Here is a 72,089-nt window from a genome sequence, read left to right on the forward strand (position 1 = left end):
AAGGCTCAATACCTTACATAGATTACAAGTGATTACAATAATGAAGGAACTGAGGAATAGCATCTACTAATTCGAAATAGAAGTTCTGATGAAGCTTAAGAGTTCTTTTGCAACTGTTATGTCTCTCTACTTTGTTCTTCCGCTTTGTCATATACCGGAGCACTAAGACCTGCAATCACATTCACAGAACTTCACACATTCGCTCATAGAGTGTTCTCACAATCATACCATGTCCTAAAATTCTCTAATGAATTGGTCTTGTATATCTACATCAACAAATTAAATTGATTCCCATGTGGGCTATCAAAAACCACATAGCACGCAACATGAAATGTGTACCAACAAGTCGACTCAATTCATCCACAAATCCATATGCAGACCTAACCAAATTAATAATAAGCTTCCCACATGTCGGCTTGATCTCCTCAAACTCAAAACCAATCATCGAAATCATCCCAAAGATTTTGAACCACACATTAGACCAAAATAACTCTGTTCTTCCTGAATTATCAGATACCAGACCTTCAATCTTGCTCATGAATCAACACTGGATACTAGGATTACAAAATAATCTGCCTCAAACCTCAAATCATCTGCCTCTATTACCGCAACCAAATTTATGCAACCAAAATCAAGATCTACACAATACACTCATACTCTGTTGGATATAGTATTCCACCTTCTAGACTTATGCCTAGTGATAATGCAACTTCTAGTAGATAAAATCTACACACATCGGATATGATTTATGAACTGAGTTTCCATCAATGACAACTCTTAAGAATTTCTCATGCATCAATCTTCATCGGAATAGTGTCTCTTGCCATCAAATTTTACATTTTAGCCTCAACTTGGGATCGTCCTTGCACTTCTCAAGCTCTTTCCTAAGATTCACAACTTCTTTTTCCAGCTTTTGACACTCCTTTTCTTTGGCTTCTAATTCTAATTTTGTCACTTCACTTATCATCTTGGCTTATTTTTAAGCTACTTATATTCATTTCAGATTCTTCAAGTTTCTTACTCAACTGATTTTGCTCCTTTATAGCTAACTTCTTGTATTTTGAATACCAATTGCTTATATTGTCAAGTTCTTCAAGAGCACATATTATCTCTCCTTCAAGATCAACCTCAATATCAGCATCCTCTTCCTCACCATCATTTAAATTTTTAGGTTGTGCTCTACTTTACTCCTCATCAAGGACCTCTTGAGCCATGACGAGATTAGTTTGTTTTTCATCTTCATCGCAATACTCTATCGACTCACTTTCATAATCAGAAACATCACTATCAATATTGTAAAGAATTTTCTTCTTTTGAAAGTTCCTTCTCCTAGGATTATAAAACTTTTTACCTGTATCCTTGACACTACCCTCATTATTATCTTCATTCTTCTTATAAAGACACTTAGCAGCAAAATATCCTATTTTACCACACTCAAAATATTTGAAGGGAATCTTGCCACTATAATTACCTGATCCTTTCATTTTCTTACAAAGTTGGCTTTAGCATCATCAGATTCTTCATCATCGACACAATTTGTTGTCTCATTGCCTTTCTTCTCAGAGGTGAAGGAAGCTTCTTTCTTTGACAGTTTAACACTTATAGTTCTCATTTCATATGCTGATAATGAACCAAAAAGTACATCCATGGACAGGGTTTTCATGTCTTTAGCTTCCTCAATGGCAGAGACCTTAGTATCATACTTTGTTCTTAGATACCTCAACACCTTCTTCACTATTACTTTTCAATATTTTCTCCAAGACCTCTTACTACATTTACTTTTTCATCCACCCTTAGCAAATAATCAACAATCTTTTCATCCTCTTTCTTCTTCAGACTTTCAAACTGAGCTCGAAGATGCTATAATTTAGCCTCCTTCGCTTTCATGTCTCCTTCATAAATTCTCTACATCTTGTCCCAAGTTTCTTTTGCAAATGTGCAGTGCATAACTTTGATAAACTTTGTGTCTGACAATCCACTGAGGATATCATGCTTGTCTTTAGCAATGTGTTCATATTCCCTTTTTGCATCAAGATAGGTAGGAGTAGTGGCAGGGATAGTATACCGATTTTTGACTGACATCTAGACATCATATCCTAGGGATGATAAATAAGTTTCCATTCTTCTACTCCAGAAAGCATAGTTGGTACCATCAAACATTGGTACTTTAGCAGTGAAGGATTCATTCCTAGCCATTGTGTTCATAAACCAGAATCTACCCAAACTGGAGAAAACTTATCAAAAAGGGAACCTAGTGCTCTGATACCAATTACGGAGCACAAATGGACCACTTAGAGGGGGGGTGAATCAATGGTAACTTAAAATTGAACTATCTAAAAGATCAAATCTCTAATAACAGAGGTCAAGCAATAATAAGAAAAGATATTAACCCAATCTGCACACAAACATAGAAGGCAAGCCCACAAAACAATAAATATGAGGAAAACCCAAGATGGGAAAAACCTCAGTGAGAAATACTGCTAGATTCTATTGCTCTAATCTAGCCTCGCAGTCAAAATAGTCTTATTACAAAGTTTATGGGCACCAAGCCAAAGGAGCACCAACCCCTGATCTGAGCACCCACTCAGATGATTACAATTAATTAATAACAACTACAAATTAAATACCTCATTTCAAATTATGTTTTGTAACACGCCATGTTTTCCACACTTGAAACTGAATTTTCCCTTTTCATCTTACAGGCTTTGTCTTCAACTCTCTAATCTCTGCAATTGATTTTTTCTCTCTTCTTGTATCTTACTCTACTCCACATGGTGTGAAATACACATTTTGTTTCTTACGCTCTATTTTCTTGCTTCTCTTTCATCTGCAACAATGCACTCTAGTTCGCCTTCAATAACACATGCACAACACTTTGCAATTTTTTCATCAACTTTATTCAATTTGATCACAATCCTTTTACTTCTTGGAATTTTCCCTCCAAAAGAGAAATTTAAAAACTCTTCTTGCAATTTTCCTTGTTTTTTTGTCTTTCTCACATTATCTTTCTATTTTTATCCAACTAACTCTACGTTCTAGCATGATCTTTGCATGCAACACTTATTCTAGGAAATTAAAAATCTAGCTGTCATTTGCTCGACACCCATATCTTAACAACAATCACTGATTTATCTCATACATTGCACATCTTCACATTTCCTTTTATGTCATCGACTCAACCTTGGTCAAACGTTCACGTGGATCGGTTTTGTGTTGGTGTCGAGTGAAATAACCGCCATATATTTTACCATCAGAAAAACCTACCTGCATGATGGCAGGACTGGGCACCATCTTCCATCTAACTTTCCCAGCGAGATCATTTTTTATTCATCTTCCTGCATGTGGGATGGTGGGGTACATCATTCTTCTCTTCACCTTGTTACCCCACGGGACCATTTTACTTTGGTCTTCCTCATTGTAGGATGGCGAGAAAACTTGTTACATCGTTGTGGTTATTATCATGCAGAGTCTTTTGTCTTCAGTATTTCTTCTTGCAATATGGTGAGGTGTGGTGCAAAACATGTCATTTGATATTACGTGGAAACACTTCTACCATCTGATTACCCTGTGTGATTACTTTTCTCCAATTTTGCCTACCGCGGGATAACGATGCACCAGTTTTAACACTGTGATAATTTCCCCACATGGTCATTTTTCTTCAATCCAACTTATCACAGTATAGTGGGGAACTTCATTTGTTTCACTTTTGTGTTACCTCACAGGGTTATTTTTCTCATGTCCATCTTGTTGCGGCATAGCGGGAAAGCCTATGGTGATAAACACAATATGATATCTACACATCTTTTATCCAGCCACCTTTTCTCAACATAAACATGTTGACCTATGAAACAACGACCACCCCCTGTTCTCTATCTGTGCATGTGGTGATAAACAAATTGGGTTTGCCACACCCTATTTATAGAAACTTTATCAACAAGACTCGATTGGTATTCTAGGCAATCAAGGTATCTTGCATAAATAAGATCTCTCACCATCAAAAACTCAAGCGTGCAATGAGTAGTGACAAACACATTGTGTAATTGACATGAAAAATCTTCCATGCATTAGTGTCAAATCTGAACCAACACTTGTCCCTTTGCATGTTGAACCTAAATCAACTCTACATATGTGTATGTTGACATTAATGACAACTCAATGCCAACATCAATGTCCCAAACATTCCTCCAAATCCACAGATTAAGATATTACAATGCGGAGCAATGTAGATCGAAATACTAACACTCTGTCATCACTGAACAACTGAAAAACCAACCACAATTCAGATACCCCTAACTCAATCAAATCTTCATGTAGACCTCAATACAGACCTCAGAAACCTGAACTGAATCAACTATAGACAATCCTCTACAAACCCTTTAATCCACAAGCTTTGATCTTCGTCATACTTACTACGTTGAACAAACTAATTCATTGAACATCACTACATCACTATCATAGACAGAGAAATATGATGACATGAATGCCAACACATCTCTCAAATATCTCTCAAACACATATTTGCAACATACTACCAACAATATCCAACACAAGTCTCATCTATCTATTATTAAAAAAATAGTTCCCACATGTTTCAAATTACTTCCACACATTAATACATTCCTATGCGGAGAAGGATTGAGCCCATAAAGAAGAAGATTAATTTATGGAGAATTGAATGATTATTCTTATTGTAAAGCGTGTATGAAACCAAGAGCACCTATTTCTAGTACTGAAGTGATTGATTTGAATACTGTATCATATTTATTTTTCACCATTATTCTGATAGGGAAGTTCCTTAATTTCTTCCTAAAATAGCACATATTCACTCTAGTATTACCAGCTATTGAAATTTATTAATTTAGGCAACTTTGTACTTTTATTATGCTAGTATTTATTTAAATATCTTAGATTAACTATAGGAAAGGTTATTTTATTTTATGTTTTGGTGAATGTATTCATGAATACATCCATTACTATTTAATCTTATGACTACACCTTCACTCTTATTAGGTAGTTCAAATATCATACAGTTACAATTTAATCATTCCTCTTAATCTCCTAACATATGGATTCATTTATTTTTTACTTATTATTATCACACTTTGACTAAGGGAGCTGGTACACCTAATAATAAACATATTTCATCTCACCTTTCCACCCCTAGATAATCAATTATGATGTGGCTCATCTTATATTTTTTCGTTGACTTATTGTTTGTGTGTCATGCTTGATCATGTTGTTAGGATTAAATTTGTTGAAATTGAAAACATCTCTTCCCTCTAGATCAATTAATGAGGGAATGCAAGGGGGGAAAGCCCTCTTATGGGGCTCAATGGTGAAGCCCGCATTGTGGTTTTGGGGGCAACAGTCCCAAAGAAAATATTTCTCATTATTTAACTAAGGAGTCAATTGTTATTTTGGTATGTAAACCAACCTTTATAAACTTAACAAAAAGGTCTCAAAAAATGAGTGGTTGTGGAATGTGAAAGGACAAGAAATTTGAGGTAGCATGAGTTCTTTGATACATCACACAACAATAGTTTACATTGTTGAAGATTGTAATTCATTTCCACTGGATAATAAAAGGAAATTGGATGGTTTTTTCTATGTGGATGTGGCCCATATATTGGGTGAAACATGCTAAGTTTGTGTGTTGTTATGAATTGTCATTTTGAACTTTATTCAACATTATAATTGATATTTTTTATTGCTCCATTATGCATGAAACCTTACAACCTATATACATGCAAATATTTTATATGTTTTTATTTTCCTACTCTTTCACAATATATGATCCATCCACCATTAGTATATTCAAGAATTTTTATCATGTAGATGTGATTTTTTCTATGGAATTGTTTATTTACTGTGTGTTATATTTTTCCTCCTTCATTGAATTGGTTAGTACTTATCCTCTTATATTTGATATGTTTATCCCATTTACCCATTTTCTTTGTGATGACCATATCGCTCATGATAATGATAAAGATGAACCTAGCAAGGATTTAACATGCATTTTGTATTCACCTTATGGTTATTGATGATGTCACACCTCCTTCACTTATACATGATTAAAATATGTTTTTTTGATACCTCTCTTACATAGCATGTTATCCTTATGTTTATAAATTTATTTAATTTTAATGTATTTCCTTTTTAATACATGATGAGTATGGTGAAAATCATATTTTCATCTCATGTTGAATCTATGGATACTTGTAATATTATTTTATGTAGTATTACCTTATATGACGATATATCACACCTTGTTGATAGTTCATATGTTTTTACTGTATCCTTCATTGATAGTGCATCACCTTATCCTATGTCATGATATATGAACCTTAGTGCGAAACTATTGCACGGTTATTATAATGATTCTATCGATGACTCTTTATATGTGAATTCAATTTTTCCTATTAACACTTCTAAATAATTGAATCTAAAATTGATCTATTATTTTTTATTATTCTGAATTGATATATATTTACATTTGTTTGAAGCATCTTATCTTCTCTATCCTTTATGAATTTTGTCCATATATTTATTTCCCTTTTTGTAGCCCTAGTTCACATGAATATAACATCAATTTTGTACTTGAAGAATGTGTTTTCCTACTATTCAACTAAAATCAACCGTAAACTTTTGTACTGTACTGGAACTCTTTGGAAATGAGACATCATCAATCTTTGCTTATCAATTCTAAAAGGAATATTTAATAAGGAAACAAGATTGTGCGGCCAAAATGTTCTCGAAACTTTGCCATAGATAAATATGGAGGAATTAAATCGTTGTCCGTATTAGGATGGCAAAATTAGATTACAGTCCTCGAAAAACTTTATTACCGAGTGAACTCCCAATGTTGTGTTGTCACCCAAATGGCAATTCTACTTAGCTGGCTGTTCCCCCATTTTCTATTTATGTCGTTTATTTTTTGTCCAGGTAGAATCCGCAAATGGGATTTGGCAATCGCCGCTCTGATTCCAATGTGAGTTAGCGGTCAGAAATCTGTTTATTGGAGCTCCAAAAACAAGTAATAATGATCGGACGGTGTTGCTCCACCACTCGCAATCGGTGCCCCACTTTTCTCTCTCCCTGTCCATCGGACCTTAAGTTGGAAACTGCATTAAAAAAGTCTGATTCTCAGCCATATTTGCATCCACATTTACTGCTCGGCTTGAACTTAGAGCGTGTATTTTTCTCCAGTTGTATATTCCTTCCTGCAATAGAGAGTCGTAATGGGAGTTGTGGTGGCGGAGGGGGTTGGTGGCTATATGCCATTCCACTGTTAGCTAAAGATGGACGTGGCTACATTCTACACAACATAGATGACATGTTTTCTACATGGCCTCTTTGCGTCGCAATTCTTCTCGTGGCAGGCTGTGCCATGGTTGAGCCCGGGAGGATGTGCATGGGCTGCAAGAAAGAATGGCGGCACCGCAATTCCTAGGCCCAAAGGCTTTCCCATCATCGGAATCCTCATCGATATGAGCCGCGGTCTTGCCCATTGAAGGCTCGCTCAGTTGGCTCGTATTCATGGTGCAAAGAAGCTGATGGCCTGTAGCTTAGGTTCAACTCCGGTTGTTATAAAAGGAATATCATCCAGGAGCACCGACTCAAAGAAAAGGCTAAGGACACCGCCGATTTTGATTTTGTCGATGTTCTGTTGTCTCTTAATGGAGAAGATAAGCTGGATGATGAAGACATGATCTTTGTTCTCTGGGCATGATAAAGATTGCATCTTTTTGTATCTTGTGGATTGCATCTTGTATCTTGTTGTTTTTTCATCTCTGGGTATGATAAAGACTGCATCTTGTATCTTGTTGTTTCATTGTTCTTGACTTTGTGGAGAATTTGTGGTTATTGATGATTGTTGGGTGCATGCAGCAAATGATATTTCGTGGGACACACACGACGGCACTACTGACAGAGTAGATCATGGCGGAGATGATTAGGAACCTGGAAGCTCAGAGGAAGGTTGAGGAAGAACTGGAGGTCCTGGTGGGAAAGAGCAGAAGCGTGAGAGACTCGAACATCTGTAAACTTCCTTATCTGCAGGCAGTGGTGAAGGAGACTCTGCGAATGCACCCACCTGGTCCACTCCTATCATGGGCCCGACTCTCCACTTGGGACACCATTATCGGTGATGGGAAGTTCTATGTGTCGGAGGGAACCACCGCCATGATAAACATGTGGTCGATAATGTAAGGGGCTGTTGTCTCAAGTGCAATTTCACACCTCAGATCATGTCCCAGACATAATCCTACATCTCACTTCATAAATTTTCCTAGGTGCACTTCCCTGAAGACACCCAACTCTTGCATTGCATCCTACACATTCAGTACACTCACCTTCATTTATTCTGCCTGACTAATGCACTATCCACAAAACACCCTGCGCCCTCGGTGCTGCAACCCAAAAAAGCCACCAACATTTGTAAGCTAGCCAACGCTTGATGCCTTTGCAAACCACATCCAATGCGAGCAAGGTACTGCCTCTTTCCCTTGACTTCCTTTGTAAGTTGGCCCCTCACTGGCTCTTGACCATCGGACCTACTTTGCCACCAAGTTTGCACCTCAGATCATGTCTCGAACACAATGCTACACCACACAGGGAATGACCTTATGCCATCCCACGGCCCAAATTGTTAAACCTCGGGTCCATCCAAGATAAGACCTTACACTACACTATACCTTACAGCTCCATCTTGATTTCATCTTGGACCCGTCCTTGACAAGATCCTACACCACACTACTCCTCGCAGCTCCTACTTGATTTCACCTCGGATCCGTCCTTGACAAGATCCCACACTACAGTGCTCCTCGCAACTCCTACTTGATTTCACCTCAGATCCATCCTTGACAAGATCCTACACCACACTGCTCCTCGCAGCTCCTACTTCCTTTGATTGGTCTTATATGCCATTGCCCTTGGACATCGCCATATGAAATCTTGCAGCCCTGCTGACTACTTTCAGCACTGAACCCACTTCAATACCGACTCACATCTTGCCTTCTTCGCTCCACCCAAACTACTAAGGTACTTCCCATGCAAGATTTTCCCCACCAAGAGATCCACTCCCGATCCGTTGTTGCTCCGCTAGCATAGTCCTTTCTAACTGAACTCGACCCTCGACACAATCTCCAATTAGCTAACTACCACACGTGGAACTCAGCCACAAACTCCACCATCCTTATCCCTTCCTGGGTTGGCCTCGCATTTTAGTGAGCACGCCTTGATAGCCACCCTAGTCTACCTGTCCTCGACACTACAAACCACAATTCGTCTTCACAGTCTTCCTCAAATCACTTGATATCCCTACTACCTCAACTCATCTAACTGACCCTACCAAGTTTTATACACTGATACCAACTATCATGGGGCTAGATTGGCCTGCTGCCCAAAAAAGCTTTTCCTTTTGAAGGAGGTCCAACTGCATGCGGCACTGGCAAACCTTACTCATGACTCCTATTGCAGACAAGACCTTTCTTGCTCATAGCTTATGCCTTCCTTTTTCAAGTGTCCAATGCCTAACCACATTAACACACACCCCTGTGGAATAGAAGTGCATGCCAACCCTCTTGTGGGTCTCCTTCATCCTGACACTCCTAGCACTCCCTTCAAGTCCTTGACTCTACTCTAGCACTATCTTGTTGCACCTCCCTTGCACCCTCGGTACAAGCTTACAGGTCTCCTCCATGCCTTCGTCTCCTGAGTCCCCCATAAAGCAGCCATCCTCTTCCAAGAAACAACCTTGGGTTTGTTGTCCTTCTCTCTTTCCTCTTGGACAAAGTTCCACCAAGTTAGGGCTGCTCCCTTCAACTTTGACTTAAAAATCTTCACCTTCTGGTGTCTTGGAATGTCTTCACATTCAAAGAAATTAGACAGGGAGTCTATCCAATCTACCACAACATCTGGTTTCATCTTCCCAGTGAAAGTTGGCAAATCAATCTTCTACTACCAAAGAATAGGTGATGTATATATTCTTAAAGAAATAATTGTACAATCTCCAAATAATATATGAGATAAATATATAACATTCCCTTTCTTATGGTGTCTATGAAATTGTTAAATTATTTAAATCCTCACATTGTACATATGTTTTTGATAAAGATAAACAGGTTTTACATGGACCCAAAACCAAGAGTTTTATAGAACTTGGGTATCAGCCAACCAAATAGAAACCAACAGCAAAATAGGAGAACACCCCAGACCGAACACAAAAGAAAAAAGAAATAACAGGCAACAAAACAAAACACGGACAAACACTCAATTAAGCGAGTGCATCAGCTCCTTTTTCTTCTAGATGGTAGCCTTGTTGATTTCCTCCAATTCCTCCATAATGAACTTAGAGGTACCCTTATTATTGCTCTTGATTCTGGTCCTGGAACTAAGGCCCGTAGTTTTATTGCCACCAACAACAAAGTCTTCACCACCCAAATCTTTCTTTCTGTTATTGTCATCAGGATCACTGTAAATAGGATTGGATCTGTACTATCCCACCATTGCATTGATCTTTTCCAGCCCCTCCATAATATTATTAATGGCCTACTTACTTATGTCAACTAGATTCTTAAGGTTAATCTTGATCTCCTCCATAGACTGCTCAACCTTCTCAATTATTTGCTCATGTTTACACTTCATAACCTTGACATCATGGGAAAGCTTTGGGGTCATGATCACGAGCTTCTCTATTTTGCTAGGCTCAGGCGAATTAGTGAAGATATCAATTATCTCTGTAATCCCCTCTTTGAGGGTATCAATCTCCTTCCCCACCCACTTCCAGTAGTTCTCTTGGCTTCTAGTCGCTTCCATCACCAGATTCATCAGGAAATTTTCCTTCTATAAACCACTATCCACATCTTTAGGCAGAGACCCCTACTTCTCCTTCAAAACATTAAGAGGAATATCCAAATTGATTTCCTAGTCCAAGGTTTTGGGAGCATAGACTTTAGCAACCAAATTCTTCTTTTTGGAATAAGGATCAGTTTTAGAAATCATCTTGTTGGTTGATTTATATTTACTTGTAGCCCATCTGGGGGGGTTCTTGCTGCTATCGGTTCTAGGAGTGACCAACATCTCACCCTCTTCAAACGGCTTATAATCAGGTTCAACAAGGGGTTTGGTGCTCCCACTATCCTACATCTCCATATCCAAATTAGAGACATCTTGAACATTAGTATTAGGGATTTGGCCTTTCTCAAAGAGAGAGGGAATAACTTCAAGGGTTTTGGCATACTCCATAATGAGCACAATAATCCCTTCATGGAGGACTAGATTATTCGGGTTCTCAACATATTTTTCAAGACTATTCTCCAGAGAAGAAACCAGATAGAAATCAATCGAAATAACTTTGCCATGCCTAAAGTGATTCAAGATGGTAAAATGATAAGAAAAGATATTGGCATATCTGCCATCAAGCATAATGTACCTCATGATGAACTCGGCCATGTCCGCCCAGGGAGCCATAAGATCCTTTCTATTGTAGCCACCATCAACCATTTTATTAACTCTTGAAAGCTCCTTATATTTATCAAAAAAATTCGCCATATCTTCCTCCCCTGTTATTATGTCTCTGTGAAACCTTCAGCCATTCATAGCTAAACCCATAACCGTAGCCACCAGGGTTTCATCTAGCTGATAATTAGCACCATAAGCCCTCAAAACCCGTTTCTTCCACCCATTGACAAATGTTTCCATGAGCAGAGGAGAAGGGCCATGGAGTCTTTCCAAGAAGGGAACCATTCCCCCATCAACAATTTCCTGCCACACCTCCTTATTTTTCTTCCATTTATCAAAAGTGGGCGGTTCATGCCTATTCTTGTCCCTACCCATAATGGTCTGGGTCACAAAACAGAAGAAGGAAATGGGCCACATCAAACAAGTCTCCAAACATAAGCAGGACACGGGCCATACAAGAAGACAAAAAATCTAGGCACAAGGGAAGTTTCTAGATCTTCTAAAAGAGAAATCGAAAGGAAACCATTTCCCCAACATTTTAATCAAAATTTTTAATAAAAACATGATTGTTCTTCATTGATTACCGCAAGTTGATGGTATCATCATATGCCAGGTCGCACAATTTTTTTGGGAAAGAGTCCCGATTGCTCTAGCATTTTTCTGCCATGTAGCCCACTGCCATATTGCCCAATAAATCTGTTGCTTTATTGCCTTCCCAAAATACATGAGAAATTTTGAATTCATCCATCTCTTTAATCATATCACAACAATCTTTGATCAAGTTGGAAATAGTCTAGCTAGGATTCGTACGCCCATTCAAACAATTGATAATGTTGAGTGAGTCAGATTCCAGCCAGACCTTTCTAAATCCTACCCTTTTAGCCATGTGTAACCCAAAATGGGTAGCACTGGCCTCCGCGAAATGGTTGGACTGGGTTGCCAGAGGGAGCACCACTGCAGAAACAAGTAGACCCATATGATTCCTAGCCACTCCCCCACACCCAGCCGACCTAGGATTACCTTTAGTTGCCCCATCCACGTTGATTTTGATCCATCCCATAGGGGGATGCCATAGAATATTTTGTCTACACTATTTAATTTTGTGCATAGGAATGGAGATATTCTAGCCAATTTGCCACCATTTGATAATATCCCACTCCTCCTGGAGAGTAGGGAGGGGATGGTCGTTCCTTCTATTGGGGTAGGAGTGAAGAAAATTCTCCTTGATAGCATTTCTAATTCTAATAGCCACAACAAGCACAGGAGATTCCAAATCTCTAAAAACTCTACTATTTCTTTCTTTCCAAGTACCCCAAGCAATATGAGGAAGAGACATATTCTAGAGGACTCCCAAAGCTTGATTGTCAAAGGGGCACTTTCATTCAAACCACAACCTTTGAACAAAATCAGGGAAGACCCAATTAGTGTTCCAGATATCAAGGAAGAAAATTGAGATATCCATGGCAAAAGAGCAATGCAACAACAGAAGACCAGCATTTTCCTCCGCTTCTTTGCATAGGAAGCATTTGTTAGTAATAGGAAGAACTCTTTTGCAAAGGTTGTCAATGGTAGAAATATTACCTTGCATGAAAAGCCAAAAAAAGATGTTAATTTTCGGACTTAAAAGCTTATTCTAGATACTAGCCTAGAAGGGGGAGGGAGAAAAATTTCTGGAGATGAACTTGTAGGCATTGACAACCTTGAATTTCCCTAAAGAGAACAAATTACAGAACACTTCATCCTCCACATGAGAGCAAGGGATATGAATACAGTTTAACCAGGGTTGTAAAGGTATCAAAGCATTGTCCACAGATTTGGGATCTAACCAGGCTCCATCTCTAATATAATCAACCACCCAGGAGCCAATTTTTCTGAGACATAATTCTTTGAAAGGAGGAGCTCAAATAGAATCTGAAAGGGGGCCATCACCAATCCACCAGTCCTCCCAAAATCTCATTTTAGTTCCATTCCCCAGCACCCATCTACAACCATGCAATATAATATTGGTTGAACCAAAGAAATTGCTCCATAAATCAAAGACAGAGTTGGGGAGGTCATAAGATTCTAGTGTGTTTTGGATACCCTAGATGTGGTATTTATGTTTGAAAATGTCAGTCCATTCATTATTATCTTTAAGACATCTCCACAATTGCTTGGCCATCAAGGCTTTATTGAAATCTCTCAGATTTCTAATGTCCAACCCCCCCATGGACTTGGGATGGCAAAATTATTTTCAAGCCACAAGATGCAACCTATTCTTAATTTCAGTCCCAATTCACAAATTTTTTTTTTGAATTCTTTCTAGTCTATCAACAATTTTGAATAAACTCATAGCATACACTTGGAGGCTCTATAGCATGGCTTCGAGTAGCTAGAGCTTACCAGCTTGGCTTAACAAAGCACCTTTCCACCCAACCAACTTATTCTGGAATCTATCAATAAGATTCGCCCAAAAGGAATCTGGGGCCAGACCATGGTAGAGGGGTAGACCTAAATAAGAGTCGGGAAAAACCCCAACTTTACACCCTTTAATTATGGAAATCTTCATTTTCTTGTGCTACGGGGTGTTAAAGAAAAAAATTGAGCTTTTAGCCAAGCTAATTTTTTGTCCAGTGCCTTGCTCATAAGTATCTAGAGTCTTTTTTAAATTCTTAGCTTCTTTAACTGAACTTTCCCCCATCAACAAAGTATCATCCACAAATTGTTGGTGAGAGAAGGTAGAGGCCTTAGAAAAGAGCTGTAATCCCAAAAGAAGAAACCAGAGGCAGCTCCATTGATCATCCCCCTATCCAATGCCCCTTGATGCAGAGAAGAAACCAGAGGCAACTCCATTGATCAAGACAAAAAATTTGGGAGTGGACACACATTGATCAATAATCTGGATGAAATTATCTCCAAATCCAAACGCCCTAAGGATCCTGAGAAGAAAACTCCAATTGACTCTATCAAAAGCTTTCAATAGATCCAATTTCAGAAAAGAAAAAAAAAACCCGGGTTTTTATTGATAGATAAGGAGTGAATGTTCTCATGCACCTTGTACATATGTTATTGATTACAAAACTTTCTAATTTCTTCCTATTGCACTACCTTGTGGTTAATTGTTAGAGAAAATAGGAAATCACCTAATTGATTAATCATAATTTAAATTATTAGATTACTTTATTACTTTATTATACTTAAGATAAACTTAGAAGTTCTATTCTATTTTTTGGTCATGTGCCTTTTCATTTTATAGCATAGGATAAGGACACTTGTCATGATCTAATATAATCGTCACCTAGAAATACTTCTAATGTTTCATTTTTCTTCTTCCTTTTACAAGGATTCATTATTCATCATTGTAATCATCCATTAATCCAACATTCATAACTCATGATATTTTTTTGGATAAATTCAATGTCAAGGTTGCAAAATACAATCAATAGATTATATCTCTTTATTTGATAGATATTTTTGTTGCAAATTATTTATGGGTGTTGTGGAGTTCAATAATCAAATCTAACTTGATATCTTAACACACTATTAACTCTTTCATGTGGGAAAGGAGCAATAAATATTTAACTTCCTATTTATTTTGTAAGAGATCTATCTTTGAAAAAAAATTTGTTGTGCAACATATACCAAAAATAGACTTTGTCATTACAGCCAAAATGCCCAAATTCCCTATAATCAAATATTGAATTATCAAAATCCAAAGTAGAAAAAATTGTAGGCATTAAATTATATTAGGCAAGAAAATCTAGGTTATAAAAATTATATACAACCATATTGATCATGTAGAATCATATATATATATATATATATATATATCATAAAATATTACATTAATTACAAGTGCATGATGCATTAATATAAAAAGACTAGCCAAAAATCTAGATTTTCCCATGGTTGTACTAGAATTTTGTTTTTTTGGTAGTCATACAAATTAGCCATAGCGTTTTGTAGGATGGCATCATATTTCAAACAACTAACATCAATTAGAAACTCTTGATTCTTTGTGTGCACTATAATTGTATTAATAATGTTCTTTCTCTTTCCCTTAAATTGTTTCTTTCATCCACTATCTAGATGATTTTATTGGTACTCTATGTCAATCAATTACTAAATGGGTATTTTCTAAATATTTCCAAAGCCCACATAAATTGAGTTTTGAAATGCTATACAAAATTGCTATTTAACTTGCAATGTATGGTACGTTTTATTTCCACTTTATGCTTTGTAAATCAATATTATTATCAATTTGATCTATTAGTACAATTTTACATATGATGGAAGGAAATTAATCTGGTAGATTTAATAGACCCTTTAAGTGGTTTGGTCTAGGATACATTTTGCTTTATATGTTCTTCAATTTGTAGCGATGGGGTTGTTGAATATTATTTTAAAGGTATTTGGAACAAACAAATTCTTTTCAGGTAGATGAATGACACTCAATCTACTAAGTTATGTTCTTTTATTTTTCTTTTTTTAATGATGAATAAATGTAAATTATGGAATGTCTTTGATGGTATTTGTGGGATTAACATAATATTTTAATTATATTGGGTTGTCAAATTGATGGTGTTAACCATGTAACTTGTTGTCCATATACAAGGATTTTGAGTTACTAAGGATAAATAGCTAAACTGTATCATAATAACATCAAGTTTATTTTTTGTTTTAATTTTATAGCTATCTTAAAATTGATATCTTTCAGCATATTTTATATATATTTTTTAAAATATAAGTATGTTCTAGTACTTTACAAGAATGCAAATAGTAAACAAACATCAATCTATAAATAAACGGATGACAAATAAATAAATAAAATGTCATTCAAGCATGTTATTCTTCTTCTTTACCTTAGTTCAGTCTATCCTAGAAGGAGAAGTTGAATAAAAATTGGTGCTTATTAAGTGCATCACTTCACTCATTGGAGATAATGTAGTTCCCAATATCTGTCCCTTCATATTGTCTACATTTGTTATCAACTAATGAACAATTTATTGTTGTTAATTTGAGTAACATTTGTTAAATAGGTTTTGATAAATATAAACATTTGTTAGATAGTTGTAGCTTTTTTTTAATTCATTTTTTTTACTGGACGAGGCTGGTTTTATAAATTGCAGTTTGTTTTTGTGTCACTTTCAAACTTTCTGGCGTAGCATTGTGGTAAACTCTATTCATATTCGGGGCCTTTGAAGAGGATAGAGCCTAAAAGCTACAAGGAACATAGAAAAAATGAAGAGGTGTGGGATCCTTTCCATAGAGCGGGTATGTCACCCTTCTTTCTAGCCATTAAGGGTAATAACAGAGCCTTGTCAGTGAGATTCTGCAATTCCTAGCAAAATTGTGAGGTGTCAATTGGCTGCATTTCCTTTGTTGTTTCGCTTGAGCTCATAGTGGAAGTTACTGGGTTATAGAATGAGGGCGAGAAAGTGGAAAGGAAAATCTCTGGAGATTACAAGCCCTACATGAAGAATTTCTTCGAAAAAGGAGAGAGGTCGGTGGTGGTGCAAAATGGGTATAATCATTCTATCATTCCTAAACCCTATGCTATCATTAGCTTTTTTGTTATGAAATATTTTACCTTAGAAGGTCGTTATAGCTCTATGCATGGCTACCATTTCCCCATCCTAAATCACATTAGGCATAGTGATAGGATAAATTTGGCTTATTTTCTTTTCACTTCACTTGTGACTAGTATTGGTAATGGCGCTAATCCTCCACTGCACTAAGGACTCATTTATATTATATATAAATATGCCTTTAACCACTCCCCCCATCGTATCTCTTAGCTTACCCTTCTTCAAAACTCTGAACCTAAGGAAGAGGCCCATGACTCCTCCATTAAAATTGAGCTCATTGAGACCAACCCCCTACCTTCGCCTAATAGTACTTCTACGGCCAAATCCAAAGGTAAGAAGCCTAGGATCGAGTAGGAACAGGAAACCCTAGAAGTGGCTCTTCTTAAAATAAATTCTAATAAAAGAAAATTGGAAACCCCTAAAAATAGCCTTGTTAAGGCCAGAAAGTTCGATAAAGACTCCTCTAAAAACGTATCACTGTAGACCTTGACTTACATGACTTTGAGAAGGAAGAGGAGAGATTGTAAGAGAATGAAAAGGAGGGAAGCTTTGGGGAGAGAAGGTCTTCTTGTCTCCTAGCCAAATATAAAAGGGTTAAAATTGAATCAAAAGAGACCACTCATGAATTTGTAGAGGAATTTAACCCAGAAGAAGATGAAGCTTCCTCTAATGAGGATACTGATGATGAGGAGTTTCATGTGGAAGAGGAAGAATAGGAGGAACACTACAAGGAGGAAATGGAAGAGGAGAGTAAATCTTCGAAGGATAGGGAGGATTTTGAACCGGTTTCCCTACCCCAAAACTCTTTGGAGGATGTTGAAATGGTTCCCTACTCTTAGGATTCACCCTTTGGCATGGGGAAGGACAACAATAAGAAGCTGCATAACTAGATAATTGAACTGCAAGTTAGGGTTATGAACCTTGAAGAAAAAAATGAAGAGTACAGGTAGGGATAACTCCTTAAGCTCTTTGTGTGCCATCATTGATGGAATTATGAGGAAAGTTGCCATGGGATTTGTATTTGGACAAAGCAGGATGAAAAAGAAAGTTTGGAAGTTGTCCAAGCAAGGCAAGTTGGATGAGGAAGACAACACTGAGGAGACAATTCCCTTGGAGATCTGGAATGAATAGGTGTAGAGACTGGAGCGGAACTGGAACCTCATTAGGGAATATTAAGCTCTTTATGTTTTTCTTTTTGCTCTTCAAGATTTATAGTAGTGTAGTTGTTATGATTTTCTTATGAATAGTCCTGCATGTTGTATGCTTCAGACTTTTAATAAAATTATTTGCTCTGGCAAGTTTATGGACTCTTTATGTTTAGTTATTCGTAGTCATATTTTGGGGAGATGGTGGCTTGATCATAATAGTATGTCTAGTTATGTGGACATGATGATTTTTTATTACTTTTGAGAGAGGATGGTGCGGTTGTCTTGATCTAGTTGTTGGAAGTCAAATTTTATGATGCTACCCTCTAATTTTGTTGTTTTGTAGGGTTCAAGGCCATCTCCTTGCTAACATAATCAAATACATTTGTTAGATAGTGTTTCTCTTAAGAAGCATAATCTATGGATGGATAAAGAAATTTCCATTCTTTGTATTACCCAAATACATTCTCAGTCTTATCCTTGGTTTTGGTAGGAGGATGTATCGCCACTGGAGATGTTGATACACCTAATTTTCACGCAGCCTTATCAATGTTTAAAGCTTTCTTATTACCTTTGGGAAACAATTGTATGGTCATATCAACGTCTCTTATCTCATCCTCTTCATATTGGTTAACATTGCTTCTTTAATGAAGAATGAATGAATTAAGAATAGAAAGATTATATATATTGTTACTTGAGTAAATTTTCTTAGATATTTTGTATAAATTTGATGCTTGTAAAATATATTTATTGTTATCAAGAAAAATCTTATATGGTTTTAAAACACTTTCTATAATAAATAATTTTGTAAAAATTATGAGTGAATCATAAATATTCAAGTTTGATAAATTTATCTAAACATAAGCATATAATCGAATATAAGACATTCATCTCTACTTTTTTAAAATTCAATTACTCTTAATAATTTCTTTTTAAAAAGATCACGATATAATAATAGATTAATCTATATTTATGATATTCAATATTATTTAAAAATTAATATTAAATATTTTTTATACTAAAATAAATATTAAAAATTACCTTTATTTAGTATACATTTAAAAAAACATATTAACCAATCATTTAAGAACACAATTAATTTTTCACTTTTCTATAATAATAAGATGGCAACCAAAGTGAAAGTAAATAAACATAAAGCTGGAGCCCGAATGCCAGGGTAATTCTTTTCACTTTGGTTGCCATCTTATTACCAATAGTTTGTCTCCCAAGGGCTTATCTAACGAAAATATTTTTACAATTACAGAAAAAAAGGGAATCAAACAATTATTTACAAAATCATAATAGAAAAATAAAATATGATAACAATTCTATATGAAAGTCCACGCTGCTTAATATATCTTCACATCACAACTGCAGCCAATACCACCGCTGTTACGACCTTAAGCACAGGGGATGCAAAAATGTTCGAAGCTGAATTGTTCTGGGTGGGATTCGAACTCGGGGTTGCTTCTGAAGTTGGGGTGCCAGAACCGTTTGTAGAAGGGGAACTAGGAGGTACCTCTGAAACCGTCGGAGAAGGGGAAGTTGTAGAGTCCCTGAACCTGCACACACCAAACACTTCAATATCAATAACCAATCATTATACACTTCCTGAATTTGCATCTCAGCAGAAAGTAAACAAACAAATTTTTACCTTGGCATTGGCTGACAGGTGGCGTGGTGACTTTGCATTCTCCAGGGAGAGCCAGAGCTCGAGTCTGGTTAATGGGAATCCCCAACTGATTATTACCAGTCAGCAGCTGGCACAGACAAGACGGATTATTTTTCACTACGGTAGCAAGGGCAGTGCAGCACCCCTGAGAAGGGGTAGTTTGATTTCCCGAGATATAACTCAGACATGGCGATAAACTCACAAGGCCAGTGGTACAGCTTGACTGCGCCATGACTCCCTGCTTTTTCACAGCAGTCATAAGGGTCACCACGCTCAATATTACCAGAATCAAGGGTGTCACTGTTGTGTGTGTTAGTCTTGATGCTGCCATTGAACTTAATAAACAAAACAAACCTTGCTATGCTCTGCAGTGCAAACAATTAGAGGCCTCACAAATTGCTGTATCCAAACGGACTGTTGTGTGTGTTCTGCAATCGACTAGAAACGAAGGGGAAGTTTTAATGCAAAATTAAGGGCCCAGGAGAAAGAGGAGTCGGTACTCAAAAGATGTTATTCACCAAACAAAATTTGTTGTGCAATGCCTCTCGAAAAATAGTGTATTCTTTATTCTTTACACACATTTTGACTATAGCATTTTTATGGGTTTAGAATAAATTAGCTAGGAGTTGGTACTCCGAATGATGTATTCAATGACGATAATTAGTTTTAGAGACAGCAAATCGTTGACCTCTAATTAAAAAACATAAACGTGTAATACATGAATCCCGACTCGAACTCGAACGCTATAAGAACATTTCAAAAACAGTTGAAGAACAATTCTCAATTTTTAAGATATTATCATATTTAAAATATGGTTCTGATTTACGCTTTATTTAATTGCAGAGTAGAGGGGTGTCGGCTACCAAAAAAAGGCTGCTTCTCGACATTAAAATGAGATATCCACCGTTAATATGGGCGGCTTTACAGAGAGGTCTACGAAACTGCTGTCCATTTTAGACTTCGTTTAAAAAAAACATAAAGCTGGAGCCCAAAATCGAAGATCATTTCGGAAGCGTTACACAGCACGACAAAACCTTTCTCTTTCAACACTTGTCCCTTCATTCCCATTTAAAATCCCCCGCCTGCACAGCTGCTACATCACAAGTATCACTAATCTGTTCTGATACAACTACTATTGAGGCGTCAGCTACTGTAAAGCACGAGAAGATTTGCTTTCAGTTTTAGAAGAGTGGAAGGATTGAAAATGTCAGAAGGAAAAGCAATCTCTTCGATTTCGGTAATTCTGAGCGTGGTGACACTAATGGCAGCTGTGGGAAGGCACTGGGCTGCTGCACAGTCAAACTGTAACAGTTATTTATGGAACATTTATAACCTATTTTTTTTCGATATTTTAATACAAAAAAATTTTGAGTTATTTATTTTAAGTCGATCATATAACTTAATAAATGTGGTGATAATTAATGATAAAATAATTTAAGCACAAGATAAATTTTATTATATTAATTAATAAAAGTTTTGTTCTATCAAATTACATTACAATAATTGAAAAAACTAATATCATAAGACAAGAAGTACAATAAATTAAAAACAAACATGTTGAGCATTTATTCATTTATATTATAAGTAGAGTACAATTAGAAACATTGTTCAAATATATTAGATTTGAATTCACCAAGTACTATCTAAATATATTAGAGATTAATAATACTTTTCAAGATGGATAGTAAATGACTACATGTACATTGCACTTTTTGATATTGAACATGGATGTCAAAGCTCTTATTGGGAGACCAACCCCCATAGTAAATGCCATAAAGATATATATGATTTGTACTACTATGAGGAGTGTTGTAAGAGGGTATCATGTGAGTTCTTTATTGATCTAAAAGTTATGTCATTTTTTATATATTGAAGGTCTTAAAGATAGTACCATTATTTGCATTTAGACTTTGCATAACGGGAACAAGGAGGGGTTGAAATAAGTGATCTACATGAGCTTCATATTCAAGAGGATCAATGTGTATTAAATATTCGGAGAGAAAGTTTGCTGATTTATTTGTGAAAGATGTTTTCAAAGAGAACTATTGAGTTCATGTAAACTCGTTTTTTTTAGAATTGTTGAATTCATGTAATCTTACTTTTTTTTTTTCGAAAGTTTATTGTCAAATCTTGAGTTGTATTGTCAAGGAGTTACTAAGATTAGGAAGTAGGTCAAGAAATATTTGGAGGAATGAGTCACTATACATAGTATCTATCCTTTCTAAGTCTCCAAATGTTGTACAATATAGTACAATTATGAGATATGTCACATGTGCATGCATACAAGGGTTTGAACAAGATAACTTCTCATATAAGTATTTGATTACTCAAATAGATGATTTATAGAACATGCTAAGTATTTTGTGATGTTAAACATAAAGTCTAAGTATCACAAAGTCAAAATAAAAGAAATGTTAAAATGGTTTTTTAAGACACAACAATGTGTCTTTGAGTGGTTCCTTCTTTTATATAAATTGTGCAATTCTCTAGATACATTCATGTTTATCATTAATGATGTACTTGGGCCTTTGATTGACTTTTGAAATATGATTTACTTGGATGATATTTTATCTTTTAGTAGGTGTTATGAGGAGCACCCATCCCATCTAGAAAATATGTTTGAGATATACAAGAGAATAGAGCTTTATTCAATAGGAAGAAGTATGGGTACACAAAAATTCCATTAGTATAATTTGGTCATATGGTAGAAAATAGAGAAATACGAATAGATTTTTCTAAATTTGAAGTATGAAAATGATTGTTAATAAAATTAACTATTTTAAGCACAATAGATGGATAATTTTAAAATACTAAAATTCATTAACACCAACTTAGAGGTAGGATATGTTGGGGATTTATAAGTTAATATTTATGAAAGATTTTTTTGCCCTATACCTTTTGTTTCACCATTTTATAGTCATTTTGGATGATTCAACCATGTTAGAGTAATGTTGTCAATAGATTACCCACATCAATATTTGAAATATAATTTTTTGGCCAAAGTGATGTTATGGCTATATGGCTATATGGAATTATGGTTAGTGATAGTAAAATCATGGAAAAATTCTTACCAATGATTGGAATCTAAGAAACAAGTTGTGCTTTACTATGAGTAAGAGAGTCAACTTCCATTTCCTTGTGACAGGAGTACACTTGAAATACAATTTGTAGCTACTAAACATACTTCAACAAATGAGATTTAAGGTTTTTCTATGCACCTCATCAATAACAAAATTAGTTTAAATTAGTTTGCTTCATTCCCTTGCATAGGTCACTGAGATCAACACCTTTATAAGTATTATTAATATCTCATCATTCATATTCATGTGATACCCATCTTCACGACCATTACTTGCTACTATTCATACAAAATTTATAACCTTTTCTTTTTTTAATCTTTTAATACAAAGATATTTTGAGTTATTTATTTTAAGTTAATCATAGAACTCAATGAATCATAATTAATGATATAATAATTTAAGCACAAGATCAATTTAATTATATTAATAAGTACAAAATGTGTTTTAGCAAATTATATTATAGTAATTGAAACAACTAATATCGTAAGACAAGAAGTACAATATATAAAAAACAAGAATGTTGAGTATGTATTCATTTATTATAAGTTAGTAGAGTACAATTAGAAACATTGTTCAAAATATTAGATTTGAATTCACCAAGTACTATGTTCAAACAAGTTATTGTAAATATATTAGAGATTAATAATACTTCTGAAGATGAATAGCACAATAGATAGATAATTTTAAAATACTAAAATTCATTAAGACAAACTTAGAGGTAAGGTATGTTGGGGGTTTATAAGTTAATATCATATTTTATAAAAACAATTTTTGGCCTATACCTTTTGTCTCACCATTCTATAGTCATTTTGAATGAGTCAACCATGTTAGAGGAATGTTGTGAATAGATGACCCACATCAATATTTGATTTATAGTTTTTTTTTTTGGCAAAGTGATGTTATGACTATACGTGTCATCAATTCACTATAGCCTTAGGATGACATGTTAGTTAGTAGTTATTAGTAGCTAAAGGGTATCTACCTAGTGTGCATGATTGATAACATGTGATAGAGATTGCACTTAAATACACTTGCTCGTTGTATTTTATTATGTGTTTACTATTGATGTTATTATTTTCCATCCTCATTAAAGGGATAGACTGCTTGTAGAAGGTAGATGAGTAGTGTACCATCTAGCTTATGGTTATAGATAATGCACTCAAATAATTGATAGGATAGTATTCCTAATATTGATTTAAAATTTAGTATATCATTTGCAATATGTATCTTGATGCACTATGTTATTGGAAAATGTATGATGCCTATCCTTTGCAATATATATCTTGATGCACTATGTTATTGATTTAAAATTTAGTATATTGTATGTAAAATGTATTAATTGTACACAAAACCATGTGAAAATATGATAGTAACACATAAAATAATAAATATGAAGATATATACAATCATAATTTATCATCATAAATAATGTAAAATTTCATATAAATAATATCCTGATAATGTCATATGGTGTAAAAATTTGGGAGGTAGTTTGAATTACCTAAGCCTACTTTTAGAAATTGTTTCTCTTTTGGTTCTGGTTTGATTACTTGGAGCTCAAAAAAGAAAAGCATTGTTTCCCATTCATCCACAAAAGCAAAGTATGTTGCAATCACCTCAGTAGGTACACAAGATTTTTGGCTTAGAAAAGTTTTAGAAGAAATTGGAGATAAGTATATTCAACTTATAGTGATTTTTTATGACAACGCGAGTGTCATTAAGTTAGCAAATAATCTAGCCCACCATAGTAGAACAAAGAATTTTGATCTAAAGTATCATTTCATTCATGAGTTAGTGTAAAAGAAGGAAGTAGAATATTGTAGCACATAAATAGTCAAGACCAACAAGTAAATATATTCACCAAGGTAATTATAAAAATTCAGTTTTTAAAATCTTGAGATAACATTGTGAGCCCTCTTAGCATCAAGGGTGAGTATGAAGACGATTGTTGTTTTATCTTTCAGTTTCAGCATGTCATCGACTGGTCCACCTTCCAGTTCCCCTGTGCAATCAAGCTTCCAGTTCTCCTATGCAATCCACAAGGCATGTAACTTAGTTTTTAGTTTTCTTGTTTATATAGTAGTTTTTTATGTTCTCCTTAATTTAGTTTTTGTTAGTTTAGATTCATATTTTCTTTTTTACAATCCCTACTGGAGTTGTATTTTTTCCACACAGATTGCAATAAAGCTCTTGTAAATCAGAATATTGTATAGTAATAAAACAAAGCAATTCATTTAGAAAAAGGCATTCTTAAAAAATAGAGTATTGTTGAATTCTCAATTAATTTTATTATTCTTGTGTGGTAAGAGGTACTGTTAGGACAGTAAATCATTTATTTTACCACTATTTTATTGTTGCTATGTTGTTTTCTCTATTGTCCTTTTAATTGAATTAGTTGGTTAGAGAAGAGGTTGCTTTTAGAATATACATATATTAATAAGCAAGATAGAGTGCATAAGAAGAGAGTGTGAAGCAACAGAGAGATATGAGGTGTAGGGTATGAGGAAGAGAACTACACAATAGAGTAAACAAATTTTATGATTTAAAGAATATGTATGATTGAATTTGTATTTTAGTTGTCATTCACCATGAGATTGGGATTATCATCAATCTCATCTATATCAAGGAGTATGTAATAACATAGGATAATAGTATATGGAAGAGAAGTATAAAGAAATTTTTGAATACATATGCATGAATTAATGATTTATTAGTGTTGTATATGATGATTTGATGGATGTATGATTATCTATGAGATATGATGTGTATATGAATGTGTGTATATTGCAATTTTTAATTATAATTTTATGCTACAACTTTCTGTAACTTATTACATAGGTTTTAGTCTTTCTCTTATTAAGCTCAAATTCATTATTTGCATCTAATCCTTTCTAACAAATTAAAAAATGATAAGTAAAATTAAAATAAGTGGATATTTGAAAAATTTAATGAGGTCAATAAACCCCGGGAAGGATGGTAGGTTGTGTAACAAGAGGTAGGTTCACCAAAATATAAAAGGATAATAAACATTCCCTAATCTTAGTCTTAGTTGACCAAAGAAGATGCTTACAACTTAACACAAATAAACATAAATTAATAAATGATAGTTATGAGTTTGTATCCTAAAATTAAATGTCAATCCATAGAAATAATTTTTTTTGTGTTTGAGAGTGAAGAATGAATTCTTTTGTTGATAATTTTAGTGAATTTGACTAACATCTTTTCTAGAAATGATACCTTTCTATCTTTCTGAATCTTCAAACTAACTATACCCTTGACTTGTTTTTCGTCTTGGATTGAGTCCACAAGTCTCAATGTATTATATGGTTGTGGATTCATGATTTATGTATAGATTTGAGCCTTTGTAATGTGTACTTTTTCTTTGTAGGTTATCTAAATAATCTATATTTTTTTTATCTTTTCTAATAATTAAAGACTAAAAATAATTAAACATTGGAATAATTTTTTTCTTGTATTGCTATGGAACATGCTTTGTTAGTTCAACTTAGAGGAATGTGTGTAAACATTTGAAGACCATAAATCTTAGTCATGCAAATGTTCTCAAGATGAATGTGCAAAACTAGATTTATTTTAGAGAATCACTTCCTTCATTAAATGTGAATGACATGCAAACGAAGCCCAAAAACGAGAAGTGAATGAAATGTAATTGAATGCCTTTGAATACTAGCACATAGTGCTAAATCACCTGAACTCATATTTCGTCAACCTAGTGTACGCAAATAACAAACGATGATAAATGAGAGCTTGGAATTAGATTTTTAAGAGGCGGGTTCAAATACTCGAGCATTAAGATAAGCTTAGGTAGATACACAATTAGAACAAGATGGATAATAGTCATGTTAGATCATAGATAAGTGCAATTAACATATGATCTATATAAATAAATAAAAATATGACACATTCGAGAAAATAAAAACTAAATATATGAAAATCAATATTTATATATAGAAATAATAGCAACTGTGACTTAACCAAAAAAATATTTATATATAAAAATAAATAAAAACTAAATGAAAAATAGCATAAGAATTGCTAATGTTACCATCACACAATTAGATAGTCGAATATAATAAAAATGTGGGCGCCTCTCTAAGATCGAGAAGATTGCGTAAAATAATTGAGCATATAATGGCTTGCCGTTGAAGCCAACACACCGGAGAATTTAAAATATAGTGTCGTTAGAAGTTTGGTTGCAAAGTAGAGCGGTTGGCTACCAATATATCTTCCTTCTCCCATTAAAGATTGATTTCTTCTAAATCTAGTTATGCCACTGAATACTTAGATCGTGAAAATCGGAAAACTAACTCCTCTCTTCATTCCCAGTCGTTCGAAGAGAACAATGTTCTAGTCAAAACATGCGCAAGGAGAATGGAATAAAAATAATTTATATGACGCACTGGACAGCAAACTTGGTTTGGTGAATAACCATCTTTTAAGCACCTACTCTTCTGCTTATTGTGAGACCCAAATTTTCCCTTTAAACGTCCCTGCCCTTTCAATTGGAATGCAGAACAAGCCCAACACTCTGTTTGGATACAGCAATTTGTGAGCCCTCTGATTCTTTCTACTGCGCAGCATAGGAAAATTTGCTCTGTTTGTAAGTTCAATGGCAGGATCAAGAGTAACTGTTGTAATATTGAGCGTGGTGGCCCTCATGGCTGCAATGGGAGAGCAGGGTGTGATGGCGCAGTCAAGCTGTACCACCGCCCTTGTGAGCTTATCGCCGTGTCTCAATTATATCTCGGGAAATCAGACGACTCCTTCTCAGGGGTGCTGCACTGCCCTCGCTACCGTAGTGAAAAATAATCCGTCTTGTCTGTGCCAGCTGCTGAGTGGTAATAATCAGTTGGGAATTGCCATTAATCAGACTCGAGCTCTGGCTCTGCCCGCTGAATGCAAAGTCACCACGCCACCTGTCAGCCAATGCCAGGGTAAAAATTTGTTTGTTTACTATCTGTTGACATGCAAATTCAGGAAGTGCATAACGATTGGTTATTGATATTGAATTGTTTGTTGTGTGCAGGTTCAGGGGCTCCAACAACTTCGCCTTCTCCCACAGTTTCAGGGGTTCCTCCTACTTCCCCTTCTACAAACAGTTCTGGCACTCCAACTACAGAGGCAACTCCGAGTTCGAATCCCACCCAGAACAATTCAGCTTCTAACATATTTGCATTCCCTGTTTTTAAGGTTTTAGCAGCCGTGGTATTAGCTGTAGTTGTGTTGTGAAGAAATATGCATGTTTCAGGCGTGGGATCATAACCAGATATTAAGATAGCGTGATCTATACTTCTTCAAAAATCTTTGTATTTGATTCCCCTACTTTTGTAACTGAAAAAAAAAAGCATTTTTAATTAATAAGCTCTTTGGAGATAAACTAGACTGTTTTTATTCAAGCAAAGTGCACGACTTCCATCGCTATCACGCCACATAATATGAATAATTTAGTTCGGGCAACGGAAATACAGTCGGAAGTTCCTACTACTAACATGTTATTCTAAGTATCTTGGTTCAAGCTTCTCAATCTATTTAGAAGATATTGCTCAAATGTTAATGTTTTTTATTAAGATAAACGGGGTTCAAATGTTAATGTTATGTAATTAGTATAATATTATAAAAGAATAAATATAATTTATGTTAATTAAAAAATCATAATTAGTTAAGTATAAAATTAGTATAAAATTAATTTAGAGATATTTTGGAATAGATCATTATATTAAATATCCAAAAAAAAAGTATGAAGGACAAAGGAATTTAATTTATAAATTCACAATGGATATTTATTGTGAGTGTTTTGTTGCATCATTTTGTCGTCATTATAAATTTACTTGTCTTAATGTGATGACTAGTTCAAAGTTGAAGTTTTTGTTGATTGACTTTGAGCTATGTGAGTTTTTTTCTACTTGTTTTATTTTTTATCTATTGTGTAGACCTAATGTGTGATGCATGTGATTGAATTAACAAAAAAATTTCTTGGAGAACTATTTGTCTTCACCTTATTGATATCTAAATTTGTTAAGGTGGTGTGCAAAGACATCATTGAGGAAATTATTAATGCAACAAATTATTATATTCTTCTAGGTCACTCCTTGAGGTCAATTAGACTAATGTCAATGATTCATAGTGAACATAAAATTCATCAATATGTAGATGTCATATATGTACATGTATATCCTTTGTCCCTTTACAAACTAAAGTTTTCTCTAATAATTTCACCTTATAATTACATATGAATTAATTGTACATAGAGTTCCTATAACCACTATGATAACAACTTGACACAAACATGTGTCAACTCATAATGGCCAATACAAAAGGGTATAATTTTTAAATTACAAGTGGATAGTTTGAATTTGAAGTTCAATCCTATGCACCTTGGGATTCAAGTGCAAAGTGTAGGGATGCAAGTGTTAATAAGGCATTAATAACCATGATTAAATTGTGAAAATATGTTAAATCGTGTGAGTGAGTAAAAAAGGTGGCTATGGATCATTCTTTGACTTAAACCCAACACAAGAGTTTGCCACCAATCAATATGCTATTGTATTAAGACAGTCTCATCAGGGTAGGTCTTTAAAACTAAATGGAAAGCAATGGAGTATTCTAATTTCAATGTTACGTTTTTTCTCCATTGTGATATACATGTGAGTCTAACATGTTAATACATCTCAAATTATATGGGTATTCTCAACCAACAAAAAAATTAATCATTCAAAAACTCATAAAAGGATAATAATACTTATAAATTAATCAAATGATTATTTGATTATTGACTTATTATTGTCTTCTGCTTGAAATGAATGCTTCATCAAAATCTCAAAAAAAAACCCAATGATTATCATTTGTCTCATGATAAAAATCGACATAAACTTATACAAATTATTTCAACTATCTTTAGAAATGTAAATAAAATAATACACTTTTGTACATATAGAAAGTAAACAAAAATATCTTTGGAGGAGACAAACAATGAACATTCATCAAATAACATATTTTGTGTACTTTTTATTGCTAAAGAGTTGGATCATATGTTGCATAGTTGTAGTGAGATGATAATGTTTGAGTTGCTCGAAAGAGTTGTAGAGGGAAAATCACAAGTTTTTGAAAGGTCTATTGAGCAAAGGTCACAAAGCTTTGTCTTTGTATATGCTACAACTCTCTCTCTTTAAGAAAGCTACATATATTTGGTGCAAGCCATTGCATGCCCTTTGCATGTATATTTTGTGATAATTGCATGATATCTTATTTATCGAATGTAAAGCTACTTTCTTTAACCTCCTTTAATATGCGACTTAAAACTTTTAAGTTTAAAATTAGGTAATACTTGTCTATGCACTAAATCAAATAAAGTGCAAAAATCAAAGGGTTTTTTAATGCATGTGTTCATACACTAAATTATAAAGTGCCAAATTAAGGGAGGTTATCTATTTTGTGTTATTTTCACTTTGGCATTCCTTCTCCACCTATGGCAACTTTATCTTCTGAGATAAATCGACGGGTTCTTGGTTTTGGTACTACAAATAGCATGTCTCCTCACTCAAAAAACATGTCATTCTATCCCATAGATATCCAACATTTTGATAGATAGCTCTTATTTTCCTATTTGTCGGCAAGGAATTGTTGATATAAAAAATGGATGTATCCATCATCCATGTTTCACTCCTAACTTTAAAAAATTCTTCTCTTCATATATAAACTCACTAATTTAGGGAAGATAGTTGAGTGTATGTTTTCTTCAACAATCATTCATGATTCATAAAGAATAGATATTCTAGCCATTGAAAAGATTACTCACTACTCTTATGTTTTCATGTTCTATCATTTTAACAATTGATGCTTCATTATTTGAAGTTTATTATCCTTTACCTAGTATGGATAGTTAATCTACTCCACCTATTGGTCTATCATAATTTTGAGTCAAATCTTTGAGAGCTTCTTATAATTTTGTGTAGCAAGGTCATTAATATTCACTTCGTTGGGACTAAATTATGCTAGACTTCTCTTATCCATATATAAAGTCCCATTTTTAGATCTATATATCAAATTCCTAAGGATATTCCTTCTATTTGACACTTTTATTATTCTTGCACCTCTTGAGACGTGAGATTATAAAGATGTTTCACCAAGAATTTAGATTTTCTTTTTAGTAGACGTCACCTAGAGCATGTGAGTAGTGTTTACAGGGCTTATCATATCACCAAGCTCCTCTACTTTTTTCCATTCCCTCTCTTTTTTTTTTGGGGGGGGGGGGGTGGGGGTCGGGCAATGGGTTTCTCACTTTCTCTACTTGTATCTAATCTCTTTGTATCCACCTAATCAATCCTTAAGTGTGGACATTAGTGTAAAATATTCCTTCTTCTAGATAATCTTCTATAAATATAAGCTTTGTTAGAAGTGTTTCCTTTTTTTCTTTTTTTCCTTTTTTGTTGGGTTTTACATGCCTCCTATCCTAGATCAATGGAGTTACATGTCTCTTCTTAGGCCACTTCACCTTGATTCTAGGAGGTAGTTGTTTTAGTTTCACTATGAATATGTTCATCTACTATAAGTTAAATAACCATGGGGATATTTAACCATTTCCTTCATATCCATAATTTTATTGTTGCATTCTATATTTTTAGTTTTCTTGCAAATATGAGCATATGTTAGCCCGACTCATGTAGTTCAACTAGTATCTTGACATTCTACCTAAACGATTCCAGTACTTTTGACATGGTATCAAATCAAATTGTCAACTCTAACATTATAGTCATCAACTATAATGTATCATGCCTAGTGATTATTGTGAAGTTCTTCGATAAGTAGCTTATATATTTAAGGAAGTTTTTTAATAGATTGGTTTTCATTAAGCCCATTTGGGTGTTACATGTTAGTTCTGAGAATCAACATAGAGTAGAATTTTTGAGGAAAAAAATATTATAAAAGTCCATGATATATAGGTTCATTCATATAGCCATAGATCTAGGTGTTAATTACCTACATTCATAATCACTTGACAAAATTGTATGAAAAAATTATTTCAAATTTCATCAGTCTACTTCCAATACATAAGAAATTGTTATTATAAATTTTGATTCAAAAGTTACAATCAAAATAACTTATTATGATCATCATAATAAACTAAGTCCATTTATTTTGTTATTATCTCTCGAAGATGGAACGGTCTTCAAGGAAGCAACGGTCTGCTTTGCCGCCATACCCCCTGAAGATCCCAAATCACAGGCCTCCTTCGAAGTTTTCAAACCCCTGTGCTACGCAGAACAGGCGGCGATGGACGAACGTGGTGTGCGATGTTTCAAATGGAATGGCAAACGCAGGTACCGAAAGACATGGACAAAGGGACGAGCTGTTCTATCCCACTATGGGAGGAAGGGGAGGCCATTCACTGTAAGACCATAACCCAGTGGTGGCGATAGGGGATACGTGTAAGCTTTTCTCCACTCGCTATCCCTTCCGCTTTAATGTCTTCGACTATGGATCTGTGATTCTCAACACGACAAAGAAAACCCAAAACATGGAATGGCGACAGATCTAGGATTTTTACTAGTAATTGAAGTTCAAAAATACCCAAGGCTGATAATTTCGCTGATGGATTGAACCCGAATACACTGGTGTGCTAGTGTGAAGGGACTGGGGCCTGGTGATTCATCTTCTTTGAACTGTGCGCAATGCTTGGAACAGGGGAGGTCTTTTAAGGGTGGAACTAGATGTCCCTTGGAGTAGGGTGAGTATGCTATCCACCGAACTAAAATGGGGGGAGCTGGTATGCCTTCTAGGAGGAGAGATACAAAGGAAAGGGACAAGATGATGATTCGAATGGAATTTGATAAAAAATGTGTCAATGAGATAAGTACTCATGGATCTGAAGAGGCAATGAGATCTGGGCTCTTTGAAGTAGAAATAGGGAAGAAGAGAAATCAACCATTAAAAAATAGGCCAACAGTTTGTCTGGATGAAGATATTAGGCATGAAGTAACGGAAAGTGAAATGGTCTTATCAGCAAGAGGGTTGTGAGAATATCGGCCAACTGATCCTCTGATCGAATCTGAGGCAACTCCACAATCTTCTCATCCAACTTCTCCTTAATAAAGAATCTGTCTACCTCCACATGCTTTGTACGATCATGTTGAACCGGATTATGAGCAATATCACAGGCTGCTTTATTGTCACAATATAGCTGAATTGGCTGCCTAGGCAGACAGCCCAAAACTCGTAGAAGAAGTCTTAGCCACAACGCCTCACATACTCCAAGTGCCATACCTCTGAACTCAGCCTCCGCACTTGATCGTGCAACAACATTCTGTTTTTTGCTTCTCCATGTAACGAGATTACCTCCTACAAAGGTAAAATAACTTGAAATAGAACGCCTGTCACCTACTGCTCCAGCCCAGTTAGCATCAGTATATGCATCCACACTTTGATAATCCTCATTTTTAGTGAATAAAATTCCTTTTCCAGGAGCAGACTTCAGATACCTCAAAATGTGCAGAACTGCATTCATATGTTGCTCTCCAAGATTATGCATAAACTGGCTAACAATACTTAATGCATAGGCAAGGTCTGGCCTTGTGTGTGCTAAGTACATCAGTCTTCCTACGAGTCTCTGGTATCTTCCTTTATCAACTAGCACCTGATTAGACTCAATACATAACTTCAATCCTTCTTCCACTGGTGTATCAACTGGTTGACATGCTGACATACCAGTTTCTTGTAACAAGTCTAAGGCATACTTTCTTTGAGATAGAAAGATCCCTTTATCAGATCAAGACACTTCGATCCCAAGGAAATATTTCAAGGGGCCGAGGTCTTTCATTTCAAATTTGCTGGACAAGTAACTTTGTAGAGCCTTCCTTTCTTCAGGATCATTTCCTATAACCACCATATCATCCACATACACAATAAGTGCAATGATCTTACCCTGCTGTTTCTTCAAGAATAAAGTGGTCTGAATTGCTCTGAGGGTAACCAAAGGCTCTCATAGACTTTGTGAATCTTCCGAACCACACCCTTGGAGATTGTTTCAACCCATACAGTGATTTCTGTAATCTGCACACCTTCCGACTATGTATTTTTGGTATCATGCATTTGGGTGGGAGTTCCATGTAGACTTCTTCGGACAACTCTCCATGTAAAAAAGTGTTTTTTACATCAAACTGTTGTAATGGCCAACTCAAGTTTGCAGCTAGAGACAATAAGACTCGTACTGTGTTGATTTTAGCTACAGGTGCAAATGTCTCTGTATAATTGATCCCATAGGTTTGGGTGTACCCTTTTGCCACCAGTCTCACCTTAAAGCATTCAATTGTACCATCTGCTTTGTACTTCATAGTATACATCCACTGACATCCAATTGGTTTCTTTCCTAGTGGACGGTCAACAAGTTCCCAGGTTTTATTTTCCTACAATGATTTCATCTCCTCATTCATAGCGGCTTTCCACCTTGGGTCAGCTAAGGCTTCCTGCACATTGTTAGGAATAGATACAGTAGATAATTGATTTACAAATGATTGATTTGATTCTGACAAACAATGGTTAGACACATAATGACTCATGGGATATTTAACTTTACTACAAAGTTCGGGTTCATATGTGGGTTTAGGGATACCTCTGGTGAGACGCTGTGGTAGCTGTTTTCTAGATGGTTCAGGAACATTCTCAACAAGCGATTGGTTTGGTGTATCAGTTGCCTATGGTGTGATGGACTCAGATTGAGGTGGAGCCACAACTTCAGTTTCTGGGTGTTCATCACTACTTTCATCCAATTCCCCCACTTCTTGATTGACAAGTTCAAGGAGTTCCCCATCTTCAGAGATGTCCAAGTTACTAACATCTTCAGAGATGTGAACATCCACATCTTCAGAGAGTTCATCATCATAGTCTAGAGTCTAAATTTCCTTCTGGTACTCCCCCTGAAGTTCAGGCTCAGCAAAAAAATACATCGAGTCTTCATGAAAAACTACATCCAATGTAATAAACATTCGTTGGGTTGGAGGATGATAGCATCGGTACACCTTTTGATAAGCGACATATCCTAGAGAGACACATTGCAGGGCTCAAGGAAATAACTTGTTGCGCTGATGCTTATGGAGGTGTATGAATGCTACACAACCAAAGATGTGAGGAGGTAAATTTGGGATGGCTGGAGCAACAATCGCCTTAGCAAGTGCCTGGGAGGGTGTCTGGAAATCAATAGTGTTGGAGGGTACCCGGTTGATCAAATATGCTGCCGAGGTAAGTGCTTCACCCCAATAGGACAATGACATATGGGCTTCTATCAATGAAGCACGAACAACCTCCAACAAGTGACGATTTTTCCTCTCGGCCACCCCATTCTGTTGAGGTGTATTGAAACAAGTAGTTTGATGAATTGTTCTGTGTTCTTCCAGATACTGCTGAAGTTCAGAACTCAAATATTCACCTCCATTGTCACTACGGAGAACCTGAACCTATGTATTGTACTGAGTGTGAACCATGTTATAAAATTTTTTAAATAACAAGTTCACTTCACCTTTAGACTTCATCAAGCTTACCCAAGTCATCCTGGTACAATCGTCAATAAAAGTAACAAACCGACGTGATCCACCCAAGGTAGTGACTTTGGACAGACCCCAAACATCAGAATGTATGATCATAAATGGAACTGGACATTTATTCAAAGTTAATGGAAACGATACACGATGGCTTTTTGCAAGTTCACAAACTTCACACCGGAAACTAGAAACATCAAATTTTGCAAATAAACTAGGAAATAATTTCTTCAGGTAACCAAAGGAAGCATGCCCCAGATGTCAATGCCATAACCAGATTTGAGATTTTTGCTTCTCTCCCTCAGAGCCATCCACCGTTAGAGCTTGACACAGCTTATCCAAACTCTTTGACACCAAGTCCAAGTAATACAGCTTTCCTCGCCTAACACCACAACCAATCGTTTGCCTCATTTGGATGTCCTTAAACACACAAAAATCAGGCCAAAAAATTACAACACAAAGTAAGGCAGTGGTGATTTGGGAAACTGACAACAAATTGTAACCCAAAGATGGAACGACTAAAACAGAATCTAGATTCAAAGTATGAGTGAGAGGTAAGGGTCCTTCTCCAATAATTGGGGCCGAAGAGCCATTAGCAGTGGAAACAAATTTTTGTGAGGACGATTTAAGGGGTGAGACTTGTCTAGAATCAAATGTCATATGATCCATAGCACCGGAATCAATTATTCATGCACTATTAGAAACAAGTGTAGACATATTTAAAACCTTACCACCATTACCTATCACTGCTGCTAATGCCGAGAGTTGTCCAGCAACATCATTCGTTGTCTTTGTTTCAACAACCGCAGTGCTGGAGGTCTTCTTGGAATTCCTCTTCTGTGAATTGTGGCTATGATCCCACCATTCTGGATACCCCACAAGTTCAAAGTAGTGACTTTTGGTATGACCAGTTTGATTGCAATGGGTGCATTTGTAAGTGGATTTATCGGCACCATCAGTGGTTTTAGGCTAGCCTTGAGAAGGCCGGTTCTGATTAGACCAGTATCGAGTCACCATGGATGAAGCTTCAGTTTTTTCTGGTTCTTCAATCATCATTGCACGTCGAACAGATTCACGGCAGACCAATGCATAACATGCTTCTAATTCAGGAATAGGATCCTTTCTCAAAATTTCACCACGGACTTGTTCGAATTCACCATCTAACCCAGCAAGAAAAATATGCACCCTTTGTCGCTGAACTGATTTTCAGTAAGATTCAACATCGTTCTCACTCTCCATGATCACCTTATCACGATGATCCAACTCACCAAAAATCTCAATTAATTCTCCATAATACATAGAGAGTGTTCTGCCATTCTATTTGGCAGAGAAAGGCCTCTGATTCAAGACAAACCCCTGCAATTCGTCTGCTCCATCATAAAACACTTTAGAAAGAGCTTTCCAAATATCTCGAGCGATGGGTAAGCGAATGTATCACTTCATAATTTCTAGGGACATAGACATCAACAACCATCTCTTCACCTTTTGATTGTCTGCATACCACTTCCAATACTTATTATCCTTCTTAGTCGGTGGCTGTGAATTACCATGAATGAAAGAGAGTTTCTCCTTCTCAGCAATATGCATCTCCATGATTTGAGACCACAAATCATAGTTTGTTTCATCAAGTACAATCCCTGCCTTGAATGATGAACCTTCGGATTGAATAATAATGGGAGTAGATTTGGTCCCATATGTTTCCAAATCTGCATCGGCCATGATTCAATGAAGGGTACAAATGATTCAAGCTTCAAAGCTTTGATACCAACTTGAAATCAGAAATTTAGAAGAATAGTTTTTTTTCATTCATATGTATTACAATGTGTCTACAGGTACATATACAGTCCTATAATCAAGCATGCAACAACATTATCTACAGGATAGGAAAGAATCAAGCATACAGCAACATTATCTACAGGATAGGAAAGAATCATCTACAAGATAGGAAAGAATCATAAGACAAATTGGGAAAGAATCAATCCAAATCACAACAGGTTGATAGGGAGGTTTAAGGGCATTTGGCCAAGCCTTAGTGAGATTCACAAATGGATCTTAGAGCAATGGAAACTAGCAATGGAAACCCATACTGGAAGGAGATGTTTAGATTTTCCTTGGGGCTCATGGATTCTTTGTGTGATCTTTGATAGTGTACAAGACAAAAGGAAAGTCTTGTGTGAACATCAATGGAGTTGGGAAAACTAATACTTGTTGCTGTTGAAACTATGGCACCCTGCTTTCAACCTAGCTCTTGAATCCTTTGATAAGACACCAATATGGGTAAGACTTCCCAACTTACCTTTGCAATTTTGGTTTGAATCGTGTTTTGAAGCTATAGGAAATACTTTAGGTAAATTCTTGGGAGTAGATGAGGATTCCCTCTAGCTCTTCCATACAACCTATGCTCATATCCTTGTGGAAATGGATACAAAGATAGAGCCCCCTGCAGAATTCTGCTTGAAATCAGACAAGGGGAGTTGGGTGCAACTTGTAGATTATGAAGGAATTTCGTTTAGATGTAGATGGTGCTTCCAAACGGGGCATCTAGTTGCCTAGTGCACCAAAAGAAAGTTTCAAAAATAGGCTTCATGGTGCAAGGAGGATGATTCAGACTGCTATGTAGTTGAAAAAGAAAGTTCCAAGGATTCAGAGATCAATTTGGGTGAGGTATCTTTTGAAGGGCAAATGGAAAAGGTCTCAAGAAATGCCTTAAAAAGAAGGAATAAGGAGAAAAACAACGCTTCTATAGTAGAAAATTTAGTGGGAGTGGATGATTCCAAGAATTAATCCTCACTATCCTTGGACTTTGGGGATCATCATATTGCAAACACGAGGTCCCTAGAGAAAGCCGAGCCAGCAAACATACAAAATGCAGACACAAGAACCTCTTGTAGCCTGGAGATGGAGCGGGACTTACAAGAGGCAACATTGAAGGAGCGGAAAGTAGCTGCAACGCTGGAAGAAGGATGGGAAATGGTGAAAAGGAAGAAAAATAAGAGGTCAAAAAGAGAAGGATCTTTGAATATGCTCCTTAGCACCTCTTTCCAAAGATAGAACAAACAACAATAGAAATGACATTAGAATATATAAGGGGCTATAATAGCATTGTTATGATGCCTGTATTTCAATCTAGGCCATATTGGGCACAGGCGATTGAATAAGATATCTAGAATTATGGTCTATTTGACATTATGTAATGAATTTATCCTTATTGAATGAAGGGGACTGACCTTATCTAGTAGTTTAATTATTGAAAAAAAAAAAAAATCGATTTAATTCTATTGTTTTAAGTTTAAAAAAATATGTTACATAATTTGTCATGGCTCTTATTTAATTGACTATTCATGAAATCTTTTTTTGGTAAAGAAAGTCATTTGTTTCCATATTCTATAGACCATTATATTTGTAAATAAAAATATATGTTAAAATATTTTTCTAACATTTCAAGATATACTTGTCAATTAATTTTTAACTAGATTTATTAAAAATAAGATGAAAATGTTACAAAAGTAAAAAAGAGAATATTTTATTAAAAATTAGTGTAATAAAAAATAATCACACTATATTGATTATCAAAATTAATTAAATAAATACAGTTAATTAAGTACAAATTAAATTGGATGGATAGAGCTAGGAAAGGTATTTGTAACAAACACATCTAAATTAAACAAGAGTATTGGATCTACTTAGCTCTAAAATTGATGATGGTAGGATGATGTTGATCATCTAAACTTATTTGACACCTATAGATAAATTAATTTACTTTATTTGATGAAGGTCTGAGATCCAAATTGGCATAGAAAATGATGAAAGATGATTTGGAGTGGCATATTCGATCCTAACTTTTGTATATTTAATATGACATGCATAATTATTCTATGTTTGTGGGATTAAACTAATAATATGTGCACCTAACAATGAGTTTTCTTTTGTCTCTAGGTATTTGAATTTGTCAAGCTGGTTTCTAGAGACAAATTTTAGGATGTTTTCATCTTAATAGATAAACAAATTCTATCACTTCAAATTTCTTTCACAATCCCAAGTAACAAGAATGAGTGATACCCAATAAAGCATTCACCATAAATATTAGGACATATCTAGATGTGACATAAACATTGGTTGAGTTAACTATATGACTACTCGAACAAATGAAAAGGTTTCGAATTTGAATTTTCACATTTGAATTCCAAGTTTATTCCTATGCTTAGAGCAACTCAAAAATAAACTTTTAGACTAAATGATAATTTTGAGGTAAAGAATGAATATATAAAAGTGTGAGTAGACATGGAATAGTAGTGAACAAATTTCAAATGCCAAAGAATTGGTATTAATAGGAGTAAATCAAAATGAATAAAAATCAAGAGATATAATAGTCAACATAAGTTTTACATCTTATTAACTTGAAAAAAGTAAATTCTACAACTTATTCACCTTGAAAAAGTGATAAACAGTCTTTTAATATTTATAGGTCAAAATGATCTGAATTATGGATTCGGACGACAACACCTAAGTGATAACCTATGGTATTGTGGATGAACAAGATAGCACAAAATTAAAGCAAGCCAAATAGTGATCTATTCTATTCAAAAATCCAACATATAATAGATCATGAGATTCCAAGGGTCACACAAACCCCTTGAGAATCGAAGCCCAATAGTCACATTTTTTTATTACATAATAAAATCTAAAAACTAAAAAAATTTCAAAAAATTATATGAAATTTTATCCTAACTTTAAGTAGGCATAACTTTCTGCTCGGGACTCGAAATTACGAGCCGTTTAACTCATTGGAAAGATCTCCAAGAGTTAGGAGTGAAGTCTTGCAAGAACCTACCTATGATAATATTCTGAAGGATAGGCCAAACTCTCAAGGGTTGAAAATACCCCGAAGGCCTTCAAAATTGACAATTACTAACATATAGAAAAACTAAAATAATATACAAAAATATTTCAAATTTTCTTCTGATCATTACTCCCCCCTTGGAGAGCAATGGAATCCATTGCATCAACACTCTAAATGAAATGAGGGAAATAGAGCTAAAGTTGCTCCTTGGTAAACCACTTTCTTTGTTGAGTGATCTTCCCTGCTCGAACCACTTTGTATAGATAGATCTGTTGTTGTTTGAGTGTTTTCACCATAGTGTCCACAATCTAATCACATTGGAATGGAGAAGTTGCACCTGGATTCAATTCTGTAGTGGAAATTGTTTCTGCCACATCTACAACATCTAATAGTGGAGGAAAATATGGCTTCAAGGGTTCTACACTGAAGACTGGATGAAGACCTAGAAATGGGGGTAAATTAAGCTCAAAAGCATTATCACCAACTTGCTTGATGATTGTGTATGGTCCATAACACAGAGGGCGAAGCTTCCTATTGGCACCCTGCAATCATTCCTTCTAAATATGCAACCACACCTTGTCCCCGACTTGAAAATTATGAGGAGTACGATGCTCATCATGTCTCTCCTTATATCTCGTATTGGTATGCTCCAAGATTTCATGGACTTGTTGTTTGCAGATGATGAATTCTATCAATGAACAGGGCTGCCTTATCTTCCTCCTTACCAACATGTGGAAGCAAAACAGGTTGAACAAGTGGTATCGCAACATCCATGGGTGCAAGTGGTTGATAACCAAGACAAACCTCAAATGGACCGTGACCAGTGGAATTGTGGATTGCCCTATTGTAGCTATGTTGAACGTATGGAAGACTTTCATCCCATGTGCGGGGATGTTTTGAGTGATACATGCGTAGGATGTGAATGATCATCTGGTTCACTACCTCTGTTTGGCCATCTGTTTGAGGATGGAAAGAAATAGACTGTTAATTTTGTGTCCATCTGTTCCCATAATTTGGACCAGAACTTACTAAGAAACCTTTTTCCCTATCTAAAATGATGGTATTCCGCAAACCAAAATGAACCCAAATGTGTTCAAAGAAAAGCTTTGCAATATCCTCTATAGAAATTGTTTTTGTACAAGCCACTATTACTGCTATTTTTGAGAACCTATCTACCACAACATACACACAATCATGGCCTCTTTTGGTGGTAGGAAGACCAGACATGAAGTCCATAGAAACGGAATGCCAAGGTTTTTCGGGAATAGGAAGTGATGAATACAATCCAAGTTTACGATTGGCAGGCTTAGCAATAGCACATGCGGTACAAGCTTGAATATATGAAATGACATCATTTCTCAACTTTGGCCAATAAAAATACCTCTGAAGTATAGCAATAGTCTTACCTATACCAAAGTGACCAGCAACCTTACTATAGTGAGCCTCCCATATCAGCTTTTTGTGTTCTGCATTCAGCACATAGATTTGGCCAAGGTGACAAACCATTCCATCCTATAAATAGAAATCATTCACTTGATGTCCCTTCACCAATTGATTATAAACATCTGCAAATTCATAATAATTCTCATACAAGCAATCCCAGGCTTCAATTTGATGACCACATGAGTCCAATACCATACTGATAGCTGCAATCGAAGGCCTGCTCAAATAGTTTGCTACTTTGTTAGTGCTTCCATTCTTGTGGTGAATATTGAGATGAAATTGTTGTAGATAGGCTGACCATCGTTGGTGTCGATTATTCTACAACTTCCCTTGTGTTTGCAAGAATTGAAGAGGTTTGTGATCTATGTGGATGACAGTCTCCTTACCCAAAATATAATGTTTCCACTACTTACAGGCTTGAACAATAGCATATAGTTCCTTGTCGTAAGTGGCATACCAACACACTATATCAGAAAAAGTCTAACTATGATATGCAACTCGGTGACCATACTACATAAGGACAACTCCCAAGGCATATTTTGATGCATCAATTTGTATTTCAAATGACTGTTGCAAGTTAGGATGAGATAAAACTGGTGCAAAACATAATCTTTGTTTTAACTCCTTGAATGCTTTCTGTTGAGAACCTGTCCATTTAAAATTTGCCTGTGTTCCTCCCTGCAATGACTAATTTAGAGGCCAAGACAAATGGGAAAATCCCAACACAAATCTGCAATAAAAGTTTGTTAATCCAAGGAAACTTTGTAACTTTGTGAGATTTCTAGGAGATGGCCAGTCCTTAATTACTTGTATCTTCTCTGGGTCAACATGGACACCCTCATTGTCAATAACATATCCCAAGTATCTAATACTCTGTATACCAAAGGAGCACTTTTCTTTGTTTGCATAAAGCCCATGATCTTGTAAAGTTGAGAGAATTTTTTCCACATGTTGCAAATGTTCATCCCAAGTTTTGCTAAAGATGAGTATGTCATCCAGATATACCACCATGAAAGAATTAGTGAATGGCCCAAGTACATCATTCATCATTCTCATGAATGTTGCTGGGGCGTTTGTTAGACCGAAAGGCATCACTAGCCACTCAAACAATCCCTCTTTAGATTTGAAAGTTGTCTTCCACACATCAGTTGAGTCAATTGGTACTTGATGGTATCCTGATTTCAAATCAATTTTTGTGAAGAATCAGACCCCTCTAAGCTGGTCCAAGAGGTCATCTATCCGGGGAAGTGGATACCTATTTTTAACTAAAGTTTTGTTCAGGGCCCTATAGTCAATACAAAGTCTCCAAGTTCCATCCTTTTTCTTTGCCAGAACAATGGGACTACCACATAGTGATGCACTTGTACGAATATGTCCTTTCTCAATCAATTCTTGTATTTGCCTCTTAATTCATCATTTTCAAATACTGATCTACAATAGACTGGTTCATTAGGCAATGGAGTTCCTGGTATCAAATCAATAGTGTGTGTTACTTGGCAGTGTGTAGGTACCCCAGTTGGCAACTTAAACAAATTCTCATACTTTATCAAAATTTGGTCCATTGATTTTTTCTATTGTGTTGTGGTGTTTGTGATGGTATTGGAATTATATATAGACTTCCTTTCTTCTTCAGAATGAATCATTAATAATATGAATGTTCCTATTTTGGCAACCAACCTCCTACATTGCTTAGCACTAATCAAAGAGGTAGTGTATGTAGGGCTTACCTTTGGTATTCGGTATTTCTGCTCATCTAATTTGATTGTCATGCTATGAGGTTTGGATTCATAGACACCATGGCACTGGTACATATATGGTTGTCCCAACAAAACATCACAAACATCTAAAGGAGCCACATCACAGATTACTTCATCTTTGAAAGGCTTTATAGAGTAGGAAATGCGACATTGCTGGTGCACTTTGATATCTCTCACTTGACTTACCCATCCCATAGAATAGGGTTGCGGATGTGCTATTGTTTTCAAATTCAATCTTTTTACGGTCTCTGCTCATATCAGGTTCTTTTGACTTCCACTATCAACAATAAAGTGCAGGGCTTTTCCTCCGACCCACATCTGTGAGTGAAACAATCTCTCCTCATCCTCCTGGGGAAATACCTTTGTAGTAGCTACTGTTGCATATGGATTAGCCTCAATGATTTGTTCATGACTTTCTTTTGGGCAAGATTCTGTCACTGAGGTTCTTCCTTGTCCTCATGTGTCTCCATCATTAAACTTTTTATGGTTATGCAATCTTTTGTGTTGTGAGAGGGACTCTTATGGAATTCACACCACATATTGTTCTCTTGCGTCTTCTTCATACCCCAATGCCTTTTTCGTTGGTGAATTGGGAGAAGATTCCTTGGAGGTTTGTTTCTACGTAGTTTTTCTACCTTCACTCTTCCATCTATTATTTGCAAAGTTATCCCTCCTTCCTTTCTGTTTGAATTTCTCCTCAATTTTTGTAGCAAATTTATATGCACTAGGTAAAGTCTCTATGTTCAGGAATTCCATTTCGGTTTGAATATACCTATGGAGTCCACTATGATATTTTAAAACCTGGTGCTTCTCACAATCTTTGATGCCAAGTTTTGTTGTTAAAGCATGAAACAGATTAGTATATTCTTGAATAGTTTAGTCTTTTTTCTATCGAAGCAATTGCCACTGCATATATTTCTATTCATATGTATCTATAGGAAAATATTCTTCCTTTATGTGCTCCATGAACTCTCCCCATGTGGGTTTTTGATCAAAGATGAACGCAGTTCTCGTTTCTGCTGCCTTGGTTGCTAACTTTACTTCCCAATAATCTTTCACATTATTTTCAGCTTTGAGAACAGCGAAAGTTATTTTCTCTTCATCTGAGAACTAGTTGATAGAGAAATACCTTTCTAGTTTTGAAACCCAGTCATCAATGACATCTGCATCAATCTTTCCTTGAAAGGTGGGTATATCGAAATTCACTTCCACCTTGAATGGTGTATACCTTGTGAATGGTGTGTTTGCAGGTGACCCACAACTTTCCAGCATCTGCTTGAACTACTCCATCATTTCTTCTCGTTGTTTTGTTAGTGCATCTGCAACCAACGCTTTAATGTCATCATTAATCTGCAACTTAGCCATCTGCGATCTTGTGTGTCTCAAAGGAAGGTAGTCTGAAGGATTCCTTGTTTCCAACCCCAATCTTTGATATGTTGGTCGCATGCGATATGACATACAGGAGCAAACTTTCTCTAATACCACTGATCCGAATTATGGATTTGGATGACAACACCTCAGTGAGAACCTGCGGTATTGTGGATGAACAAGATAGCACATAATTGAAGCAAGCCAAAAAGTGATCTATTCTATTCGAAAATCCAACATATAGTAGTTCATGAGATTCCAAGGGTCACACAAACCCCTTGAGAATCGAAGCCTAATAGTCACATTTGTTTATTACATAATAAAATCTAAAAACTACAAAAAATTTCAAAAAACTATATGAAATTTTATCCTAACTTTAACTAGGCATAAATTTCTACTCGGGACTCGAAATTACGACCCGTTTAACTCGTTGGAAAGGTCTCCAAGAGTTAGGAGCAAAGTCCTGCAAGAACTTACTTACGGAAAAGTTCTAAAGGATAGGTCAAACTTTCAAGGGCTGAAAATGCCCCGAAGGCCTTCAAAATTGACAATTACTAACATATAAGAAAACTAAAAAAATATATAAAAATATTTCAAATTTTCTTCTGATCACAAAAATTTACAAATAATTATTGAATCTTATAATTGAATTATAAACAAAACCTAACACAAAAAATCAACCACCTATTAATATATTATTATTACACTCAATCATTCCCATCAAAATTGACATAGAAAAAAATAAGTAAAGGGTGTATGCGAATTTCAACTTTGCAATTAAATATATGAATATAATACAAATGCCCATGCCTCAAAGATTGAGGAGGATAATTGAGCACGTCAAAACCAACATGTAATAGAATTTATAATATAGTTTTGGTTGTTGTTTGGTTGCAAAGTAGAGACTGTTGGCTACCAATATATCTACTCCTCACTAGTGAAAATGAATTATCGAAAACTAACGACTAACATTTTCTTTATCCACCGCAAATATCAGTGTACCGACTCCTGTGCTTATTCAAAACTGTTGAAGAAAATAATTCTATAGTAAGAGCATGCGCAAAGAAAAGAAATATTTATTGAGAGGCACTGCACACCAAACTTGGTTGGGTGAACAACAATCCACTCTCTCCAAACATTCAGAGTTTGTGGGTCCTAAATTTTCCCTTTAAAGTTCTCACCCTTTTTCATTCGATTGCAGAATACCCACAATACTTTGTCTGGGTACAACAACTTCTGAGGCCATTTGTACTACACAACACAGGAAGATTGGAAGATTTGTATTCAATATAAGCTTTGTTTTGTTTTAAAGTTCAGTGGCAGGATCTCTTGTTCTATTACCGTGGATCCTATGATTGAACTTAAAAGCAAAACAAATCTTATAGTGAAGAGAAATCTCCTATACTAGCAGTAGCGGAGGCCTCACAGGTTGCTGTATCCAAACAGAGTGTTGTGATTGTTCTTGAATCGAATGGAAAGGGGCAACTTAGGACCCAAAAATCCCTCTGCTTTCACTGCTGTTTAAGCAATCTAGTTTGCTGTGTATTGCCTTTTCCTTTGCACATGTTTTGATTTTGGTATCAGTTTCTTCTAAAGGTTTTGAACAAAAGGTTGCCAAAGGTGGTTTAAGTAACTATTGTACTGGATGGTGTATATGAACTCCAAGCTCTCATGCATGATGCAACTAAAATTTTGTAATTTCACTTTTTTTATTATTTAGATGTTTTCGCTAAATGTTTTATTATTTAGATGTTTTGACTAAAAGTTCGGAGTGGAATTTGCAGCAAGCGGGGAAGTGCAGTCCGCCTCTGATTAAAAAGATATTTGGATAAGGGTAGAAAGAGCAATAAATAATAATAAACTGATGTATGGGCCAAGCCACCATGATCTTCATTTGGGATTGCTCTAGCGGTTTAGGTGGCTGGTTGAGCGTGATCTTGTGTTCTTCTATCTTTTTTTTTTTTGAATGTATGTATTATAATTTTTAATTATTAGGTGAGACGCATATATTTTTAAAAAAGAACAAACTATTGAATTTATCTAGAATGTGTTAGATTCAATTAGCAAATTGAATTTTGTAAACCTAAAAATAACTATTAAAAATTTGAAAGCATTATTCTTAAAGTTTAATCTTATCATAAACAAAGGCTAAGAACTTAATGGTCTTAATAATCTTAATTTTTTTTTATCAAGCAATGAATTTATAAAATTAAACTACCAAGAAAATTGCAACTATAATATATGACAAAAAAATTTCTCTATTATGGGCGGTGAATGTCTATAATTTGTTTGAAGACTACCAAATCGACACAAGTTGCAAATATACAACTAGGAAAGCTAAATAATGCATAGCAATTTTACATTGTGATTGTAAGCATGTTGCAAGAATTTGAAATTAGATGACAAGCATTTTACATAACGAATCTTGTAATATAAAATCAATGACAATTTAAATAAATTATATGTTTGATCTAGCTCTAAATAGACATGATTAAACAAAAGAACTAGGCCCTAGATTAGAGGGTTAGAAAAGATAAATTCATATTAAATTAAAAACTAAAATATACCAAGGAAGTTATGCCTAAAGAAGGAGCTTTCATTTGGTTGGCGTATAGAGGGAGTATTCTTACAAGTGACAAAAGAAAGCGTTTGGGATTTTGTGAGTCGTCTAAGTGTGTTATGTGTGGTGAGGTAGAGGAAACTACACACCACTTATTGTTAAACTGTAAACTTGTTGTCTCGTGTTAGGAGATGTTAAGAGGCCTTCTGGGGTGGTAGAGTCCAATGCCATAAACATAGAAACAAGTCTTGAAACCTTGCCTTTGGGGTGGAGAAAATCAACCCTATCTTGTGTTTGGAAGGTAAGTCCTTCCCTAGTCAATTGGGAGTTATGGAAGGAGAGGAATAGGTGGATTTTTTTAGAGAAGATGGAGTCTATGAACAGGTCGAAATGGAGAACCAATCATGCCATAGAGGAGACAGGAGGAGCTGCAGTATTCGAATTTTTCAATCTGAGGGTCCCTTATACTTTGGATGATTGGCATGTGCAAACTCTTTGGCCTGGCATTTGCCTTAGGCTCATTAAGGGGCATAACTAGGTTGAATCTGGCAATGCTTGTTAGCCTAAAGAGAAGTGGGTGAGACCTTTGGAGGGATGGTGGAAGATTAATTTTGATGGTGCTTCTAAAGACAATCCTAGACTATCTCGGGCAAGGTTTATTGTTTAGGATTAGAAGGTTGATGTGGTGGCACTAGGCACTAAAAAAATTGATACGAACAAATAATATAGTTGAAGCATCAATTGAATTGATAGAAGTCATAATTGGTAAGAAATTAGGTGTCATGAAGTTGCATCTGGAGGGAGATTCTTTGATCATCATTCAGGGTATAATGAAGGGTATTATAGAGGCATGGCACTTACAAAATTTAATTTTTCAGTATAATCAAGGAGCTTAAATTCTTTGAAGATTTTCATGTTAGTCACATTAGAAGAACAAGTAATGTGGAAGCGGACATCCTTTCTAAATGGGCTTTATCTTTTGATGAGATTGGCGAATTTAGGTTTGAAGACCTTCGACATAACATATTTGAGGGGATCTAAAGCACTAGAGAGCAAATGATTATTATTTTTTTGAAATGCACAAACCATAGAGATTATGTGGTAAGAGGCAGCGGGCAATAAAAACTTAGAGGAGAATTAATGAAGGACACCAAGTTGATGGAACACACCATTAAGTGTATGTCCTATCATTTCATCAATGTGTTATCTCGAGTTTTTTGGTGAAGGAAGCTTATTTTCTCTACATAAGATCTTTCATAGGGGTGAAGTGAAGTAGGTCGGAGTAAGGTGATGGAGTGGAGTGAGTAGAAAAGATAGAGGCAAAATTCACTTTGCGAACCAAGAAGCAATTGTGTATGTTTTATGGGGATTTAATGTTGAGAAGGCTGAGAGGTATCTTCAAATTTCTGAATGAGCACCTGTCACAATGTGTGTGTCTCTCTCATTGTGGGTAAATCTCTTGATTTGGTTAAACACATGTATAAAACAAGGATGGATATTTACTCTTTGATTATGGTGTGGGGTTCGGAAATTGGTGAGAATGTACGCACGATGAGGCGGATGATGAAAACCATAATTTACAAGGATTTATTGGACGAGATAGATTCCTTTTTAAAGTGGGTTGTTCTTGGGGAAGGGTTTGATTTTGGGGAAGGTTTGGAGGAAGGTGAACATGGTGACAAGGTAGTATTGATTCCTTTATTAAGGTGTTCATGAGGTCTATGTAAAGTGCATCGTAGAGAAGAGGCAAAGCATGGTTGGGAGCAGTTGAAACTCCTGGTGGAAATTAAAGAGATCGAGGTAGTTATTGAAATTGCGAAGGACAAAGCTGAACGTGCAAGGAGGAAAGTGTTGTGCCTAAGGAATTAGAGGGAGATAGAGATGAAGATGTCTAGTGGTGACTCTAGCTCTCCTAATAATAAAAGATTATGATTTGGTACATTTTCAGTTAGTTGGAATTTTGTTTTGTTTGTAGTGGGTTTATCAAGTTTTTGGTTTTTTGTTTAGCCTTTATTGTTGCTAATTTTAAGGGGCAGGTTTTGGTATTGAATCTTTAGTGTTAGTTTGGGAGAATTTTGAAAATATCTCATTTTAGGTGTGGTGGGATGTATTTTCTTGACTTACTCTGAACTTCTATGGAAAGTTATTATTTTGTTCATGTATTACTTTTTTTAAATATAAATAAAATACTAATTATTACCGAGCAATAAATAAATAAATAAATAAATATATATATATATATATATATATATATATATATATATACCTTAAAAATCAATTAAATTATACCTTAAGTAGTCAACATTTTCTTTTCCAGCTCTACATTAGGTGTCACGTCAACAAATAAATAAGGAAGAAGTTTAATTGTAAACAAGATTGATAGAAATTTTAAGTGAGAAAAAATAAGTTTGAGATGTTTTAATGTCAATGAAAATAAGTGATCAAGTACCAAGTCATTATACATATTTATTTCTACTAGAGACAATGAAAGCATTTGAAAAAGAAACCCTTTTCTCCTTTTTCTTTTTGTATTTTCCCTAGTACATTTGATGCATATAATACACATATGAAGGTTGACAAGTGTAGAGGTCTATATACTTCTAAATAGATATTTCTTACAATTTAAATTTTATATTATTATTTTTAGAGTTAGTTGTGCAACAAATTTATCAAATAAGGTCTTCTCAAAATTTCTATTTTTCTTAATAAAAAATAAATGTTAACTAGTGCAAACTTCGCATAGCATTGTTTTAGAATTGGCTTGCAACTAACAAGCAATGTTTATTTGTACAATTTGTAAACTATTTTTCCCTAGTTGATGTGTTCAAAACTTCTTTTTAATAATTGTAACTGAAAGTAAAATAATAATGTGCATGGTCTGCTAGTGTTGAGTTTTCATTGGATTAGTTTACTATTGTACCCTCTCAAAGAATATGATGATCATTTATAGCTTTATAAGAAGCTAGAACAATTGTTTCACTAGTTAGTCAACTTTTAATATTATGAGTTACAATATTTATTTATAACTTTATTGAAGTTGCTTTATTGATATGAGCATACACATTTCAAAAACTATGCATATTAGGAATGGATCCTGCTCAAAATATTGATGGTTCATTGAATATATGATATATAAAACTAAATTTTTTTTGCATCTTGTAGTTTATTTTTCTAATCCATTTTAATTTTTTTTTTTTTTACTAAGGTAAACAGGTTTTACAAGGACCTGAAACCCAAAAGTTCTACAATATACAGAGAATAAGCATCAAAGACCATAACCAGCAACAAAAGAAAAACCAACATGGGCCAAGCCTACAAAACAACCTAAAACACAAAAAAGACTAAGACCAAAAACCTGCTAATAAGAATGCAATAGATCTGCATTCTTCTTAATCACTTTCTTATTGATATCCTCCAACTCATCCATGATAAATCTAGAGTTGCCTTGCTCCTGGTTCTTTCTCCCGGTATGGGTACATGGACCTTTCATAGTATAGGGATGATAAATCTGACCACCTACACCCTTCACTTTCTTTTTGTTCTTGGAATACGAAGGAGTCACACTGGCAATGGGATCAACCCTGTAGTCCATAATCATATTATTGCACCTCATCAAGCATTCCAAACTATTATTCATAGTGACCTTGCTGATCTCAATCAGATTTTTCAAACTTCCTTTGATTTCTTCCGCACTCACCTCCAAATTCCATATTCTTCTTTTATGATTTGATTTCATCTTGTCCACGTCCTCACTAACTTTTTGGGTCAACTGGATGATTTTCTCTATTTTATTGTGCCCAAGGTTGTCTGTAAAAGTATCCACAATACCCTTTATACCATCTTTTAACACTTCAGTCTCTATGCCCGTCTTCCAGAGACAATCCAATAGACTGTTGGCCACAAGGGAAATGCAATCATCCAAATCTGGGTCAAAGACTACCCTCCCCTGTTTCCCAAGATCAATGTCTATGGGGATCTAAATTTTAATCTCCTATTCACTATCTATATTGGCCCTCTCCTTTCCAAATTTGGGCTTAGTTGATTTAGGAAAGATAAAGTTAGCAAGCTTGCTCCCCATATTTTTATATTTTCTAGCGACCCACCTACGGTGCTTGTTGTGCCTACTACTACCAGTTCCATGGGTAATATTTTGAATGGCACCCTCACCAATAGGCAGAAAATACTCAGGATCGTCAAAGAAATCTTGATCTTGCCAATCCTTGGTAAACCTACTATCTTACCCTTCCAAATCTGTGTCAGAAACCACCCGAGCCTCCGATTTGGAAGAAGAAACATGGGTGTTTTCAAAACAGTGGATGACTTAACTTCATGAGCCTTGGCATAATTGATAATAAGTTGAATAAGGCCCTCATGGAGGACCGAATTATACCCATTCTCAACATGTTTCTCTAGACTATGCCTTAAAGAAGATAGAAGATAGAATGAAATTGAAATTTTCCTATCATGCCTGAAGTGGTTCAAAATGACAAAGTGGTAGGAAAAAATGTTTGCATACTGACCATCAAGAGTGATGTATCTCATTATAACCTCCACCACATCGACCCAAGGCGTTTGAAGATCCTTCCGGTTGTAGCCACCATCAACCATCTTCTGAACCCTATTCTGCTCCTTCTGCTTGTTGAAGAAAGTGGAGATAGCTTCTTCAGCAGATTTTCATTCTCTATAAAACTTCCTTCCCTTTGTCTACATACCAGTAATTTTAGCGATAAACTCTTCATAAATGCTAAATTCAGCGCCATAGACCTTAAGGATACCATTATCCCAGTAGTTCACAAATTTGTCAATGGCACTCGATGAAACCCCTTTCAACCTTTCCATATACGACACCAGGTCTCCGTCTGAAATCTTTCTAAACCTTAGTATTCCTTTTCTAGTTTTCGAAAGAGGTGGATTCCATCCTATTCTTATCACCCCCATGAAATGCACAATTCTGATAGAGCACAAAAACATGTCCATAACACATATCAGCAAGCCTAACCAGAACTAAGCGAAGCCTCTAGAATAGAAAGGAATTGAGAGGCGTCAAAAACTTCCACCAAGAAAAATAATCCCAACAACATTCTGTCATTATGGATTGGTAATGAGTGGCCAATTAATGCATCATCCTTTCTAGTCAGCTTGCATTTTCTCTAGAAATTTTCTACTTTCGTCCACCATTTAACCTTCACATAATCCACCCCAAGATTTGCCATATAATCGGCGGGGGAATTTCCTTCTTGATACATGTGAGAAGCTTCAAAGCCATCCAGATTGGAAATCATGATATGATAATCTTTGATCAAATGCTTAATTATCTATCTTGGCTCTTGGTGTCTATTAATGCATTTTATTATGTTGATCGAATCACTCTCTAACCAAACATGGTTTATCCCTTCTCTAATCGCCATCCATAAACCAATGTAAGTCACGTAAGCCTCAAAGTAGTGGTTTCTCTGGGAGCCCAAGAGGTGCACCATCGTTGAGACAAGCTTACCATTGTGATCCCTAGCAACTCCCCCACAACCAGGCAGCCCAGGGTTGCCCTTAGCTTCCTTGTCAACATTAATTTTAATCCATCTGCTAGGCAGAGGTTTCCAAATAGCATTAATTTTGGGTTGTCTTATCTTGGCAGTCGGAATAGAGATGTACCAGTTTAAGTTCCATCTATTGATGATATCTAAATCCTACTGAAAAATGTCAATCCAAGGGTCTCCTTTGCGACAAGGGCATGAGGATATTTTTTTTTCCTTAATACTATTCTGAATTCTATGAGCCACAACAATAGATGAGGATTCCCTGTCCCTGAAGATCTTATTATTTATTTCCTTCCATAGACCCCAAGCAATCTGCAACATCATGCAGCTCTAAAGAACCCTAAGAGAGGGATTCACTAAAGGGCAGACCCACTGGAACCAGCAATCCCTTATGTTATTTGGCCAAATCCACCATAAATCCCACAACTGAAAGAAAAAAGACCAGACTTCAGCAACAAAGGAACAATGTAGGAGGAGGTGATTAGCATTCTTTGCATTTTCTTTACATAGGAAACATCTGCTAGGGATAGCCATACCTCTTTTACAAAGCTTATCAATGGCCAAAACTTTCTCCTGCATAAAGAACTAGAAAAAAGAATTAATTTTAGGGATCAGGACATTGTTCTAGATACCAGACCAAAAAGGACCCAAAGAGAGGGTCTTAGTGATGAGCTGAAAAGTGTGAGTGATAGTGAAATCCCAAGAAGACGATCCACTGCAAAGAACCTCATCAATAACAGGGAAAGAGGGAATATGAATCCATGAAATCCACTCCTGAACAGGATGAAGGGATGGATCAATGCTGACAAGATAAATCCAGGCCCCATCCCAAATATAATGAACAATCCAGACACTGACCAGTTTAACACATCTGTCCTTGAGGTTGTTCATCCACATAAAGGTGGATAAAAATCCTTCCCCTACCCACCAATCATCCAAGAAATGGATATTTCTACCATCTCTAAGAAACCATCTCAGTCCTTGAGAAAAAATGTCCTTAGAGTTGAAATAATTCATCCACATATCAGAGCCCGCAAAGGGAAAAAAAGAATTCTCGGGGGCATCTTGAATTCCCTGAATATCATATTTATGGTGAAATATAGAATTCCATTCATTATCTTCTTTTAGGGACCTCCATAACTGCTTGGATAGCAGAGTCTTATTAAAATCCTGAATGTGTCTAAGGGCCAAGTCACCAAGCTTTTTAGGGGAGAACACCTATTCCTAGGATAGAAGATGCAATTTGTTTTTAGTTTCCAAACTAGTCTACAAGAAGGTCTTTTGAATCTTCTCCATACAATCCACAAATTTAGTTGGGACTTTAAATAAACTCATGGCATAAACAAAAAGATTCTACAATGAGGCTTTGATGAGAAGGAGTGTACCAGCTTGGCTAAGGGAACCTTTCCACCCCGCCAGCTTCTTGTGAAATCTATCAATAAGATTTGACCAAAAGGTCTCTAGAGGAGTGTAAAAGCAAAGAGGAGGACCCAAGTAAGTAACCAGAAAAGTACCAATTTTACACCCCAAAATGTCAGCAATTTTGTTCTGTCTATGAGCAGGGGTATTGAGAAAGAAAATAGAGTTTTAGGTAAGCTTGTCCTCTACCCAGATCCACATTCATAGAGGGATAAGATGGACTTCATGACTTTAGCTTCCTTGATAGAACTTTCTTCCATAAGCATGGTATCATTAACAAATTATCGATGAGAGCACACATGAGTTTGAGAAGATGGCTTGAAGAATTTTAAATTACCCAATATGACTTCCCATTGAATCACCTTACTCGGAGCTTCACTCATTAGGATGAAGAGAAAAGCAGACAAAGGGTCACCCTACCGAATACCTCTTGAAGCGGAGAAGAAACTAGAGGGAGCACCATTAATGAGGACAAATAACTTTAGTGTAGAGATGTATTGCTCTACCCACTAAAGGAACTAACTACCAAAGCCAAAAGATTGTAGAACTCTGATAAAAAACTACCAATTAACCTGATCATATGCATTCAAAAGATCAAGCTTAAGAAAGAAACCCGACTTCTTATTACGATAAAGGGAATGGACATTTTCATGAACCACAATAATAAAATCCAAAAATTGTTGGCCAAGGACAAAACCATTTTGGTGGGTGTAGATTATTTTAATTTGTTTGTTTATGCATATGTGACACTTTAAAAAAGATTATTTTCTATATTCCTTTGTGTCATTTAAAAAAAATGTTACTAAATTTTAAAAATGTTAACCTTCTCATGTGGAGATTGATTTTCAAAGTAAGAAACATGATTAATCAATAAAATGAAGCTTCACCTGAAAAATAGACATGAAAATTTAATATTACTCCATAAACATCAAATAAAGGATTTTTTATATTTATATTTTCATAAAGAATTTAAATAGAATATAACTTTGTGTCTAAGAGGTTGAGATTAATTGGTCAAAATATTAGGTTTTCATTGTGGAGGCCCAATTTAAATTCCCCATAGGGACATCTAAAGTGGAATTCTAAGTTATGACTCTTGGTCTTCCATAAGATGCGCTTTCTAAATGAAAGTGGATTTCCATGTAGTGACTCTTGGTCCTCCATACAAGATTTCTAATGTGCTGGCTTATAAAAAGTTTGTATTGGAATGTTGATCCTCATATAAATAAGATATTTGTAATGAATATTCAATTCAAAAAAATATAATATTGAGCTTAACTTTATCTTTGATCAATGCATAGCTCTATAAGTTACTTTCTAGTAAAATATACATAGTGGAACCACTACCTCTCAATTTGAATTCCTTGTTAAGAAATTTATATAAGAACTTAATTAAAGAATGCATTTGTTGCAAGAGATAATAATATTTTATTTGAGCCAAGTTCATAACATAACATATGTAAATTATAAGTTTTCTTAGTAATGTAACAAATAGGTCTAAATGATTATAATTTATAATTAGTTTAACAAGCATGCGATAGTAGTGATAATGGCAAGCTAATGGCTACATATGAATAAATTAACACTCCATCAAGAGTAAGCTACCTTGACCAAACAATTTCAAATAGAATTTTTCTTGCATTTGATGAAGATTTGGAAACCTCAACAAGGATTAGAAACCATAGGAAGCAAGATACATGTGTGAGAATAAATAGGTTCACCAAAATGTAAAATGAAAAACCATAATCTTATTCTAGGCTAACCCAACAAGCTGCTTAAATTTTAGCACAAATAAATCACAATCAATAAATGATAGTTGTGAGCTCTATATCCTAAAATTAAATTCCAGTGTATAGAGATAAATTTTCTTCGATTTGTGATTGAAGCATGAATGCCTTTGATGACAATTTTAGAATTTGGCTAATTTCTTCTTTGAAAATGACACCTTTCAATAGGTTTGCGACTCCTCAAACTCGTAATTGGCTAGTGTTTTATATTAGATTGAGTCCACAAGTCTCAATCTATTTTGTGGTTGTGGAATCATGACTTGTGTATAGATTTGACCCTTCTTAGAGTGTACTTTTGTTTTCTAGGTTACCTAATTGATCTTCATCTTCTTTTCTCTTTTCTAATATTTGAAGAGTAGAGATAAATAAAATAATATTTGAGGACTTATTGTTTTATTGCTGAGAAACATGGTCTACTTGTTCAACCTAGGAGAATGTGTGTAAGTATTGGAAGACAATAGATCTTATCCATGCAAATATTCTTAAGATGAATGTGCAAATCTAGATATATATTAGTGAATTGAAGTGTTTCCTTCATTAATTGTTAATGATATGCAAAGAAAGCCTGAAAATGAGAAGTGAATGACTTTAAATATTAGCATATAGTGCCAAACCAAACAAATGCATACTTCGTCAATATAGGGTAGGAAAATAATAGGCAATAGGGGAAAGGAGGCAGTAGTCGTTATAGGACCAATAACCGTCGTCTTTTTGTCAACCTCACCCCCCATTAGTAGACATAGTAGGAGGCAAAAAAAATGGTAATGGAAGGTTCGTTGATAAATATCATGCATGCACCAATAGTGGTACATTTTTTAGCTTTTTTAAACCATAATTAGCTCATTACTAGGACATTTGTGCACCACTACTGGGGTATTTGTCCACTACTACTGGCTATTTTGAGTTATCTACTATTGGCGCAAAGGTGATCATGTATTGGACCACACTTTGAAATGTGTACGTTTTGACCTTTGTGCACATAACGAATCCTACAGCATGTGTCGTTACTACCCACAAGCCAAAACAATAGCAATAAGCAGTTAAGTTGCATACAAAGAGAACAAAAAAAAAATCATCGAAATCAGATGAATCGTTTAGGAGCTTAAGATGCACAAAGTTAGCTATGGCAGCTATTTGCTCCTTTCCCCTAGTCAATGAGAAATTGAAATTAAACTTTGAAAAGGTATTGTCAAATCCACGACCATATAAATGATATTAGATAGCTACATGATTTGATCAAAATAGATAGTGATCACATTGAAATATTTATATGAATAAATGTAATAAACTTATTATCAATCCAAATAAATAAGAATGTGTATATATATAAAAATATAATTAGAATCAAATACATGAAAATGAACATATATAAGGTGAGAGCTAAATACGTGAGAATATATTTTAGAGTGAAATTGAACCATTCAAAGATATATATATAGAAAGAGAGAGTGCACTAAGTACGCAAGAATATATTTTAAAGTGAAATTGAAAAACTAAATTAAAGATAACAGGGAACCCTCCTATGTCCAAGTTGAGATGCTGGCACAAATTCAGAGCCAGAAGACCATTGTTTGGATGGAAGGACCTCAGCGATGGGCGGCATGGGTTGAACCCCATGACGACATCCTCTTTTGATACTTTTGTTGACTTCTCATGATGCAGTTAGTTGTTAGTACTCTTTTGTGCGGACTACGCACTCTGTTGATTACTTGGGTTTTTGCTGTCCTGTGGCGGTGACAGCTATGTTTTGCTAAGACGTGGCCTCCTTGTTCTGGATCCTCTCGATTTTTAATATAAAAAAAAAAGTGAAATTGAACCTTTCAAAAATAAAGATACATATATATATATATATATATATCCTCACAGAAATAGATAAAAATTAAATGCAAAAGAGTATATATATATATCTCGCTAATGTCACCATCACACAATTAGATACGCGAATATAATAAAAAATGTGTCTAACTCTCTAAGATCGAGAAGATTACGCAAAATAATTGAGCATATAGTGGCTTGCCGTTGAAGCCAGCACACCGGAGAAGTTAAAATATAATGTCGTTAGCAGATTGGTTGCAAAGTTGGCTACCAATATATCTTGCTTCTCCCATTAAAAAGATTTTCCGTTAAAGCAAACACACCGGAGAATTTAAAATATAATGTCGTTAGCAGTTTGGTTGCAAAGTAGAGCGGTTGGCTACCAATATATCTTCCTTCTCCCATTAAAGATTGATTTCTTGTAAATCTTGTTATGCCACTGAATACTTCGAACGTGAAAATCGGAAAACCAACTCCTCTCTTCATTCCCAATCGTTGGAAGAGAACAATGCTCTAATCAAAACATGCGTAAAGAGAATGAAATAAAAATATTTTCTGAGAGGGCACTGGACAGCAAACTTAGTTTGGTGAATAACCATGTTTTAAGGACCCACTCTTCTGCTTATTGCGGGACCCAAAGTTTCCCTTTAAGCTTCCCTGCCCTTTCCATTGCAATGCAGAACAAGCACAACACTCTGTTTGGATACAGCAATTTGTGAGGCCTCTGATTCTTTCTACTGCGCAGCATAGGAAAATTTTCTGTTTGTAAGTTCAATGGCAGGATCAAGAGTAACACACACAACAGTGACACCCTTAACTGTAGTAATATTGAGCGTGGTGGCCCTCATGGCTGCTATGGGAAATCAGGGTGTGATGGCGCAGTCAGGCTGTACCAGTGCCCTTGTGAGTTTATCGCCATGTCTGAATTATATCTCGGGAAATCAAACTACCCCTTCTCAGGGGTGCTGTAGTGCCCTTGCTACAGTAGTGAAGAATAATCCGTCTTGTCTGTGCCAGCTGCTGACTGGTAACAATCAGTTGGGAATTGCCATTAATCAGACTCGAGCTCTGGCTCTGCCCGGAGAATGCAAGGTCACCACGCCGCCTGTGAGCCAATGCCAGGGTAAAAATTTGTGTGTTTACTTTCTGTTGAGATGCAAATTCAGGAATTGCATCATGGTTGTTTATTGATATTGAAGTGTTTGTTGTGTGCAGGTTCAGGGGCTCCTACAACTTCCCCTTCTCCCACAGTTTCAGGGGTCCCTACTACTTCCCCCTCTGCCAGTGGTTCGGGCACTCCAACTATGGAGACACCCCCGAGTTCGAATCCCACCGAAAACAATTCAGCTTGTAACATATTTGCGTTCCCTGTGTTTAAGGTCGTAGCAGCGGTGGTATTAGCTGTAGTTGTGATGTGATGAAATATATGCGTGTTTGAGGCAGGGAATCATGACCAGATATTAAGAAGCGTGGTCTATTATTCCTCCTCCTATGCTTTTAAAAAATTCTTTGTACCTGATTCCCCTACTTTTGTAACTGAAGCGAAAAAGCATTTTTTATTAATAAGCTCTTTGGAGATAAACTAGACTGTTTTTACTGAAGCAAGTGCAGGACTTCCATCGCTATCATAGCACATATATGAATAATTTAGTTCGGGCAAGGGAAATAAAGTCGGAGGTTCTTACTACTAACATGTTCTCAATCTATTTAGAAGATATTGCTTAGACGTTAATATTATGTAATTAGTATAATATATATTTTTTTAATCTAGTGGTAATCCCGCGTCTCAGTCCAGCGTCCAGCAGTCCGTATCCTGGGTATTTGAGGCGAGACTAGTCCATTGGAGGTGGTAAGACTGCCTGATAGCCCTGTCACCACACAAATCCAGTAGATGTCTTGAGACATGACTTGAACCCAGGATGATGAGGGAGCAAACAACCTACCCAAGTCAACCATGCTACGTTCAGGGCTCAAAAAGAAATACTATAAGGGAATAAATAAAATTTATGTTAATTAAGAAAATATAACCAGTTAAGTACAAAATCAATCAACATAAATTTTGGAATAGATGATTATTAAAAATATTTTTTTAAAAAGGAGGGATAAAGGAATTTAGTTTTTAAAATTATAATGGGTAGATATTGTGAGTGTTTTGTTGCATCAATTTGTTACCATTATAAATTTAATTGTCTTAATGTGATTATTAATGCAAAGTTGAAGTTGTTGTGGATTGATTTTGAGCTATGTGAATTTTTTCTTACTTGTTATATTTCTGATCTATTGTGTAGACCTAATGTGTGATGCATGTGATTGAATTGACAAGATTTGTTCTTAAGTGTTTACTTGTCTTCACCTTATTGATATCTACATTTGTTAAGGCAGTGTGTAGACACATCATCGAGGAGATTGTCAATGCAACATATGATTATATTCTCCTAAGTCACTCCTTGATGTCAACTACACTAATGTCAATGATTCATATTGAACATAAAATTAATCAACATGTAGATGCCATATATGTACATGTGTTTCCTTTGTCTCCTAAAAAATTGAATTTTCCTGTAATAATTTTACCTTGCAATTACATATGAATTAATTGCACGCTGAGTTCTTATAACCACTACCATAACAACTTCTCACACAAACATGTGTCAGATCATAATGGTCAATACAAAGGGCTATTATTCTTTGAATTACAAATGGTTGGTATGAATTTGAAGTGGATTGAAGTAGGTTAATCTCAAGCAACTCAAAAATGGGCATTGGAGCCAAATTGGTTATTCTGAATTAGGAAATAAATGCAAGTAAGGATCTAAGTGTTTATAAGGCATCAAAAACTGTGATTAAATAGTTAAAATATATTAAATCATGTGAATGAGAGTAAAAGGGTGGATATGGATCATTCTATAACCTAAACACAACACAAGAATTTTCCACTAGAATCAATATGATATTGTATTAAGATGTTCCTATCAAGGTAGGTCTTTAAAACTAAATGGAAAGCAATGGAGTATTCTGATTTCAACATTACATTTTTGCCTCATTGTGATGTACATGTGAGTCTAATATGATAATACAATTAAAACTATATGGGCATTCTCATCCAACACAAAAGTTAAATATTCAAAAACTCATAAGAGGATAATAATACTTATAAATTGATCAAATGATTATTGACATATTATTACCTTCTACTTGAGATGAATGCATCATCAAAATCTATTAAAAAATAGCGCAATGATTTTTTTTGTCAAATGATAAAAATCTACATAAACTTATACAAATTATGTCAACTATATTTATAAATGAAAATAAGAGAATACACTTTTGTGCACATAGAAATTAAATAAAAATATCTCTAGAGGAGACCAACAATAATCATTCATCAAATAATATATTTGGTGTACTTTTTATTGTTATAGAAATTGATCATATGCTACATAGATCTAGTGAGAGGATTTTAAATTCATGTTTGAGTGTCTTTAAAGTGTTGCAGAGTGAAAATCACAAGTTTTTGAAGGGTCTATTTGAGCACAAGACACAAAGCTTTCTCTTTGTATATCCTACAACTCAATCTTTTTTATATAAGTATAAGGAGTAAACCGAGAGTACATAGAGATCACTACATCAAAAAATCATAGTGTCTTGCAGCTTCCAACTACTGAGGCTACTATAAACTTCTATACATCTCCATATATATAAAACTGGCGTTGTTTACATAGCTAGGACTATAAGTGTATATAACCTCCATGCTAATACAAAATGTACAAAAAAGGGAATTAATTCATATATGGTATTTGTAGGATTAGTCTATCCAGGAAACACATCCCTATGGTATGTGAATCATCTTCTAGCGTACCACATCTTTGCTACCCTTTATCTTGTACATAAGAGTTTCCAGAGCATTAACAAAAGGAGTTCTTTCCGTGTTCAATCTTCCCCAAGTGTACCCGTGAGAAAGCTCATATATGAATACACTAGTATGGCCATCCTGAAGAAACATTTGGAATTTCCCCTTGTGTAGCCACATCACTATGACTACCTATCAGGAAATGAAATAATGGGTGAGTCTACGAAAAGACTCAGTAAGAACCCTCTCTTTCTCTTGAAACAAATCTTCATTTCTGATTTTCCAAATATACTGAAGAATCTCACAAGACAGTATATTCCAAAATAGATTGCAATACTTTTTGATGCCATGAATATTACTAGTAATTATATAGAAAGTGTTAATATGCAAAGGGATAGAAATGTCAAACATAAGCCATATTTCTCTAGAAATGACACAATCAAAGAAGATATGCCTAGAAGTTTTACTAACTTTACAAACATTACATGTAAAATCAGTATTGTGATCATTCCTTATCAACACAACTCACTCTTTAACAAAGCTACATACATCTGATGCAAGTCAATGTGTACCCTTTACATGCATATTTTGTGATCATTTCATGATATCTTATTTATTAAATGTAAAGCTACTTTCTTTAACATCCTTTAATATGCAACTTAAAATTTATAAGTTTAAAATTATGCAATACTTGTCTATGCACTAAAGCAAATAAAGTGCAAAAAACAAAGGGTTTTTCAATGCACATGTTGATACACTAAATTATAAAGTGCCAAATTAAGGGGGGTTTATCTATGTTGTTTAATATTCACTTTGACATTCCTTCTCCACCTATGACAACTTTAGCCTCTAAGATAAATAGATGGGTTTATCTATGTTGTTTAATATTCACTAATAGTGGGAGAATTAGTGTACTCTATACTTTTTTCTATAATTATTAGGTTTCTTAGATGTGTTTCTTTTTTTTCTTACTTTTTCACTTGGTTTTGCATGCATCCTATGCTAGATCAATGGAGATACATGTATCTTCTTAGTCTACTTCACCTTGATTCTTAGAGGTAGTTGTTTTAGTTTCACAATAAATATGTTCATCTATTGTAAGTTTAATAACCATGGCGATATTTAACCATTTCCATCAATTAATTAATTGCAATGTTGCATTCTATATTTTTTGTTTTCTTTTAAATACGAGCATATGTGGGTTTGATTCATGTAGGTCAACTATTATCAACATTCTATAGGAAGATTCTAGTACGTTTGGCATGGTTTTAGTTGAGATAGTTAGCAACTCTAACTCGACATCAGAGTTAGCTATTAGGTCTAATTGTCATTGGTGTCATGTTATATTTCTTGGAGGATAATATGAAATTGTTAGAGTTAATATAATTTGGTAGCTTTCCTGGAATATAGTTATCAAATATAATTTATCATGGCTTGTTATTAATGTGAAGTTCTTGTATAACTAGTTTATATATTTAGGGAATTTTTTTAATAGATTGTTTTTTGTTAATACCATTTTGGGTCTTTCATGTTACTCTTGAGTATCAACATAGAGTAGAGTTTTGGGGGCAAAAAGTACTATAAAATACCACAATGTATAGATTAATTCCTATAGCCGTAGCTCTAGGTGTTGATTTCATATATTCACAATCACTCTACAAAATTCTATGAGCAAATCATTTCAAATTTCATCATTCTACTTCCAATACATATAAAAAATTGTAATTCTAAGTTTTGGTTCAAAAGTTACAATCAAAACAATTTATGATTATCGTTTCATGATAAGAATAAACTAGGTCCATTTATTTCCTTTTCTTTTAGTTTAAAAAACCATGTCACATAATCTATCATAGCTCTTAATTAAAATAATTGACTATCTCATTCATATAATATTTTTTGGTAAAGGAAGTTACTTTTTTTCTTATTCTATACATAGTTATATTTGTAAATAAAATCTGCATGTTTGCTAATTCATTTTTTAATAAATTTATAAAAAATAGTTTACTATATTACAAATTTTAAAGGAGAGAATATATAGATAAATCTGCATGCCTATTTATTCAATGCACACCTGAAAATGAAATTTCCTTTGTCTCTAGGTATTTGAATTTGTCAAGTTGGTTTTCTAGAGGCAAAAGTTAGGAGTTTTTCATCTCAAAATGTAAACAAATTCTCTTACTTCAAATTGCTTTCACAATCCCAAGAAATAATAATGAATGACACTGAATAGAGCATCCAACATATTTATAAGTATCCTACATGTAGATGCAATTTCTCCTTGCTTTAGAAATTGAAGCATGCTATAATGCATTTCTCATTTCTTTGCCTATGAGCTAATCGTACTTTGAATGTCTTCAAATATCACGACATAACAATGTGTCACATAAGCATAGATTGAGTTAGTTGAAAATGGCTAGTAGAACAAAGAAAAAGACTTGGAGTTTTAATTTTAAAATTTAATTTTTAAGGTCATTCTTATGTGGAGAGGCACTAAAAAATAAACTCTAAAGCTAGATGATAATTTTGAGGTGAAGAATGAATGTATAAAAGTCGGTGTGAATGGACATGGAATAGTAACCTATAAATTTCAAATACATAAGAATTAGTGTAAGTAGGAACAAATCAAAGTAGATAACAATCAAGATCTTCAATAGAAATTTTACATTTTATTCAAAATTATAAATAATTGAACTATAAACAAAACCTAACACAAAAATCAATGACCTATTAATATATTATTACGTTTAAACATGCCCACTACAATTTAAATAAATAAATAAATAAGAAAAGATTATATACGAATTTCAAATTTACCATTTAATTTGTGAATATAATATAAATGCATGTGCCTCAAAGATTGAGTAGAATAAATGAGCATGTCAAAACCAACCCACCCTAAAATTAAAACCAACCCACCATAAAATTTATAATACAGTATTGTTTGTTGTTTGGTTGCAAAATAGAGACGGTTGGCTACCAATATATCTACTCGGCACTGGTGGAAATGAGTTATCGAAAACTAATTACTGGCATTTTATTTATCCACCATAAATATAAGTGTACCCACTCTTGTGGTTATTCGTAACTGTTGAAGAAAATAAAATTTGTTGAGAGGCACCGTGCACCAAACTTGGTTGGATGAACAACAATCCACTCTCTCCAAATATTGAGGGTACTGTGGGTCGTAAATTTTCCATTTAAAGTTCTCATCCCTTTCCGTTTGATCACAGAATACCCACAACACTTTGTTTGGGTACAATAACTTCTGTTGGAAGAAATAATTTCTCCCATTTCTCAGACAGTTCTCCTCCTACGTCTCCACGTTCAGATACTCCATGCAAGCATTCCAATCTACTAGAGATTTGCAGTTACATTGATCCTACGTCAGCTCCACCATATGTACAGTCAGTGATAGATAAGCTACTGTAAGAAGTTTAAATTGTTTCAGGTTCCCTAAAATTCGCTGGCAATAAAAGTATTTGTTAATAAAGTGGTGGATAGATCTGCTCTCCTCATATACCAAAATGTTAGTTTTCTATTAGTTTTATTTTAGCTTCCGTGCTATTAAATCTTTTATAAAAGGAATGCAATGTAGTCATTTTTAAGAGCTTATTTCTAAGAATTTTAGGAGCAACAATTGTCAAAGATGCCTGGAAAACTCTACAAGAAGCTTACCATGGTAGTGCTTAAGTTAAGGTGGTCAAGCTTCAGACATTGAAGCAAGAGTTCGAGAATTTGAAGATGCAAGAAGCTGAAAGTATAAGTGACTATTGTGTCAAAGTCAAAGATGTGGTCAATAAAATGGCTACACTTGGAGAAACTGTAAGCAATGAAGTTTTGATAAAAAAAGGTGTTGAGATCTTTGACATATAGATGGAATCATGTTGCCATAATCATAGAAAAAAACAAGGATTTGACAACCCTTCAATTCGATCAATTGGTTGGATCTCTGATGTCTCATGAAGAAAGATTGGAAGATTCTTTTGAAGGTGTAGAGAAAGTGTTTTCCTCTAAATTAAAAACCACAAGAATGAAGATGCAAGCAGCAGTAGCACTAAAAGAAATCAAGGCCAAGGTAAAGGGCAAAGCCAAATTCTTCAAGAGGAAATAGAGGCTAAGGTGGCTCAAGAAGAAGAGGTGGTTCCAGAGGAAAAGGTAGAGCCAGATTTGATAAGAGACATGTTCAATGTTACCATTGTAATAGGTATGGCCACTTTGAAATAAAAGGCAAATTGAAAGAAGGTAAAAGTGCTAACTATGCTCAAGAAAGTAGTGAGAATCCTCCAGATCACTTAATTTTATCTTATGCAAAAGGTGATAGTACTAGTAAAGATGTTTGGTATCTAGACTATGCATGCTCTAACCATATGATAGGGATGAGAAGTTGTTTTCAACAAAGGATGGAAGTTTTAAATCCAAGATTCAACTTGGTGATGATAAATCATTGGAGGTTGTTGCAAAAGAAGCTATGGAGGAAGAAACAAAAGAAGGTATAAAGATATGTATTATGGTCCACAATTGAAGCACAATTTTTCAAGTGTTGGACAGTTATGTGAAAATAATTATAAAGTAGTCTTTGAGAATAAGACATGTACTATGTATGATAAGAATCAAGGAAGAAGGGTGATCACTATTGTGCCTATGACAAGTAATAGGATGTTCCCTTTGAGGTTTAGTGAACATAACAACAATTTGGCAAATATGGCATATGAGGATTCAAGCTGGGTATGGCATCTCAGGTATGGGCATTTAAATTTTCACAGTTTGAAGTTTCTAACCTCTTATGTATTAGTTTTGGGTTTGCCCAAGGTTGAGGAGAATAAGGAGGTTTGTGAAGGATGTGGTAAAGGCAAGCATGCAAGGGAAAAGTTTCAAGAGGGAAATGTATGGAGAGCCCATCACCCACTTCACCTTGTTCATTCAGACATATGTGGTCCTATGTAGACTAAGAGTTTGGGTAATTCATCATATTTAATCACTTTTATTGATGACTACTCATAAAATTATTGGGTATATTTTTTGAAGGCCAAGGATGAAGCCCTAGATACATTCAAGAAGTTCAAAGCCCTTTTGGAAAATGAGAAAGGGTGCAAGATCAAATGTTTAACAACTGATTGTGAAGGAGAATTTTGCTTAAAATATTTTTAGAGTTATTGTGATATAAATGACATCAGGAGGCAACTCACTACTGCATACACACCTCAACAAAATGGAGTAACTGAATGGAACAATCGTACTGTGGTAGAAATGGAAAGGTGCATGTTACAAACTAAGGGTTTGAGAAATTCTTATTGGGGAGATGCATTTGCTATAGCTATGTACATACTCCCCCGGAGCCCCACCAATGCACTCGAAAAGATGACTCCTCACGAACCTTGGTATCAAAAAGAGCTGAATGTTAATAATTTAAATTTTTTGGGTTATTTGGCTTATGTGCATGTACTTGATCAGAATAGACAAAAGTTAGATGCAAAAAGTGACTCATGTATTTTTATTGGGTATAGTGATAAAAGAAAGGCTTATAGATTATATAATCCCCTCACTAATAAGCTTATTGTCTCAAGAGATGTAGTTTTTGATGAAGGGGGGGTTTATGGTCATCAAAAAGATCATGTTGAGAAGACAAAATTTATTTTGAATGATGATATAACTGTCGATATTGATCATGAGAAGCACACTAATGTTTCTATTTTCAATGGTACAAATCCACCAAGCAAACCCTCATCTACTTCTTCAGTTGCAAGTTCAAGTCCGTCATCTCCAATTTCTACAAGGAAGGTAAGGAGATTGAGTGATATCTATCAGAGGAGTGTAAATCAAGCACATGAAGAAAACCCACTAGGTGAGACAATAAATTTTGCTTTATTAGCCAAGGCTGATTTTAAACCATCATATTTTGAAGATGCATGTACTAATGAGGTTTGGGTACAATAAATGCAAGAAGAGATGGATTCAATTCATAGGAATGACACTTGGGAATTGACAAAGGTTCCACATGACAAGAAGAAGATTGGCACCAAATGGGTCTACAAGACCAAGTTTAATAGTGATGGGAGTATTGAAAGAGAAATGGCAAGATTAGTTGCTAAAGGCTTCACAAAGAAGCATTGAATACATTATGAAGAAACATTTGCACCTATAGCAAGACAAGAGACCATTAGAATGTTCATTTCATTAGCAGCTTAGAAGAAGTGGAGCATACATCATATGGATATGAAAAGTGCCTTCTTCAATGGGTACTTAGAAGAGGAATTATATGTGGAGTAGCCCCAAGATTTTAAAGTGGAAGGAAAAGAGCACCATGTCTATAGGTTGAATAATTATTTGTATGGTCTCAAGAAAGAACCAAGAGCATGGTATGTGAGGATTGACGAATAATTTCAAGAAAATAGCTTCTAGAGAAGTAAGAGTGATCCTACCTTTTAGTACAAACACGAAGGTACTGATATTCTTATCATAAGTTTGTATGTTGATGATCTATTGTATATGGGTAGTACTTCTAAGATGAAATATGAATTCAAAGTTGCTATGATGAATGAATTTGAGATGAAAGATCTTGGACTCATGAAATATTTTCTTGGAATGGAGGTTTATCAAAGTAAGGATGAGATTTTTTATTTTTCTAACAAAGTATGCACAAGATATGCTAAAGAAATTTGATATGACTGATTGTAATTGATCCCCTACTTCAAGTGCTCATGGAGTTGTGTTGTGTAGAAATGATGGTGCTGAGTTAGTTGATAAGACAACTTATAGAAGCATTGTGGGGAGCTTGATGTTTCTAACGTGCACAAGGCTTGATATTGCATATTCAGTTTCACTTGTTTCAAGGTATATGACAAATCCATCAGACATACATATGAAGGAAGCCAAGAGGATTTTGAGGTATGTGAAAGGGATACTAAATTTTGGTATTCATTACTACTATTTTTAAAAGTTCGATCTTGTTATCTTTAGTGATTCGGATTGGGGAGGTAGTATGGATGATCGAAAATCTACATCTAGAAATGATTTCTCTTTTGGTTCTAGTTTGATTACCTAGAGCTTGAAAAATAAAAGTATTGTTGCCCTCTCATCCATAGAAGCAGAATATGTCAACTCTATTACCTCAGCAGTTACACAAGCTCTTTGGCTTGAAAGTTTTGGAAGAAATTGGAGAAAAGCATATTCAACCTACAATGATTTGTTGCGACAATGTGAGTGCCATCAAGTTAGCAAAGAATATGGTTCATCATAGTAGAATAAAGAATTTGATATGAAATATCACTTCATTTGGATGGGTAAAAGAAAGAAGTTGCATTGAAGCACATAAACACTCAGGATCAACTAGCATATATTTTCACCAAGGAAGTTGCAAAAGCTCAATTTTTGGCACTACAAGAAAATATTGTGATCCCTCTCAACATCAAGGGGGAGTATGTGGAGAATTTATGTTGCTTGAACATGTAGCTCCATGCATTACCATTTTCTTTGCATCCACTAATCATGCAACTACAAGCTTGATTGTTTACCCTCCGCCGTAATGCACCACCGCATGATCCAAGATCCACTGCCAAACAAAACCATGCAGAAAGCTAAATTTAGGAGGATTGAATATATATATATTTTTTAGTTAATATTTTTTATTACTCATTCAAATAAAACATGTTGTGCATGCAGATAGCTCTTTTTAGGATAATTGTTTGAATTGTGCATTTTGAAATGCATGATTAGTTAAATTAGTTTTATTTCTTGCAATAATACATGTAGTAATCTATTTGAGTTCTTTATTTAGAGACCTATTTTTTACAAGCATGCAATAATCTATAAATATGTAAGCTTTGTATTCTTTTTATCGTGTTGCAATAAGAAATTATTTTTTGTATTAGAGATATTGTTCTGTAATAAAGAAAATATGGTACTCTGCTTCTATTTACTGAACCCATGTCTAATTGATTTGAGTGTGTTGGAAGTCTAAATTACTATTAAATTTATTTTTCTGTTATTGTTTTTCTCTCTATTATTATATTTTATTAATCATGATAATATGATGACACCATAAATATTGGGTCAACTACTGAGAGTGGGGGTTGAATTAATAGATAGAAAATTAACTAAACTTTCACCAAAGTTAATTCCAGCTTAGAATTAGCTCACTAAAGTAACTGGTTTAGACACTGTATCAAAACTGCAACAACACTGTTAAACTTTACCGGTTGACCAAAAATATCAGTAATACAATGCAACATATCTTAAACTTAAATACCATAAGACCAAAACCTTAAATCACTTTACTAATACCAATAATAACACATTTTAGATCACTTCTAGTCATTTAAATATATCTAATTAGATTTACCAGTGATTCATATCAACCATATCAAAAGCACATCCACAAAATCATTCACCACTTGACCATAGTGAGGATGAATACCCACAAGTATTTTGAACTTTTCTGAAGTTCGTCTTGTTAGGATCCAATCCTTATTAGAATCTTATACAATAATGTCCTATTAAGAACAGATCCGGTTAAGGGATTGACTACAAATACCCTGTTAAAGGTAATATGCTATTAAAGGGAACCTCGGTGGATGATTTCAAATCCAAGCTAGTGGATCACTTGGTGAGAGGATTTCAACAACAAGCTTGTTAAAGCTTACCCATTTAAGGGATTTAACTGGTGTAATGGTTAAAGAACAACAAGTTCTTTGTTGATCTGGTAATAGCACTTTCTTGCTGAATCAGATCCTTTACTGCTCCTATATGCCTTTACAACATTCTACAGACACACCTCCTGGTTTAGCAACAATCACTATCACACTTAGCCAAATTTGCCAACACAATTTCAAACAATCCATCGACCTTAAAAAAAAATATAATAGGTCGGTAACACAACACAAACCCTATAATTCTCATAGAGATTACAAACACATCGGTTCAATCTTGACAGTTAGATTACATTACAATCAACTAAATATTCTTCTAGACAACTTCAACCACTCCTAGATCACCGCACTTTGGATCGTGTAGCTCATCACGTGTTTTTCAGTTCATACTATGCAATTGATCATTCCCAAGATAAACCATTATCTCTATATAACAAATCCATTTCAAAATTCATCACGTACAACATGCATACGTGACATCTTCATCAGTGATCATCATTCGGTCATAGATCATCACAACCAATCTCCAAGCTCCATTGGTTAGGGTTCTTCTTCTCAACTGGTTAGGGTTACCAATTGATCTATGCTACTTCAATATCGGTTGCCTTCACTGCAACATTATCGGTTGCTTTACTGCATCATTACCAGTTGCCTTACTACTTCATTACTGGTTGAAATTGACCTCAATGACAACACTATACTTCTTCAATGCAATCTTCATGCAATGCCAACAAATGAGCTGGCTATAAGAATAGGGGGTTCTATTTAAATTCTACAACTTCTAAGGCCTCTTCTACTACACACCACAGGAAGAGTTATATTTAGTATAATATTTGTTATGCTTTTAAGTTTAGTGGTAGGATCTCTCTTTCTGATGATGTGGATCCTATTCCTGAACATAAAAAAAAAAACAGATCTTATAGTGAAGAGAAATATCCTATGCTAGCAATAGCAGAGAACTCACAGGTTGCTATATCCAAACAAAGTGTTGTTATTGTTCTTGAATCGAATGGAAAGGGTAAGATACATTAAAGGGATGATTTAGGACCCAAAAATCCCTTCATTTTCACTGTGTTTAAGCAATCCGGTTTGTTGTGTATTGCCTTCAAATAATTTTTTTTTTGTTTGAACGTGTTTTAATTTTTGTATCACTTTCTTCTAAACCTTTTGAACAATGGTTTTCCAAAGGTGGCTTAACTAACTCTTGTATGGGTGGTCTATATGAACTCAAAGCTCTCATGAATTCCCTTGAAGCTATGGGGAATGAATCTTCACCTTAAAATGATCTGTTATTTGAGCTCACTAGTAATAAGCCATCAAATGATTGTTTCTTCCCCCCTCACATTATGTGTCCTTATGCATGATGCAACTAAAATTTTATAATTTCACCTTTTTATTATTATTTAGATGTTTTTTCTAAATGAATTGATGAAGGCATAACTAGACAGGAGCTACAATCCATGCAAAGGAATAAAAGTTCAGAGTGGAATTTGTAGCAAGTGTGGAAGAGTAGTTGGGCTTTAATTAGAAATATATTTGGATTAAGGTAGGGAGAGCAATAAATAATAATAAACTGATGTATGGGCCAAGACACCATGATCT

At 35.0% G+C, this 72,089-nt stretch overlaps 3 protein-coding genes across 3 annotated transcripts; 2 read left to right on the top strand and 1 right to left on the bottom strand.

Annotated features, from left to right (window-relative positions):
- Window positions 1–19,532: 19,532 nt before the first annotated feature.
- LOC131029013 (non-specific lipid transfer protein GPI-anchored 5-like) lies at window positions 19,533–20,076 on the bottom strand. The gene is made up of 2 exons (XM_059211195.1): window positions 19,817–20,076; window positions 19,533–19,734 (listed from the first exon to the last, which is right to left on the bottom strand). The coding sequence occupies exons 1-2, from the start codon at window positions 20,074–20,076 to the stop codon at window positions 19,533–19,535; spliced, it is 462 nt and encodes a 153-aa protein (XP_059067178.1).
- Window positions 20,077–27,253: 7,177 nt separating this feature from the next.
- LOC131027912 (non-specific lipid transfer protein GPI-anchored 5) lies at window positions 27,254–28,280 on the top strand. The gene is made up of 2 exons (XM_057958016.2): window positions 27,254–27,876; window positions 27,969–28,280. The coding sequence occupies exons 1-2, from the start codon at window positions 27,552–27,554 to the stop codon at window positions 28,169–28,171; spliced, it is 528 nt and encodes a 175-aa protein (XP_057813999.2). The 5' UTR covers window positions 27,254–27,551; the 3' UTR covers window positions 28,172–28,280.
- A 30,389-nt stretch (window positions 28,281–58,669) lies between these two features.
- On the top strand, window positions 58,670–59,593 carry LOC131027903 (non-specific lipid transfer protein GPI-anchored 5). The gene is made up of 2 exons (XM_057958006.2): window positions 58,670–59,115; window positions 59,208–59,593. Exons 1-2 carry the CDS (start codon window positions 58,767–58,769, stop codon window positions 59,408–59,410), a joined length of 552 nt encoding a protein of 183 aa, XP_057813989.2. The 5' UTR covers window positions 58,670–58,766; the 3' UTR covers window positions 59,411–59,593.
- The last annotated feature ends 12,496 nt before the right edge of the window (window positions 59,594–72,089 follow it).

The sequence above is a fragment of the Cryptomeria japonica genome, chromosome 1 (assembly GCF_030272615.1).
Source record: "Cryptomeria japonica chromosome 1, Sugi_1.0, whole genome shotgun sequence".
NCBI classification, from domain to species: domain Eukaryota; kingdom Viridiplantae; phylum Streptophyta; class Pinopsida; order Cupressales; family Cupressaceae; genus Cryptomeria; species Cryptomeria japonica.

Coding starts and splice junctions, on each gene's coding strand:
- LOC131029013 (XM_059211195.1), bottom strand. CDS start 20,076: ATGGCGCAGTCAAGCTGTACCACTGGCCTTGTGAGTTTATCGCCATGT. Junction 19,735..19,816: donor CAATGCCAAGGTAAAAATTT/GTTTGTTTACTT, acceptor TGGTGTGTGCAG/GTTCAGGGACTCTACAACTT.
- LOC131027912 (XM_057958016.2), top strand. CDS start 27,552: ATGGCAGGATCAAGAGTAACTGTTGTAATATTGAGCGTGGTGGCCCTC. Junction 27,877..27,968: donor ACCTGTCAGCCAATGCCAGG/GTAAAAATTTGT, acceptor TGTTGTGTGCAG/GTTCAGGGGCTCCAACAACT.
- LOC131027903 (XM_057958006.2), top strand. CDS start 58,767: ATGGCAGGATCAAGAGTAACACACACAACAGTGACACCCTTAACTGTA. Junction 59,116..59,207: donor GCCTGTGAGCCAATGCCAGG/GTAAAAATTTGT, acceptor TGTTGTGTGCAG/GTTCAGGGGCTCCTACAACT.